At 48.3% G+C, this 72,089-nt stretch overlaps 1 protein-coding gene across 1 annotated transcript; it reads right to left on the minus strand.

Moving 5' to 3' along the window:
* Positions 1-7,001: 7,001 nt before the first annotated feature.
* On the minus strand, positions 7,002-60,072 carry LOC146839289 (uncharacterized). Its single transcript, XM_085651317.1, has 3 exons — positions 59,831-60,072; positions 43,834-45,833; positions 7,002-8,788 (listed from the first exon to the last, which is right to left on the minus strand). Exons 1-3 carry the CDS (start codon positions 59,920-59,922, stop codon positions 7,443-7,445), a joined length of 3,438 nt encoding a protein of 1,145 aa, XP_085507443.1. The 5' UTR covers positions 59,923-60,072; the 3' UTR covers positions 7,002-7,442.
* Between the last annotated feature and the right edge of the window lie 12,017 nt (positions 60,073-72,089).

The raw sequence follows: 72,089 nt of genomic DNA on the forward strand, positions 1-72,089 counted from the left end.
GAGCGCTGTCGCAGGGGAAACGCATGTTGGTTGTTACACCGTATCCTGCACTGGAGGCAGTGACGAAAGCCAGTGTACCCAATTCAAAAGCTTTGCATGCTCGTTGGATACAATGGGCCACATCCTTGACGTCTCCGGATGTCACGCTTATTTTTGATTCCTCTTTGCAAACTCAGGAGTACTTACAGTATGGACTCGTTCATCCTGCTCCTCTGACCTTACGCCTGCTGGAGGATTTCCATTGTATCATTTTCACTGACAGATCAACACGTGGAGTGGAGTATAATAAATATAGGGCGTGGATATTATTAAAAGGGTTGATACGTGTGTGTGTATGTTTTCTATTTCCAAAACACTTGCAGGTATAATCCTATGTGCTGTTCATCCCACTAAAATCTAACTTTGCCGTTACATTTAGGAAGCAAACTGTGTTGTTAAATGAAACATACGGGAAACTTATTTTAGGTAGAATGAAATCCAGCATGAACCAAGAAGAGGTAGACGAAGGGTTCCTGCTGCTCAGGCGTCGGCACTGCAGTGACTCGGAATAATGATCATTTTATCTGAGTATGGTGCAGAGAGATCGTCTCTCCTTCCAAAATGTACAGCCCCCCATCAGTGCTAGCAGGAATGCCCAGCTCGGGTTTATGCATATTTTTGGAAAGACTAGGATGCCATGAGCTCAGGTGTAAGCAAAGAAAATCATCTATTTGACTGTTGTTGGGCTGCTGATATAAAAGTAATTTACAAGGTTCAACGGGACCCTCACAGTCCTGGGCCCCGTGCCACTGCACCTGCTGCACCAATGGTAAAAATGCACAGAAGCATGAAGAGTCAGCAAGCACCAGCAGGAGTGTAGTGTAGTTCCTATTTTCCCAATAGGCTCTGCGCATTGGAATAATATACACTATAAATTTGACATATGACGGAGGTCAGTATGTCTCTATCGAGTATATTAAACTTAATTGTGTGTCTGCCAGCTAACTCAGAGGTCACTAGAAACTTTCTCGAATAAACAAGAAGGGATTTGTTATAACCTTCTGCAATGTTCCCTCCTTTTCCTGATCCTCTTTTCTTTCCTCTTGGTATAGCCCTCCCTCTCCCCTCCTTGTCACTTACCTTTGGTTCCGCCCGTCCTAGAGGGCACATTAGAATGCTGGCGAAATTGTTCTGTGGAGAGCAGGGAACTGACATGGAATAAACGGCTTGTGTCATCATGCACTGTGTAGACTTCACTTTTTACATTTTTGGCAACGATTTTTGCTGTGTAGGGGACAGCGTCAGTTTTCCCCCCTGGCCTGCCAGGCATCTTCGGTCTTCTTAAAGCTCTCCTTTCCGCCACCTCAAGGACCTCTTTCGTCTCGCTGCTTGCCTTCTTTCTCCTGAGGCAGTGTCTGTGGAGTCAGCGTCCTACCCAGATCAAGTCTTCAGTGTAGTGTCCCGCCAGTGCTTCGGTGACAAGACAGCGTTTTCTTCTAGCGCAGTGTCTCTCACAGTGCATGGGCATCGGCGAGAGGATAGTGTTTCTTTAAACACGTCTTTTATCCTCCAGCGAAGTGTCCTGCATGGCGCATGTTCAGCGGTGAGAGAACAGCGTTTCCTCAAGTGTTGTGTCACGTATACGCATGTGCTTTAGCAGGAAGTCAGTGTTATTCCAAGAATTCGCTACCTTTCGCTGCACGGTGGGTGAGCAGTGTTCTGTTCTGTTTGGTGTGGTGGCTGCATGCCGGGAAAATCGTCCTGTGCCTAAGCTGGCTTGAGGATCTTCTGAATGTCGTTAGGCGTTCCTTGAGTGATTCTCCGGCCCGGTCTGTCCATGCTCCATTTCTTACCATCTGCCATGATAACCGTGTTCTTACCAACATCGCTAATCTTTTCCGGACCATAGAACTTGTTGTACCTATTAGCACCAGAGATAGGTTTCTTCACCCAGGCTTCTTGGCCAACTTTCCACTCATATGGCTTGGCTTCCCATCTTACGTCGTACTGTTGTTTGTACCTATTCTGATGGCACCGTATCCTCTCTTGAGTAATTTGCTTATCACACACAAAAGAATTAACCTCAAATAACCAGTTAGGCGTAAGTTTGGATCCCGGTTTTCGTCCTCTTAAAAGACAAAAAGGGGAATAGCCTGTTACACTGTTTGGGGTAATGGCATGCGACCAAATCATGTCTTTGATGGATTGAATTATGGGTTTGTGAGAAGCTATGGCTAACTGCAAAGCATCCTTTATCATTCTGTTGCAGCGTTCGACCAACTCATTTGCGCGTGGACAATACAACGGGGTGGAAACATGCTTTATGGCTAAACTAACCCAAAACTCTTTCATCTCTTCCGAAACAAACTGAATCCCATTGTCGGTAATGAGAGTATGTGGTATACCTTCACAAGCAAATGTGTCAGATAGAAAAATTTTAATGGCCTTGGTGTCTATTTTATTAACAAATTTGAGGGTAATCCTTTTGAAAAATAATCCACCAAAACCAAAAAAAATCTCTTGTAGACCTGATACCTGTAATGGTCCTATAATATCGAGACCCCATTTTTACCATGCTTTAATGGGAACTTGAACAAGAGGAGTTCTTCTTGTGCATTTGGTTTTATCACTTATGCCACATGCATGACATCCCTTGACTAGTTCTTCGATATGGGTGTCCATTCCATGAAACTAATATCCTGAGCGTAGTTTGCTTTTAGTTAGGCTCCTGCCCAAATGGCCTTCGTGAACTAAATCACAAATGCGTTTTCTGAGGACCTCAGGAGGTATAATCTTCTCAGCCTTATAAATATTAGTACCCACAATAGATAATTCTTCTCTTACATTCCAATAAGGCTGCAACTTGCTGGGAAGATTTCAACACTTACTGGGCCAACCCTTCTTGATTAATTCACTTACAGCATTAAGTGTGGCATCCTCTTTACAAGAAAAGTTCCATTCATCCTCAAGAATTGCGGAACCTCCAAATCCTCAACGCTACATTCATCGGGCGTGTCAATGGGGAGGCGAGAGAGAAAATCCGCAACAAGATTTTTACTCCCAGGCACATACTCTATAGAGTAATTGAAATTTTGTAAAGAAACTAACCATTTACCGATTCTAGGTGTAGTCTTTTCAATGTCTTTTGATGAAAACAAAGCAACTAATGGTTTGCGATCAGTCTTTAATTTGAACGGAAGACCCCACAGAAAATATTTAAAGTGATTCGTGGCCCAAAAACACGAAAGGGCTTCTTTTTCAATAGTAGAATAATTGTTTTCTGCCTCCTTTAGAGTTCTTGAGGCGAAGGCTATTATTTTTTCCTAGCCATTCTGAATTTGTGAAAGTGTGGCTCCAATGCCCCTGTTGCTGGCATCTGTGGTTAAAATAATGTCTTTTGTACTACCTATGCAGGGAGCCGAAACTATCACTCTTTTAATATTAGAAAATGCTTGGTCATGAATGGGTAACCATACATACTTTACATCCTTTTTCAACAGGTCTCTTATGGATTGTACTAAATCTGAGAAATTTTAACAAACTTAGACATGTACTCTGCTAAACCCAGGAACGATTTGATTTCCTCCTTGTTCGTTGGAACAGGAGCTTTTACTACAGCCTCTACTAAATCCATTTTTGGTTTGATCCCTTCGCTTGAAAGTGTGTGTCCTAGAAAATCAACTGAGGCTACCCCAATTTTGCACTTGTTTTTTTTAATAGTAAGGCCTGCTTCTCTCAGTTTGCTGCACACCTTTCTCAGATTGGTATCATGTTCCATTTCACTAGAACCATGGATAAGAATATCGTCCTGAAAACATACGGCCTTATCTATGTCTGCCAAAATGTGTTGCATTATTCTCTGGAAGGCAGATGAGGCAGAAGCCAAACCAAATGGCAACCTCAGAAATTTGTATGTGCCAAACGGAGTGGTGAACGCGGTTAAGGATTGAGAGTCAGGGTGTAAAGGTACTTGATAATAAGCAGATGTAAGATCTAAGACCGAAAAAAATTTTAGCACCATTTATGACCGATAACATTTCATTAATTTTAGGGAGTGGGAACCTATCCACCCATGTGCTAGAATTCAAACTCCTATGGTCTACACACATGCGGATGTCTTGGCTGCTTTTCTTTGACATGATCACAATGGGGGCCAACCAGAGCTTTCAACAATCTGTATGATACCTTGCTTCACCAACTTCTCAAGTTCTTTTTCAAGAGGCTCTCGCAAAAGCAAAGGCACAGATCTAGTTTTGTGTGCAATAGGTACCGCATCATTTTTTAGTCTTATCCTGTGTTCGTAATTGTTTAATACTCCTAACTGGTCAGAAAATACTTCGGGGAATTCCTCACATATGCCCCCACCAGTTAAAGATCTGTCCACAAGTAAAACGTGTTCTTTGTTGTTCGGGTCAAGAATGATCCCCAAATCTTTTTGGTGCTTCCATCCCAGTAGGTTGCTCCCTTTTTCAGTAATATACACCTTGCCATAAGTACATCTATCTTTGAACTTGATGCACATTCTCACCATGCCTCTTAGTGGTATGGGTTCCTTATTATACCCCCCAGGGTATACATCTGGTTTCTCCAGTGTATACGCACTTTTATGGAACATTGTGTTAAATGTTTCTCCATCAATTAGAGTATACGGAGAACAAGAATCCGCATATGCATTAATTTTCTTGTCATCTAAAAGTATCTCACAAATAGGATAGTTAACTATACCATCCAACTCTTGGTCACGCACTTGAAAAATAAACTTATTGACCCTAGGAACAGTAACCTGCTCCTCATGTATCAAATGTACTTCACTCTTAACCTCTTTTGAATTGCACATTTTAGAAAAGTGACCTATTTTATTGCACTTCCTACAACATACTCCTCTTGCTGGGCACCTGGGAAAATTAGCAAGATGATTACCATTGCCGCAACGAAAACATTTAAAATTGTCTTTAACTTTAGATTTGTTTACAGCGTGAATATCAGATACCTTTAAAACATCCTCATCTTCTTTAATCTCATTTACTTGTTTTTCATCCTGGGAGGAATCTTTACTAGTTTTCATCTCTTTGACACAAAAAGCAGTATGCTCGATACCTTTAGCAATGCTTACAGCCTCCTCCAAATCAGGATTTTGGGTTAGAAGTCTCTCTTGCACTTTGTGGTCATTGGTACAGCGAACTAATTGATACCTAATAAGGGAATCCGACAGTGCACCAAAATCACAAGTTGCTGAAAGACCTCTCAAAGCTGCAATATACGATGTAACTTTCTCATTTTTCCCTTGTACCCTTTTAAAAAACTTGTGTCTTTCTAACACCACATTAATTTTGTCCTTGAAATGGGACCCCAATTTCATTAAAGTAGAGGTAAAAACATCATCATCCCCTTCACCACCATCTCCCTCATCAGCAAGATCCTTATAAACTTTTCTCGCTTGAGTACCCAAGTTGTGCAGGAGGATATGCTGTTTTCTTACCGAAGAAAACTTCTCCCCACCAATTGCTATTAAATAGGAGTGTAGCATTTTAACCCATCTGTCCCAAGGAATTTCAGGATCACCATCGTCATTCAAAAATGGAGGAGGTTGACTCATTTGTGACAGACATGACTGTAAAATTGCAAGAATTAAACTAAAGAAAAACGAAATTTAATATGCATACAAGAGAATTTAAATATGAAAAAAATGCAACTTCCAATATTAAAGCTGATGGACAAAACTGAAGAAATTTACTGATTGTACAATGAAACTGTAGGCAAGCTGTGCCTGTCAGCGTGAAACAGTGAAATAACTGAAACAAAACTTGTCTTGATGAAAGAAACTTGACAACTGGAGCAAGAAAGCACTAGAAGAAAGAAGATTGAACCAGGGCTCCAAAAAACATAGGCGCATGAAGAACCAGCATGAAGAAAAAACCCCACCCTCAAGCAACAAGTCTTGTGAAAGGAAGCTCATGCAAAAGTTGAAGCGAATAAAGAAAACGCCACCAACGCTGGTACTTGAGGACTAGAACAAAGAAAAAACAACCTCACCGATGCGTAGCGTTGTAACTCCACCATAAACCTCGCACTGCAAATGAAGGCTGCTCATATAGTGCTGACCGGGCCGGAGAATCACTCAAGGAACGCCTAACGACATTCAGAAGATCCTCAAGCCAGCTTAGGCACAGGACGATTTTCCCGGCATGCAGCCACCACACCAAACAGAACAGAACACTGCTCACCCGCCGTGCAGCGAAAGGTAGCGAAATATTGAAATAACACTGACCTCCTTCTAAAGCACATGCGTATACGGGACACAACGCTTGAGGAAACGCTGTTCTCTCACCGCTGAACATGTGCCATGCAGGACACTTCGCTGGAGGATAGAAGACGTGTTTGAAGAAACACTATCCTCTCGCCGATGCCCATGCGCTGAGAGAGACGCTGCGCTGGAAGAAAACGCTGTCTTGTCACCGAAGCACTGGCGGGACACTACACTGAAGACTTGATCTGGATAGGACGCTGACTCCACAGACACTGCCTCAGGAGGAAGAAGGCAAGCAGCGAGACGAAAGAGGTCCTTGAGGTGGCGCAAGGGAGACCTTCAAGAAGACCGAAGATGCCTGGCAGGCCAGGGGGGGAAAACTGACGCTGTCCCCTGCACAGCAAAAATCGTCGCCAAAAATGTAAAATCTGAGGCCCATACAGTGCGTGGTGACAAGCTGTTTATTCCATGTCAGTTCCCTGCTCTCCACAGAACAACTTCGCCAACATTCTAATGTGCCCTCTAGGCTGGGCGGAACCAATGGTAAGTGACAAGGAGGGGAGAGGGAGGGCTATACCAAGAGGAAAGGAAAGAGGATCAGGAAAAGGAGGGAAAATTCCAGAAGGTTATAACAACCTCATAAACATGACGACTTTGTTTCACCTAGAATCAAAACGATATCTTCAGAGTCATGGAAACAATAGATAACAGTTTCACTCAGTCAATCGTGCATGCTTCGTTTCTACAGAGTTGCATAGAAATAGAGAGACGGACGTTTCAATAAAAGGGTTTATTGAACAGTCTTATTTCTCATGCAAGAGATGTGAACTGCTACAATCGTTAGACAGACTGCGAAGCATAATGCGTACAGCATAAACAGTAATATAAAATAATACTGTAATTGTCTGTTGCTATGACATATATAAAAATACATATATAAATAACACAGGCTAAAATACTCAACTGGTGCTTCTAAAATACGCCTACCCCAGTGTACCTAACCTAGGTCTAGTACGAGGGAAGAAGCAGGTGCTGTTTCAGCTATAGTTTAGTTTTGCCAAGAATCTGCCAAAGGTTTCTCTAGGTTCTAATCAGCTCCATACCTTAGAATGAGAGCGGTTGGCATCTCTTTCCCTGTACTCGATCCCCCAACAACCCGCAAGGGGAGTCAGAAACACTTGAGCTGGATTCTCGGCAGGAAGATGACAGCGTCTAGTCAGTGTGTATTACATTTGTGCTTTCGTAGATTTGCCTTTTGACTGAAGCTCTTCTCACACATGGTGCAGTGATAAGGCTTTTCTCCTGTGTGTAGGTGTTGATGCTCATGAAGATTTTTTTTTCGAGTGAAGCTCTTTGCACACACAGTACAGTGATGAGGCCGCTCTCCACTGTGTGTTCTTTGATGCCGTACAAGGGATCCCTTTTCAGCAAAGCGCTTGGAACACAGAGTGCAGTGATACGGCTTCTCTCCTGTGTGTGTTCTTTGATGCCGTACAAGGGCTCCCTTCTGAGAAAAGAGCTTTGAACACACAGTGCAGTGATAAGGTCTCTCTCCGGTGTGTATTAGTTGGTGCATTCGTAGATTTCCCTTTTGATTGAAGCTCTTCTCACACATGGTGCAGCGAAAAGACTTTTCTCCTGTGTGTATGCGTTGATGCTCATGAAAAATTTTCTTTAGAGTGAAGCTCTTGGCACATACAGCACAGTGATGAGGCCTCTCTCCTGTGTGTACGCTTTGATGAGGCCTCTCTCCTGTGTGTACGCTTTGATGAGGCTTCTCTCCTGTTTGTACGCTTTGATGAGGCTTCTCTCCTGTTTGTACGCTTTGATGAGGCTTCTCTCCTGTGTGTACGCTTTGATGAGGCTTCTCTCCTGTGTGTACGCTTTGATGATGTCTCTCTCCTGTGTGTATGCTTTGATGAGGCTTCTCTCCTGTGTGTACGCTTTGATGAGGTTGCTCTCCTGTGTGTACGCTTTGATGAGGCTTCTCTCCTGTGTGTACGCTTTGATGAGGTCTCTCTCCTGTGTGTACGCTTTGATGAGGCTGCTCTCCTGTGTGTACGCTTTGATGAGGCTGCTCTCCTGTGTGTACGCTTTGATGCCGTACAAGGCCTTTCTTATGAGCAAAGCACTTGGAACACACTGTGCGGTGATAAGGCCTCTCTCCTGTGTGTATGCGTTGATGAGGCCTCTCTCCTGTGTGTACGCTTTGATGCCGTACAAGGTCATTCTTATGAGCAAAGCACTTGGAACACACTGTGCAGTGAGAAGGCCTCTCTCCAGTGTGTGTTCTTTGATGCTGTAAAAAAGTTGCCTTTTGAGTGAAACACTTTTTACACGTTCCACAGGGATATGGCCTGAGGCTGGTGTGTACTTTTCTGTGCCTCACAAGAAGTGTCTCACTGATAAATCCTTTGTCACACACATTACAAGCAAAGCGTCTCTCCCTCATGTGCATTCTGCGCCGTTTTCTTAAGCAGATATTTTCAGTAAAATTCATCTTGCCGCCGGAGCCTTTATGGCTCTCTATCCCATTCATACTTTCTAGATGTGATTGTTGTGCTGCAAAATAGAAAGAAAAAAAAGTTCCATGAAGAATATATTTCTTGAAAAAGCTGCATTGTTATAATATGGAGAGGTGAACAGTTACAATTCAGGGGAAAAAATGTATGTTCTAAGAAGAAGAGTCACACTTCCCTTTGAGAGACAAATGGTGGCTAGTCCTCCTACACAAAGTGCGGTGACTTAGTTCTGCAGCAGGAGCATGCTGGGAAATCAAGCGATTCATAAGAACCACTGTTGGGCATGGGGCTTCTGGTTGGCTGCAGTAGGCACCTAAGCCAGGCAGAATCCACCACTCTAGTCAGGGTAAGTCGGATACACACCTGAGAGAACCTGCGCTCACCCTCTGGTAGCTTGGCGCAGGGCAGTCAGGCTTGTTTAAAGAGGCAATGTGCAGAGCATTTGTGCAACACACTCGCGCAGCAACACAGTGAGTAAACCACAAAAGGGAATCCACGCAGGATTATGTAAAAATAAATTCTATATTGTACATCAAACAAGACCAAAATGACTTAAATCACGCCGTTAGTGCAAATAATGCAGGTTTCACAGAGAAAAACACAAATTACTATGAAAACGTAGGTCACAGCGCACCTGCGCTCCTATTACACTTCATATGGTAACTGTAGTGAACGTGGTTGAAGTGACTGCATTTAGAAACCAAACGTAGGGCTACTAAACGCTAAACAGTAATTGAGCTTGAGTCTTCCAGCAGTTCTCCTCTATGGACGGCCCCGCGCCATTCTTGAGGTCATCTCTAGAGCAGAGACAATGCTGGACAAGAAATGCTCCTCACGCTCTTGCAAGTTTGGAGCCCTTCGGGGCCGCTTGAATCGCGTCTCTTTGCCCAAGGGAAACCAAGCCACCCGTGAAGGAGAGCAGGGCGGCTTTACCACTCTTCTGGACCCAACCTGAGGTTCTGTAATTCTCGAGAATGACTCCATTTTATATTGTGCCACCATTTTGTGTTCCCCTCACGTAGGCCTGTGAAGGTAGCCTGGCGAACAAAGTGGCCTGGCCTTCGTAGTCCATGTATACATTAACTAGGTTTCTTTCTGACTCTTGCATGAACTGTAAGAAACTGACCTCTTCACCTGAAACTGACCTCGCTAAGCCAATTTCCCTGATCGATCTTTGTCTGGCCATGCCCTGCAGTGTCATCTAAATCAGATTAACCTTTGTGAACTATGTAATTATAATGTTTTGCCCATATCCTGCTAAAACCCCAAAGGCTACTCACCTGCTGACCCTCCAGATTTTCCATTTGTTTAGGAATGTAATTGGTACAACTCCCTTACATGCCTGGGGCAGGATAAAGAGTATATAAGACGTGAAGTAAGACCATTCTGAGACTGTCTCATTCAGTTGCTGCGGCTTCTGGGTGACGTAGTCACACTCATTTGAGTTTAATAAAAATGTTCTTTTGTATTTCAGCTTCTGTGCCAAATTCTTTATTATTGGTTTGAATGGACTAAGTATCAGTGAGACCCCTGAGAAGGAGTTTATATTTCTTCAAACCCGCCTCACAGTACCTTTGTGGGTACAGGGTCCCCTGGGAAGCACTCCAAAATGACACCACAAATCTGCCACTGTAACCTGGGTAAGGGTGTGCTTGCACCCCTTACTGTGGTATAGGCTACCTATATCACTACCTTATACCGACACATATAAACCTATAAGCCACTCCTATGGCAGGCCTTGACAATCCTGAAGGCAGAGTGCTTGGTTTTATGTGAGATGGTGCCCAAGCATGAGCTGAGCCCCTCTACAGCATTCGGAAATACTTTTTTATGGCTGTTCTGTGAAATACATAAAGCAAAAAATTCAAACAGACACTGTTTGAGCGCAAGGGCGCACTATTGACATATCCAGTATGGTGCTGAACAATTTACAATGTTTTTTTTACAAAAGCTAATATATTTTTTTTTAAAAGACGATAATATTTTGAATCAAAGATTATAACATGATTAGTGTATTCTCCAAAATACATGCAGTCACATTACAGAATATCAACAGATTCCTTTGGGTCAACATAAACAGAAATTGAAATATAGGAACATGATTGATCAGAAAAGTGAGTCCATCAAACAAATAATGACAGTTAAACACACTGTCTTGTGCTTTATTTCTTTGTATAACTTTTCAGTTCGTAACAGGTTACACCAACATCTCAAGCTTCCCAATGCATTTCGGTGCAAAACACCTTTGTCAGGGGAACACTGCAAGAACATATATGAACATATCCAAACATGTGTAACCATCACTGTCTATTCTATACATGTGCAGGTAAAAAAATTCTGAAAAATGTATTTGTCGAAAAAGAAGAAATAAAGTCATCAGGCCAAATCACCAGATTCCTTCAACAGAAAGAATATTAAGTAAATCTCCAAACAATGTGTTATCACGTGTAATACCGTAAGTCTTTAAAACCATGCAGAATTGTGAAATACCACATGACTGGCTGGAAACACTCCGAGTGACAGATTCAAGCCACAATAGAACGTCCCCATGTGCACAAGGCGTGCGATCCAAAATGATTTAAAAAACGTGCTGAAGCGGTGAATGTACACAAGAAGGACACATGCTCAAAAAGTCTCCCCTATGAGACACAGGAGGACTCACCAACTTAGATGCGAACACAATTAAGGAACTGTTGTAGTTTATAAATGCCAACTGTGGACACTACAAGAAGGAGGAAAAAAATGACTGACTGGAACTGAGACGAGTGCCGTTACCCACAGTCCTTGTGGGTTGAATGACAAAATAGAACTTATTTGCTTTTTGTGAACTGAACCTCTTATTTCTCGTTTCTTCATATGTATATTCATGTATTTGTGTTATTCCCAATATTCGCAGTGTATACTGACTTTTTAAAAAACATGCAGAATGTTATTACCCTTTAGTATATATTCAGGTTTTTTACCAAAAAAATGGGGGAAGTTCATCTACTTCTTTTCACACATGTTTTTCTCACATTTTTTACACATATTTTCGTTCACACATGTTGCCTGGTTGGAGTACATAGGATCAGCTGTTTTCCCATTAGTGTACTGTTGTGATCGCTGTCCATAAGCTTTCTATACACCTATGATGCAGTGCTCTCCTAGGTACTACAGCACTAGACTTGCCAGCTTTAGTTATTTTTTCCTGTCCTATACTTTTCAGTTTCACTACACCATGCATACCAATTCTATGTCAGGACAGGAGGCTCCGATTATGCTTTCTCATTTCTTTACTAGAAATGCTCAGCAGCCAATAAAAACACAGTATATGAAATGAAAAAACTACAATACCCATAAACACCAGGGTATGACGTATAACCATAGAGTCCACAGTATATAAGGTATTATGGCAAGTACAACATCCTCTTTCTTTGCTGCTCCGCAGCCAGTTAAGTGCTTATTTCCTTTTCCAATGCATTTACAGTCAATTGTGTACCTGTTTGATACTGTAGCTTTTCGCTGCCAAGGTTTCATGTATTGTAACGCTCATTGTTGCTCTATTGCCATGGTTACGAAGTTTTTTCTGCACGCATTGTTGTTTTCCGCTTCGCTCGCCGCGCGTGTACTTTGATGTGCGGGGAGCGTGTGGTTCACCTCCCGTTGCCGGGCGCCTTGCGCCCGCGTCTCGGTTTGTGGAGAGGGAGACAGGGGCTCGGAGACTCGCGCTTGTGCTGCGAGTGCTCCGTCTTTCGAAATACTGGGCGGCCGTTACCGCGCATGCGCGACGGCCATATTTGTTGATTGAAACAGGTGTTTCTCGCCTGTCAGAGCGGTCGCTTCGCGCCGAGAGCCCACAGCCTCAGAATTTGCCCCCTTTTACGCCCATTTTGCTATTTTACAACGTTTGGGCTGTATAATTGTGCATAGGCATTGCCTAGAGTGCTAGTTTTTTGCTTACAGCAAGCCCTCCCTCCACATTTGAATTTGTTTACTTAAGTGTTCAGATTTATCTCCACTTTGGCTTGCTGTGGGGTTTTTTCACTCCCCCCTGCATTGTGCCTTTGGCCACTATTGATTTAATTTTTATTGTGGGCATTGAATACTGTTACACTTTGTGTCAGGATGGAAGAATATTATGAAGAGGATTGTTATTATGAGGAGGATCCTTCTGGCTCTTTGGACCATGAATTGGTGGAAGCACTAGATCAAGGGGTGCAACACTCCGTGAATAAGGCGCTTGTGCGCGCTATTAATCCTTTGAAGCGACATTTGTCTCTTTATGCACAGCAGCAGGGTTGGTTACCGTCACGTGCGTCAAAGTCCCCTGTCAATCCTCATAAGTCTGATTTTCAGCGGTTGGCTAAAACACTGTCTTCGGACACGGCCTCTATTAAAGGGTCGGCTGGGACCTCTTTTTCATCCTACCATGATCCTGATGATGCACATTCCTCCTCGTCTGAATTTGAACTACCTCCTCGAAAAAGGGCTCGCAAAGAGCATTTTGTTGACGCTCCTTCCACTCCTCCCATTCTTACATTTGAACCTTCAGAAATTATGCATCCCCATTCCACTTCTTGGCTACCTTTACCAGCGGTGGCGGATTATGTGCAATCCCACATTCGCCAACCTTTTCCTCAGGATGCCCGAGCCCGCATGAGATCTGAATGTCCCCGTCCTGATCTGGCAGATCATTTAGCCGACACTCCGGAGGTCGACCCTACCATGGTCACCTACCTGAAGAAGTACGCAAGAGACCCCAAAAAAGGTTTGGATAGATCTTGGCGCTCCTGCCAGGATAAATTATTAGATTTATTGGGCCCACTCACAAAAATGTTGGATTTGGGTGTTCTAGCTAAAGAATCATCGGCTCTTGTAAACCCGGATGAACTCATTCAATGGGCTCAGAGGGCCATATGTCAATTGGGTAATGACAATTGTGCGCTTTCATGCGAAAGACGCCGCTCCATCCTTCTCCGCCTGGACCCCAGGCTAGCGGAGCTCTCCTCTTCTGAGGCCGGTCCCTTGGCTCAGGGGCTCTTATTTGGTCAACCATTCCTCAAAGAACTTTCCAGTTTTGTGGCCACTTTCAGTGGCCTTGACAAAGCCCAGGCCTCGCTGCGGCGGGCGTTTCGGCCGGTTTTTGCAAAGGCCGGGCGTCTTAGGGGACGTTCGTTCGGCCGCGGTTCCCAGCAAAATTCTCAACGAGGATTTCAGTCCCACAGTGGCGGTGGACAGGATTCCGGCTTCACCACCCGTTCAAACTTCTATCCCTCCCGCAAGGGAAGGGGACAGTTCCGGAAGGGTCGCTTCGGAGGACAGCAAGGAGGTCATCACGACTCCAATACTTCAGGTGAGGCTGATTCCTTTTTCCGATGTGGTTTTGGGGGGGAAGGCTCCAGTTTTTTCTCCACAATTGGCAACTAATCTCCAGCGATGCTTGGATTCTCGAAACTGTTCAGGGCTACAAAATAGAATTTTATCAGCCCATGCCTCAACCTCTCCTTCCTACCCCGTTGATCTTTTCTCTTCAGGATCGGGAGATCATCTCATCGGAGATAGTCTCCCTTCTTGCGAAAGGGGCTATTCTTCAAACTACCCGCCATCCAAGAGGGTTTGTGAGTTCGGTGTTTCTAGTTCTGAAATGAGGGGGCGGATCCCGCCTGGTCCTCAATCTAAAGGAGTTCAACGGCGGAGTGGTTTACCGACATTTCAAGATGGAGGGAATCCATCTTTTGCGAGATCTTCTCCGAGCGGGAGATTGGATGGTTCGTCTCGATCTCAAAGACGCCTATTTGTCAATCCCAATCTTCAAGCCACATCGGCGGTTTCTTCAGTTCCAGTGGCAAGGAAACTGGTTCGAATACCAAGTCCTTCCGTTCGGCCTCTCGTCGGCACCCTGGTGCTTCACAAAACTTCTGAAGCCAGTGGCGGAACACTTACGCGCTCGGGGTCTCCGCATGATTGTCTATCTGGACGACATTCTGATCATGGCAGATTGTCCTCACAAATTGATCCTGCATCTCGATTGGACGATCGATCTTCTCCAATCCTTAGGGTTTCTTGTGAACCCGCAGAAATCTGTCCTCCTTCCTTCTCAGGTGATGGAGTTTCTAGGTTTCCAGGTCAATTCTCTGACCTGTCAGCTTCTGTTACCCTCTCAGAAGATTTGTTATATCAAACAGGAGTTGGTATCGATTATCTCCAAACGGATTGTGTCATTGAGATCTATAGCTCGTGTAGTCGGTCTATTGGCGTCCTCAATTCAGGCGATTTTTCCAGGTCCTCTGCATTACAGGGCATTACAACGGTTGAAGATCCGTCATCTTCAGCAGGGTCTTCGCTATTCAGATCAGATTCCTCTGTCAGAAGAGGCGAGGTGCGAGATGCAGTGGTGGCTGGACCACATGGAGGCCTGGAATGGACGAGCCCTGTTTGGTTCTTCCCCGGAGGATAGTGATCGAGTCCGATGCCAGCCGGTGGGGCTGGGGAGCCCGGTGCGGTCCAATTTCAACGGGGGATCGTTGGTCCCCGCAGGAGTTGTCTTTTCACATCAATTGTCTGGAACTCCTGGCGGGATCCTTTGCGATTCGTTGCTTCACGCCTCTTCAAGCCAATTGTTGCATTCTTCTCCGCATGGACAATGTGTCCGCGGTTCGTTATGTCAACAAGTTGGGCGGCACGAGGTCCAAGCTCTTAGCGGAGATTGCCAAAGATTTTTGGCATTTTTGTCTGCAAAGGAAGATCACTGTTATTGCAGAATATCTTCCGGGCCGCAACAATCTGATTGCGGATTGGCATTCACGTCACCTTCGGGATTTCAGCGACTAGAGACTTCATCCTCGCATCTTTCGTTCCCTCCGTCGGTTTTGGGGGCAGAGTCACATCGATCTCTTTGCCTCTCGCCTCAACGCGCAACTTCCCCGATTCTTCAGTTGGAGACCGGATCCGGAGGCTCTGGCCACGGACGCATTTCTCCAGACCTGGCCTGCCCTTCTGTGCTATGCTTTTCCTCCGTTCATGATGATTCCGAGAGTCCTGGCTCGCACAAAGCGATTTCAGTCAGAGCTGATTCTGATTGCTCCTCTGTTGAGGGCTCAGGCTTGGTTCCCAGTTCTTCTGGAAATGTGTTGTGCGGTGCCGATCCTTCTTCCCCAGAAGTGGAATCTGTTGCTGGACCCTCTCGGGAATCCGCATCCCCTAATCCAGTCAGGCTCTCTCCGTCTTCTGGCTTGGCGACTTTCGGGGACCGTTGGTCGGTCCCAGGCCTTTCAAGCGACGCTTGCAAATTTATCAGTGGATCTTGGGCACCCAACACTCACAAACGCTACGCAGGTTCTTGGAAACGATGGTGTGATTGGTGTGTTCAACGGGAAGCTGATCCCGCTTCAGCGGATGTCTCTCTAATTAATAATTTTTTAGCTTCTCTTGCCTCTTCAGGCTTAGCTTATCGGACTGTTAACAACTTCCGTTCTGCCATTTCGGCAGGCCATACTCCTCTTGAAGGTAAACCTGCTGGTGAACACCCTTTGATTACTAAATTGCTCAAGGGTATTCGCCTGACGACTCCCCCTTGTCAGCCAAACTGACCATGTTGCTATGCCTTGTCTCTTGCAGACGGGTCTCTGATGTTCGGGCCTTAGATTTGGCTGGTCGTTGTTTTACTCCTGAGTGTGTCACTTTTCGACTTTCTCGTCGTACCAAGACGAATACTTCATTGATATCCTATCCTTCTTTTCCTCTCCATCCCAACCTTTGTGTGGTCCAATGTGTCAAGGATTATGAGGTATGTACTGCTTCTTTACGTTCTGATTTACAGGGTCAACTGTTGATTGCTTTGCAGAAACCCTTTCGTCCTGTTACCCCAGCTACTTTAGCTCGTTGGGTGCGCTGGCTTATGTCGGAAGCCGGCATTGATGTGTCTATTTTTGGTGCTCATTCAGCACGAGGAGCTATGGCTTCTAAAGCTTTTTCCTTGGGTGTGACTTTGTCTGACATTATGAAGGCCGCAGATTGGTCTTCTGATTCCATGTTTAAGGCTTTTTATTATAAACCTATTGATCATGTTGCCTCAGTAGTGGTGGATAAGCTTTGAACAAGCATAATAGGAGCCTCCTGTCCTGACATAGAATTAAAAATTTGCTAACATTCGTGACAAGAATTTTCAATTCTATTAAGGACAAGGAGGCGAGGATTATCCCACCCATTTTGTTTCTTCTGATGTATTAATTTGCATTTATACGGATGTTTGCATATGTACTATATATCTTCTGATGTTGTATTGCTCTCTGATATTTTTCCCCCCCCTTGTTACATTTTATTATATTGGATGTATTTTACGGCAGTCTGTCTCTTTTCAGGTTCTGACCCGAAGTGACAATCTTACTGCATCTTTTGGTTTCATCTGCATCCAATGGCTTTTGGCTACCAGAGTCCTGTCGCCTTCCAGTGCTGTGCGTTTTGCCTTATGGACTCCTGCGGCTTCTGATGGTGGTCCCTCCTGTTGGTCATCGTGACTCTTCATCTGTTTCCTTCTATTTGAACTGTTCTCCTCACCAAAGAAAGAGGATGTTGTACTTGCCATAATACCTTATATACTGTGGACTCTATGGTTATACGTCATACCCTGGTGTTTATGGGTATTGTAGTTTTTTCATTTCATATACTGTGTTTTTATTGGCTGCTGAGCATTTCTAGTAAAGAAATGAGAAAGCATAATCCTCGCCTCCTTGTCCTTAATAGAATTGAAAATTCTTGTCACGAATGTTAGCAAATTTTTAATTATTTGCCATTAGCAATCCCGGTGTTTTAGTTTCCAACAACTTGTATGCAACGCGCACTAGCTGTTCAGCACTGTTAGTCTCCTTTCCATTTCCGTTTTGCATTAGTCCGTCCTTTATCTCTAGCGTTTACTCGTTGTGACGCATACGTCACTCGCTATATTGGAGGAACCGCGGGGACTTGGAGCTCACGGTTGCTGGTGAATATCGGAAGCATTTTCTAACGCGCACCTGCAGTAAGGGAAACCACGTAGTCTTTTGGCATATTTCTAACTATAGTAGAGTTGAGTTAGATATAGACTGCATGTGTGGCCACACGGTTAAATCTAACTTTTTTTGCAGTACTATTTGGTAAGAAGTTGAGACCGCAACTGCAATATAGAAAGTTAATGATCTCGAGTAGCCGTTTCCAGCAAAAGCAGGTACACACCATTTTGGGTGTTTGTTGGGTGATGTTGAACATCTTACATAAACTCTGTAACGGCACTCGTCTCAGTTCCAGTCAGTCATTTTTCTTTCCTACTTTTTGTAGTGTCCACAGTTGGAATTTATAAACTACAACAGTTCCTTAATTGTGTTCGCATCTAAGTTGGTGAGTCCTCCTGTGTCTCATAGGGTAGACTTTTTGAGCATATGTTCTTCTTGTGTACATTCACCGCTTCAGCACGTTTTTTAAATCATTTTGGATCGCACGCCTTGTGCACATGGGGACGTTCTATTGTGGCTTGAATCTGTCACTCGGAGTGTTTCCAGCCAGTCACGTGGTATTTCACAATTCTGCATGGTTTTAAAGACTTACGGTATTACACGTGATAACACATTGTTTGGAGATTAACTTAATATTCTTTCTGTTGAAGGAATCTGGTGATTTGGCCTGATGACTTTATTTCTTCTTTTTCGACAAATACATTTTTCAGAATTTTTTTACCTGCACATGTATAGAATAGACAGTGATGGTTACACATGTTCGGAGATGTTCATATATGTTCTTGCAGTGTTCCCCTGACGAAGGTGTTTCGCACCGAAATGCATTGGGAAGCTTGAGATGTTGGTGTAACCTGTTACGAACTGAAAAGTTATACAAACAAATAAAGCACAAGACAGTGGGCCCGATTCACAGAACTAACTTAAGGCTAAATCCTAAACTTACTACTTTTGGTATTCACAGAAGTTAGGATTTTGTCTTAAGTTTGTCTTAAGACAAACATAAAACAGACTTAAGACAGACTTAAGACAGACTTAAGACAAACTTAAGACAAACTTAAGACAAACTTAAGACAAACTTAAGACAGACTTAAGACAGACTTAAGTTAGGATTTTGTCTTAAGTTTGTCTAAAGTCTTTCTTAAGTCTGTCTTAAGTCTGTCTTAAGTCTGTCTTAAGTTTGTCTTAAGTCTGTCTTAAGTCTGTCTTAAGTCTGTCTTAAGACAAACTTAAGACAAAATCCTAACTTCTGTGAATACCAAAAGTAGTAAGTTTAGGATTTTGTCTTAAGTTAGTTCTGTGAATCGGCCCCAGTGTGTTTAACTGTCATTATTTGTTTGATGGACTCACTTTTCTGATCAATCATGTTCCTATATTTCAATTTATGTTTATGTTGACCCAAAGGAATCTATTGATATTCTGTAATGTGACTGCATGTATTTTGGAGAATACACTAATCATGTTATAATCTTTGATTCAAAATATAATCGTCTTTAAAAAAAAAAAAAATTGCTTTTGTAAAAAAAACATTGTAAATTGTTCAGCACCATACTGGATATGTGAATAGTGCGCCCTTGCGCTCAAACTGTGTCTGTTTGAATTTTTTGCTTTATGTATTACCTGATGGGGGCCAATCAGGTTTCCCAGGGGCAGCACCGTTTTCAAGCAATTACGTATTAATACATTATAGTTGTTTAAAATCTTAATTACTCCCGTTGATTTTTCTAGGTGTGCAGGTTATTGCATGCATTTTTGTTCTATGATACAGGAATACCATATACTCTTAAGTGCATTATAACCTCACGGTAAATGCTAACTTTGGGATGGCTGCATCAAAACATGTCGTGTTTGGTGTCAAACGCTTTGGAATACTACCCCCCGCCAGTTCTGGCGGCGGGGGTAGCATTCCACCCTTCTAGAGGGAGAGACATGTTCACACTGGCTAAATCCGGTTATATCTTTCCAAAGCCCTGGCACCACAAAATGGATGCCACTGCCACAGACACAGGTCTGGACTCCTGCCGCTGGGGGAAACTCCGGCATGGGAGGCCTGGACAATAGGTTTCCTGTCACAGGGAGGTGGTACCATCTCCCCAGACAGGCAGATGTGTATTGGGGCAGGGTGGGTGCATTCAGAGAATGCTTTTGAGACACTGCCTGGGGCACACAAGGTGTCCCTGTGCTTAGCCCAGTTCAAACCGGTTGCAGGGGCACTCAACCCTGCTCTGGCGCGAAACTGGACAAAGGGGAAGGGGTGTAACCACCCCCTCCCCAGGCCCACCCATAGGTGAGGCCTTAGAGTTAGTCCATCCCCTAAACTTAATATAAGTATAGGAATCCAGTTCCTAGGACTTTAGATTACCCTGGACGAACCTCTGAAACATATATCCTGGACCTTCGACTTTCTATCACGACTAGAAGACGGAAGAAATCTACCTTGGGGTCAAGGAGTGACTCCCCTGTTTGGCAGGCACCAAAGAAGCAACTGACCGGTCTGCATTACTGAAGCTCCCGCTGGACGCCGAAGTCTCTGCATCCCCAGAGGTGGACTTCCAGACTTCTCCGAAGCTACCCTGAGTCCACAGCAAAGCTGAGGCCTGTGGCTATCGTGGATAACATGGAACCGTGACCCCTGGACACCGTGAACTTTTGCAGCAACAACACCTTCCTGGTCATCCTCGAAGTTGTGCTTTGGGCTCCGAGTAGCCGCAGCCTTGAGCACTTCTGCACCAAATATTGTTGGCCTCCACTCCACGAGTGACCTGTGGGCCAGCTCCAAGTGCGACCGCTCGAGGCTCCTTCGCAATCACTAGCCCGTTGGCTAGCAGGTCCCCACAAAGGCAACTCCACTACTATTTGGGTTTTTCTGGTTGCTGCAGACTTGCTATTACTTACCCTTGCTGGGTGAGTCCATAAGACCTTGCTGGTCTGCACCGCAGTCCTTTCTCTGATTTCTTGAGACTTACCGTTGCCGAGGTTTGTTGGGTCCTTTCTGGTTGCCGACACCGCAGCACTCGACAGAATTCGTGGGACAGCTCGAATCCGGCTCGTGGACTTCGTCGACGCCTTCTGGACATCGTGGCTGAAGAGTCAAGACACCCGTCAAGTCACCTGAAGCACCAGACATCTGTGGGCATTTTTTTCCATCCTGCCCTAGGTCACTGGCAAGTGACCCAGACTCTGTCCCCTCTGCTTTCAGGTTCCTTACATCCTAGATCCAGGCTTGGATCTCTCCGGACACTTCTCCTCTTCACGGCAGCAGCAGTTCTTTGCAGGCTTCCATTGAGATCGATGACGCGACCCGACACCAAAAGACACCTATGCACCCGGCTTCCCTGGGTGAGGTATCTCGAGTACTCCGGTACTCTCGTGGGTGCTAGCCCTAGAACTACCCCAGTCCAAGAGGGTTTGGTCCTGACTCGATTAGAAGTGTCCCTAATCTTTAAAATTACAACCGCGACATTCCCCATAGAAAGTAATAGGAACCCGCGGTTGTGTTTCCACACTGCATTCAGTTCCCGTGGGTCCCCTGTGTCACTACCATGGGTGGTTCCTTGGGGTCCCAGCGATTCTAGAGGCAATAGGCCTAGTGCCTATTACAGTCGTGGTTCTTATACCACTTTTTTAGTATATGGTTTGGTACGCCCCTAGGGCTCAAACGTGTATTTGTGCTTTTACTGATGCTTAAACACTTGTAACTATAGTACTTCGAACTCCAGTCTCATAAAGAGACTAGAGGGGTGTGTATTATCTTAAATACATATATTTTGAATATATACCTGGTGTAGTTGTCTTTTCATTCGATCATTCAAGAGATTATAGACTGGTAAAACAAGCTGCTTTACATTCCTTCAAGACTTAGCCTGAAGGCTGCTCTCCATAGCTACCACTAGGATAGCTTTCAATAAAGGTTGTCTTTAACCATTCACCATAAGGGGTTGTTTGGACTGATACAAGTTGCCCACTAGAACTAGTGGACAGCATATATCAGGCCACCTTCTCACACAGGGCCACAGCCAGACTAAGATCGAAAAACAATGAAACACCAGCAAAAAGTGGGGTACCCATATCAAGCAGATCCTACTCTCCTACACCCTTTAGTAGGCGGGTGAGGCCAAAATACACGGTTTCACCAAGTGTTAAAAATTACAGGGATCTGCTAGCATGAGCTGAAAGCCATTTTGTACTTGGCAGCCATTTTAGTTAGCTATGTGCTGGCCATTTGCTGTTTCCCTCATTCAGAGCCTTGCACATGCTCAGAAGGGCCTAGCTAGTAGAATGCACCTGTTCCTTGTATAGGACTGTCAGGCTGTTCTAACTGAGGTCAGCAACATATTACTCCTCCTACTTGTTGACTGTGCAGTTTCTGGATGACCATCTATGTGTGTAACTCTTCTCATGTGTACTTGTACCGCCTTCTTTTGAGCCCCTGTGTGGGTATATAAGGCCCCTGTTCTCTGTACTCCTTAGAATGCCTCCTACAGTGACTTGAGATTACTGTTGTGACGCAATCTCCCTCTGAGGTTAATAAAAAGATGTCTTCTATATTACAGCTTCTCTGCCAATCTCTTCTTTGCTGTTGGTTTAAAAGGACCAGGTGTATCAGTGAAACCCCTGAGAAGGTTTTGATTTCTTCAATTGGTGCCCACTGTGAGGCTCATCAGAGAAGTGGCTATCCAAGGGAGTGATCTTGATGGGAGACAGGAATCTACTGAGGAGGACAGAACAGGACTCTAGTAAAAAGGTACCATAAACTGAGATTCTGTCTCTGCAGCCCAGTATATTTCTGGTCTTCCTGATTTGACTCCTCCAACTGCTTACCACTCCTGACTGAGAACATTTTTGGCGTGAGTATTCTAAAAACGACCGTTTGGTCACTCAGAACTTGGCACTGAGGTTGGAGATTTTTGTGCTTGGTAAGGTCGTTTGTTGCGACGCTTTTTGGACTTGTATGGAAATTGGCCAATATTTGGAATTTGGAAATACATAAAATGTAATTTATGTAGGCAGGTAATGAGAAACTTTTGTAAACTTGAACGGCACACTTTGAATTAAGTGCTACTTTGTGTATAATATTGTATATGCTGCAATATTCTTGGCATGCCTGTTCTTAGCATACATCGTAGAATGTGTTGCTTTCTTGGAGGTACCATTTTGGAACTTGTATAGAATTAGCCGACTCCCCTAGAGGTGATACCTAACTAGGTTTAGGTATAAAAAACGTATTTCTTCCTCGGTGACTAGTAGCCCAAGGAACTAAATATGTACATAGAAAGGATCCTGGTCTGTGTACTTGGTAACATTCATAAGTGGTGATATGCAGAGCGTCTTTAACCTATCACCATAAGGGGTTGTTTGGAAAGATACAAGGTGCCCACTAGAACTAGTGGACAGCATATATCAGGACACATTCTCACAGTGTAGTTCACTGATATCAGTCCCATGTCAGCAGCACTATGGAAACTCAGCAAACAACACTTGAAGCTGTTCCTTGAAGTACATGAATAGGCGCATTCACCACAGTTTTCTTACGTTTCATCGTGGCTCCAAACTTTTTATTTGACTTTTGAAGGGCATTGAGGCAGCCCATGAGTATACTTTAGTCTTTGAATTCGTAAGTTGTGGTACCGGAGATAATTCGTTATACATCTCCAGAGGCATAATATTTATCAACGCACAGTTGTCTTCATGTTGAATTGTCTTCACTTTGGATTTTTTCTCACATTCGACTAGCCCCATACATGCATGCCTTTTTGAAGTAAACATCAATATTGCACAATTGTCATTCTCCCTTTCATTGTAAACAGACACGGAGGAAACCTTTCTCGATGATTTAGACGATGATCAACTTGATTTTGCGTCGATTTGCCTCAAATGGTGTGACCGCTTAGCCTTGAGGGAGAACGTCGAATGTCACTGATGTCGCGTTTGGTCAGCCATTTTGTCTTCGCGCTGCGACGCACTTATTTTTATCTTCGCGTTACAAGTCGTCACGAAATGATTCGCTTTACCACAGTCTATGCATAGCTGTCCAATTGCGGGACATTTACTTTCATGTGGAAATGACAGTCCATATCTGTAACACGTTTTCTTTTTCTGTGGAGACAAGACATTGTGTCCCTCGGCCTTGTACCTTGGCTTAATTTTCGTGCTCATGCCCGACGCACTTTGGGCACCAACGGCCTCCATGTCAGTAACATGGCGATAGGCACGCTTGTCAGCGCAAGCAGCCTTGAGGACTTGATAAAAGCTCAGTTTCCATCAGCATTCGTCCTTGAAATGCATATGACAGACATCCATTGATTACTCCGAGGAGGGTAGCCTCCTCATCATAAATTAATTGAATTTACGGTGCTTTACCAAACATCCAGTCTTTCAACAAACTCATCAATGGTCTTACCTAGTCTCTGGCATTCTTGGCTGAATATGTATCTTTTATATTTCACATTTGTCACTGGCTTAAACTTGACATTAAAGGCCTTTTCGATGTGATCATATGTCTTTTCTCCTTCTTGTAAATTCTTTTTCATGGCTTCTTTCACTCCTTCACCGGCCATGTTTCTCAAGATACTTTATACTCTTTTTCATCTATTGCATCTATGAACGCTTCAAAAGTTTCTATCCATCCATCTACCGCCAATATTCTGTTTTTTTGTAACATCAAACGCAGTTGGCGGTTTTAAGAATGCAGCAGCCGTGCATACATTGGAGGACAGTAGTGGTCTCTCAGGCGCTTCCGGTGGAACTTGATCAGACAGAGCTTCTCTAGCGCCTCCTGATGTGCTGCCTTTGGGGTCAGCCTCAATGACTTTGAGCTTGGATCTCGTCCTGGCTCTCCATCGGAGCGGTGTATGTTATGGCTGTCTAAGGAGTTGTTCTGGGCCCCTTACGCAGCAGCCTTGGTGGTGGGCCGCTTCGTCTGGGGAAACTCGGCAAACCCAACCCGACCCTCTTTCTGGGACTGCTCTCCAGCATGTTGTGAGACGATGATTTGTTGATGGTTTCAGAAAGGAGATAAATCTTTGTACACTACAAGTACATGAAAGCAGATAACACTGGTCGATTTTGTGCTGAAATGTTTCTTAGCAAACACCTGGTTGATCTCTGCTTCATAGCATGTGAATTTCAGTGTAATGTGTACTGAAGTATCTGTGTGCTTTTCTTGTCCACCTTTAGTTTTCTTACTCCACATAGCGTATGGCATTAATTTGCGTAATGGCGCCATATATTCTATTAGAAGCTGTTTCGCTCAGTTCCTGTCCAGCGACATGTAGACTTTCAGTGTCGCCGTCTTTATCTTTAAGCATTTTATGCAGGCTGGCATTGCGCTGAGACTCCACCAGTGCCAGCATCGATTCTGCACTTCAACTGAGGCACATGTGGCACGCACGAGCAGTGTGCTGGACCACGGCAAACTCTCTGGAAGAGCGCTTTCAGTGTACGGGCTTCGTGTCCCCTATCTTGTCACCAGTTATAGCTTCCTTCCAGCCCAGGTACTCGCCAATAACCAAGCCACACACGAAGAGTAGTTGAACACGTCTTGATTACACTGGCGTGTACGTCAGAACTCAACATTCTACGCTGACCTTTAACTTATCTCTCCAGTGCTTACGTCCTTACCGATGATATACCTTGGAAGTCACTCATGGAGGATCGATGCTACTACTCCAAGAATAAGCTTGTTAGTTGCACTGAAGAAAACGGCTATTGAATTTGTTAGACATGGCCCTCTCTACAGGGTCACCCCCAAACTGGTGCCTTCACCCTTCCCATTTTTGCTGAATATGTTTCTGTTGGCCTGAAGACACCCTCCTGTTCAACGCCACTGTGAACCCATGTGGTACCCTTGGTAAAAGCTCTCAGGACCAACTAGGCTACCCCACTGGTACTCCCTAGCTGCCCGCGGCCAGGACCAGGCCTCCCAGATGCCACTGGTCCTTGCCCACCCACAGAGTGGGGGGTAGTAACCCCTGGCACATAGTAGCTTTTCTCCACTCCACCCCTCATCAGGGCAGTTCTAGACTGCCACTGATCCTCCAGCCTAGGGTCCACACCCTCAGGTTGAACAGAAGTCACGGGTGAGGCTCTCCTCCCCCCTACCTCTCCTCTTAGGGTTTCGCACTCTCCTCCTTTGAGAGCCCCCCCCCAGAACACAACTCTCCCACCAGTTCAGGACCTCTCTCCAGCAACTGGTCTCCAAACCTAGGGTCTAAACCTTCAGGTTGCACTGGGGTCAGAGGCAAGAGCTCCCTCCCTCTGCACCCCCTTCCAGAGTTCTGCACCCTCCCAACTGGAGCGGTACCCCTGGAAGCCAAACTGGTCAGGACACTAGTTACAGATGTCCCTCCCTCAGGTCAGGCAGATCCTGAACCTGTCCTCCCAACCCAGGGACCAACCCCTGCGGTTGAACACTTGCCTGGTACGCCAGGACTTCTGGGGGCGCACACAGCCTCAACCCCATGAGGGTAACACATGACTCATGTGTCGTGTGAAAGTCTGCCTGGCGCAGATCTCCCAACCCCTGTCCATCTGACAGCGCACGAAGTTCCCCCAGGACAGAAGTGGTGTCAACATTGCCATTCATCGGTGACTCAGCCCTTCTGGCTGGCCCCTGACCCACTGGTTCTTCCACTGGGGAACACATCCCCCCTCTCACCCCTCAATCCAGACTTCTGCATCCTCCCAACTGGAGCAGTACTGCCAGACACCAGAACCACTGGAGCTCAGTTTACAGACGCTCCAGGGTCTCCTGACACTAGGAGATCCTCCTCAAATGGCTTTCTAGTACAGCCTAGGCCCTCAACCTGGTGTTGCCTTAGGAAACCCTCCAGGCCCTGAGACTGGGTTTCGGGCACCTGGGGACACACAGTCCCACACTCACTCCTACTCCACTGAGACAGCACATGAGCCCCTACACCCCTCCCAGTACAATTGGATCTAGCTGGGCTACACTGAACCTCTTCCCCCCACACAGGACGGGAAGACACCCAAGCCACTACTTTTGGAATCACTCTCCAATGCCTTGGCAGAACTTTGGGCACTTACCCAAATGTCTGCCTCCTGTGCAAGTTCCCAAGGATTAAAGGACTCGCACTCCAACAGGTGTTGGCACAACCCCGGCAAACAATGACTGAGCATGTGCTCTTTGATAACCATATTGAATAGTACCTAAAAATCATGTTCCGGGTTAACCGTCACCCAATCAACCAGCGCATCATAACATTCACCCGCAAACTCCCCACAAGACTGGTGAGACAGTTTCTTACTGTCCCTGAACTTCAACCTGTACTCCTCTTCTTGGGAACAAGGTACCATACTTTGGGAACTGGGAATGGGACTTCCTGCACTGGACTCCATAATGCTGCCACCACTGGACCCCACCCTCACTGGTGAATCCAGAAAACCACAACTGCACTCAGGGGATAATCTACCCTCCAGAGCTAATTTCTCCCTGGCAAAGGCCCTCTCAGCCTCCGCCATCTTCTCCTGCGCTAAGACCCTTTCGGTCTCTAGCTTTTTCTACTCCACCATCAGCTGCACCCTCTCCTTGGCATGCTCTAACCTGAGCTTCTCCAAAGCCAGCTGATGCTCCCTTTCTTCCCTCCTATCTACCCACTCCTCTGGGGATAGGGAAAGGGATGGGGCACTGACCCCGACACTGGACCCAGCTAGTGACTCCCTATCTACGGGGTCCTCGCTATCTACTAGCGTACCTATCCTGTCATTTTCTTCCTCCCCTTCAGACTCCAAAGGGCCACCCTCAGACCTACCACCCTCTTGGTGTGCGGCCAGGGCCCTCATCTGCTCATTGCGCTCACGTTCCCATTTGTCCTTTTGCCATTGGATGAGGTTTTCCGGACGTTTTGACGTGGTGTCTGACCCACTCACTGTTATGTCTCTCTCCTCACAGAACCCCACCAACTTCCACATACTGTATCTAAACAGACCATAGAAATTAAAGACAGACTCCATTTTGGCAAGACGCTCAGAGACACGTGCAACACAGGAGACCTAGGTGCAAGAGCTGCAACAGGGGTACGTAATTCAAAAATGACACTTTTAGGAGAAAAAATAAAATATAACTCAGAAACAATAATCCCCAAACACGTGATTATCTAAATGCAGGGTTTGTAGTGCAAGTCCTATCCTCACCGCTGACCACCAATGTTAGAAATGGGATCTCTGGTTGGCTAAAGCTTGCGCCAAAGCCAGGCAGAGACCACCACTCTAGTCAGGGCAAGGGAGTTACACGCCAAAGATAACCCCTGCTCACCCCCTTGGTAGCTTGGCACGAGCAGTCAGGCTTATCCCGGAGGCAATGTGTAAAGTGTTTGCGCAACACACACACACACAGCAGCAACACCCTAGGCACACCATAAAAGGAACTCCACACAAGGTTATATAAAAAATAGCCTTTGTATTGTCATAAACACATTAGAAACATAATCACATAATATACACTGTGCCAACTGGCACTAGGCAATATTCAAAGGGGATTAAATACAGGACCCGGCCAATCGGGCCCTGGTCATGACCATCAGAACAGGTAAGTAAAACGCAAGTAATGAAACAACCAGTAACTACTGGTACCATAATGACCTCAGCATTATCACCTGTAATAAACACATTATGTCTGCATCACTTTGGGCATACACACATTACACTATCTCATTAGGCATAAACACATTAGGATAGACCTCATACTCATAAATCACCTTAGGGCCTGGCACCCTACAAACCTATTAGTCCCCCTGGCCAACTGGCCTTCTCAGGGGCTCACATGTCCTATGTCCCAAATGTCAGGGCTGCTGCCAATGCAGCGGAATTCGCAGTGCGCAATTGCGCTGGGCAGAGGTGTGCATCTCACTCCTACCTCATTCAGAGATGCCCCCAAAGGAATGCTGGCCTAAACGTGGCAGCTGCCCACTACTTGCTGGGCAGCTGTGAAATCCAAAAAGATGGGCACTGGCACCGTCTGTCCCCCACAGGGACTCTAACAAAATAAATGGGCCCAAACGTTTCAGCTGCCTGTGCTTCGCAGGGCAGCTGTGGGAATGCACCGGCAGTCCTGGCACTCACTGTGCCTCTGGCGCCCAAAACAATGCCCCACAAGCAATGAGGACGGGCACTGTGCACATGGGAGTCCCGCCCTGGGACTCTGAAAATAAACTCTGCCCCAAATGTTGCAGTTGCTCACTGTCAGGCAGGGCAACTGTAACAAAATCTTGCCAACACGGGGAAGAGCACGGGCCTCTCGTTGGAGATTAGACTGGAGAAGGGCCCAAAACGTTGCAGCTGCCCGCTTCTGCGGCGCAGCTGAGAAAATGCCACAAGCACCGACAATGTGCCTCGAGCTGCACCAACACGGCGGTGCATTCAGCCCCCTCACTCACTGGGGGTGCACTGGCAGATTTCTCTGGGTCCCGGTGGGTGGGGGCAGGCACCGAAAACGTGCCTCGTCTCTCTCCCACCCCTGGGCCCCTCCTCACCTGGTCGGGCAGTCTCTCTCTTCTTTTGGTCCAAGGAGCGCGGGGTAGGCTCCCGTCTGCTTCTGGCTTCTTGAGGAGCACCCCACCCACAACCAGGCCGCTCTGCCAGGGAAGACATGGCTTGGCAGTTCGGGCTGGACTGTTCCCATGAGGCACAGGGTCAAGACTGATTTGCATATGGCCATGTCTGAACTGGGGTGGCGTAGTGGGCAAAAGAACGATGGATTTAACCCAGATCTCTTGGCTGGGGGAGAATGTCTGCATTGTCAGCATTCCGTCCATCATTTGTTTGTTGTAATGGCTTCCGGGTCACGGCGGGCAGCGCGGCGGCCCCTCTTGTAGATTCTCTGTGTTCTCGGCGGCGGCCTCACACGACGGGCCAGAAGCGGCGGGTTGGGCTCCCGCTTTGTTTTTTTTAAAAAGTACTAATACGTGGAAACAGCGACAGTGCGGGGTGGGCACCCGTTCTTTCAATAAAGATGATTGCGGGGTGGGCACCCGCTGGCAGCACACACAAATGCGGGGTGGGCTCCCGCTTCAATAAGGAGCTCAGGGGGGAATCCCACACGCCTGGATTCCCTCACAGCCTCGCGTTGCTGTAGCGCCTGCTCCTCTCCCCTTAGGCGACCCAAATACAGCGACCCAAATACAGCACTCACGAGGCGCTAGGCCACAAAAGTCCTCAAAAAGGCAGAAATAAGAGAGTCCTTGGTGCTGGGGAGACCCCAGCAAAATGCAGCCAGGCAAGCCAGCACGCAGGGACCCCCGGGAAACAGCAGCTGGGTCCCGCGGTGGTTCCTCCTGGCAGAGTGTACTACCACCATGTCAGAGCTTAAGGCAAAAAGTTCAGGGGTGAACCTGCCAAAAGGGCGAAGTTCAACACAGATGAAAAGTGGGTGGAGTCTAGGGAAGAGCGAGCGCCGCACTCAGCTTTAAAGTTACAGAATAAACCTTAAACGGCACGACTGAAGCGGCGAAAAGAGACGGGGTTGTTTGTAGTGTAGCTTCTGGTGTATGCGGCAGAAGGGGTGTAGGGTTGATGAAGTAATAAGAAAAAAAAATTGTGTAGACTGATAGCAACATACTGGTTGCCTTGGACTTCTGCGCATTATATACTAGCATCCCCAAATCTGGGGGGATTGCAGCCATACAGCATTTTTGGGAAATCGGAGACACCACTCTGGGCATTCTGAAATGCTAATAGATTTGATCACTGGTGTTTGGCTAGCAATGACTTCATTGGGGAGTAGTATGATTTTACAGCAAGTTGCAATAACAGCACGGCCAGATTACCAGGCACAATCTGTTTTAGGATTTCACCCGATGCACTTGGCTCTTCACAGGGTTTCCTTCAGGATGACAACGGTGTTCTTCTTGTTCTATCCGACGATGGTGTCTTAACAGCTGCATTTCTTATCCCCATGTCGTTGTGTAAGATTCTTTGTATATCCTGCTGCAGCCTTGAAAAAGTCTCTATGACGAAACACGTGCCGGCTGTCGCTCTGTAATGGATTTTACGACTCAGACGCAAGAAAGGTGAATAATTGTGGAAACAAATCACAGCAAACATCTCTGATCTTGCAGTACCTCTTTACTGGCCACACAACACGGCCATTGGACTTCTCTGAGTGCTTCGGTATTCCTCTGCTTATTTGGAAGCGAGGTGTTGGCATGATAGGCCTCTTTGACTTAACGAGGGGGAGGAGCTGTCACTTATCACAGTTTCACATCACAAAGGCTCTGCATGAGCACTCTCTCAAAAGGGTGATCACTGGACTTTTGTGACTCCAGACAAGCTGGACACAGGGCAGGGTGGAAGCGGATGTCTGACACGTCATGGCGGTGGAAGCCTCTAGAAACTCCTACTTCAAAGTGGGCACCAGGTATAAATATTGGACTCCAGACCGCAAAAGAATAAATGAGGTCCCAGTGCCACCTACTGTCACTTCTAATACTCAATGCCAGTAAAAACAACTCTCAACAAAGTCCCACAAAACTATAGTGTCAGAGAAAATTTACATCAAGGACACCAAGTGACCCCTCCTAACACATCTCACCATTAAAATGAACTTTCAACGAAGTTCCACAATACTAAAGTGCAAGATGTTATCTTGCGAGTATACTGTGCCTTTATATCTACACTGTTATTCTAAGCGTACATGGTGATTGTTTTGCCCATCTTATTCCAATATTATCTCCTTTATATGCTGTTATCTCAAGTTGATGCTGCTTCCTATCCTACCTTGTGCCTATAGCAGTGACCCTTCCTGTCTGATGTCTACTAGTTTATGCTATTGATTTCCTACCTATGATGTGGGTGTATAACTTGTATATATGCTCTCGAATATAAAGGACGTTTCTGCAGACTGACCAATAAACTCCATCACAACCACCAGCTCCTAGATACCATGTCCACTAAGAACCCAGTGACATCAACAGGCCCACCGGTGCTTTTCGGCATTCAAGGCCCCCTTTTCCTCAAAGCGATCCTACCAGATCGCCTTGGTGACCTTTTTCACACGCCTCTGACACTCGCATCCCACTCTTCCAAAGAAGTGCCCACCAACCGTCCACTGAAGGGCCCAATGTTACAATCAGGCAGCCATCTCAGCTGTTGGAGGCTGTCTCTTGACCACTATGCACACCTCTGAATGCTTCTCCTGAAGTCTAACTTTGGTTATCCCCAGAAACAACTTTTGAGTATCACTTCAACCTCGGGAGCATGGAAAGATACGGCCCCAACTCATTTCTGAAAAAACCTCTCCAAGCATGCTGCTAAAAAGTACGAAAACAAAATCCTTAAAGAACACCCAGAGACACTAATAACAGATATCTTCTATAGTCCAACACACGGAGGCCATAAAATGGACTTCATCTTCTACACTAAGAAACCCGCCAAATGGAGAGAAACCTTCATTCAACATCTTCATGTAACTAATACTGCCAACGTCCCTTATGGATCTAAACTCACTAGATCCCTATCCCAGAACTTTAGTGGAGAACTGTCCATAACCATTTACAGAAATGGGAACATCCTCATCCAAGCCACTGAACAAAATCTATTTTCCACTTTCCGGCTCTCTGCGCTCCCATGCCATTCGCTCCCACCACCACCACTCCACCCTCTCCCATGCACCCCCTAATCTACTAGTTGAACCTTCTACTCCCAATCCCCCTCGCACTGGCCCCACCTCTACCCCCCCTACAGCCTCTCTGATCCCCAGACACGCTGAAGCTTCTGTTTTGATACCAAAACTACTTGCCCCCTCTCCATGGCACACTCCCAATGCCCAGCTTGACTTATCTATCGCATCAGAATCCTTTCAGTTCTCCACCCACAGCAGGCTGGATACTACATTAGCCCAGGAGCAGCCTTTGCAGATAAGAGCCGAGGGGGAGTCGGGGGAATGCGGTAGACGACAAGGGAAAATTAAATAAATCATTTCCCCCTCGTTGTCGTCTATTGAATCCCACCCCACCCGGCCCCACCGCTCTTACCTGCACGGGACGCTTCTGCATTAGCCTCCGCCCCAAACTCTGATGAGCTCCTTCACACTCCACTTCCTACCACTGACCCAACAGCCACTCAACTGATCCCTACAACAGCTCAGCTTGAACTCACAATCAACACTATTCTGGATGAAATCTCGTCACTACGTAAGAACGCGAAGATTACCTACTTCCTGCCCCAGCTTCACGCATCTATAGCGAACACTGACCCTGCCACAAACATACACTCTTGATCCCCTATCCTTTACCCCTAGACAAACAATCCCCTATATCCATCACCAACTCGATCATAGATGCACCACAACTAAAATGACGCAAAGGGAAGCTGAAATGCTGAGCAACACGTATGACAATGCCCCGAGCAAGCCTTGCCGCCGCAAGATCCTGGTCATCCTTGGCACGAGTAGAACCCTGAACACCACTTGCCCTCCCAGGCGGCCTACCCAACTAACTACCATCCAACCCTGTCAGCCTGGTCCAAGATCACTACCTACGCTTTGCTGCATGCTACTAAACGGTCAGTCAGCAGTCAAGCATGCCACTCAAATAGCCGAAACCATACTAGGACACAAAATTGACTTCTGCTTTCCAAATGAAACCTGGCTGAATGACCACTCATCCTCTTATCAATTTCCTCACCCCAGAGGGCTTCTCAATCATCCGTACGACTGCTAGCATCACATTGGCGGTGGAATAACCATTATACACAAAAACTATTTGTGCTTAACTCCCTTCCACAACACAAAATACCCTACCTTGGAATATGTAGGAATTCAGCTCTCGTCCAAAGGCCGTAACTCTATCAAAATTCATGTAATCTATCACCCTCCTGGTGAAAAACGACAAATCTTTGAGGACTAAACAAACCTATTAATGCAAAACTACCTTAAAGGCAGCACAGACGTTCTACTAGGAGACCTGCACTTGAACAATGCCGATGATCCAACAGTACAAGCCCTATCCACCCTCCTGGGAGCGAACGATCTCACCCAACACTGCAATAAACGAACTCGTACCAAGGGCTCTACCCTTGATGCAATCATCTCTAAGCAGAATACCTTATTCCTCCGTTCTATCCTACCCACCGACTGGACTCACCACTACCTAATTCTTTTCAATCTCAATGCCATCCAACCAAAGGCCCACCCCCAAAGTACCCGGCACAAGCACTGTGCGAGGAACGTACATTGAATCTTCCAGGCAGAGTTAGAAGCATTAGTCAGTTCCCAAATTACAAGGTGATGATCTCACCGCCCACTACAACACACAAATGGGAGAACTCCTTGACATAGTCGCCCCTTTGAAACTCAAGAAATCATAAGTATTCCTTTCAGATCTTGGTTTAATAAATACCTTAACAACGAGGCAACAACTCCGATTGGATGAAAGAAACTGGAGACAACAACCTTGTTAACACATCTTGCGATACCGGGAGCTAAACGCATAAAATACAAAAAACATATCTTCCGAGAAAATTCCCCTTCTTCTGAGCCCAACTTGACCGTTCTAGGAACAGACCTAAAGACCTTCTCAACATCATCAAACAGCAAACCTCCTCTTTCCCTCAACACTCAATAAATGACTCTACCATGTGTTGCGAAGAGTTTGCAACATTCTTCTCTGAAAAAATATCCAACATTGAAATCTCTCTTGACTCACCCATCTCTCCGTCCTACACCAAAGATGTCCCCCCTAGCAAAGAGGGTCTACCCAAGGCCCTACCTCCAACTAATGGTCGTCTCACCAAACTCACCCTATGCCAGTTGGACTGAATTCGACTATGTCCCGTAAGAAAAAGTTCTCAAATTACTCTCTTGCATGAAACCAACATCGCACATTTCCGATCCCCTCCCTCCTGAGCGTGTCAAGAATCTTAGTCACATTATATCTTGCCTGCATGGACCAAAATCATCAACTCCTCCTTATCGAGCAGCTCCATGCCAACCTCCCTCAAACTCGGCCAAGTCACCCCCTCATCCAACAACACAGACGCCAACTAGAAACACCTTTAACAATTACAGACCTATATTTATTCACATTTTACCTTCAGAAGCAAGTCTCATCAAAGCACAAGAGTGCCCGACGAACTTAGTAGTCCATACGCTGGTACTTTTCAGACTGGATTATTGGAACTCTTGCCTGTCTGGCCTTCCCCGAGAAAATTAGCATCACTGAGAGAAATGCTTCATACAGTTATCCACTTTGTGACAGGTCACAAAGTTTTTAAATCACATTTCTTCTATACTTCGCATCCTACAATGGCTTCCAATTGAGCAACAGACCAATGTAACACTGAATGCATCACCCACAAAGCCCTCCACAACTCCACACCATCCTACTTGGTAGAAAAACTCAAAATCTCTGGATCTGCACAAGAATCGAGAATTCGTAAAGTCCTCCTGCTGGAACAAGCGACATTCAGGCAAGAACGCTTTATGAAGCTCGCCTTCTCTGCCAGCGCTACAAGGATCTGGAACTCCCTCCCACAACCTCCTTGAACAACCACAAGTCTTGCCAGAATTAAAAAGAAACTCAAAATCCTTCTATTTCAGAGATGCTTTGAATAATAAATCTGTGATCGCTTTTCTGCATCCACTTTTCCAATGTATCCAGATATTAACGGTTTGAACTTTCTCCCCCGACGTGATCTGTGGGATTAGTCTATTGCTTATCTGTTGTTTTATGGCACAGCTAATCTGCATTTTAGTCTTTCTTCTTTAGAAAAGTGCCTCAATGCCCTTCAGCCAAGATTGTACTATATAAAACCACAAAAATAATCACATTTGGTATAATAAAGAGAAACCAGAAAAAACATCTTTTTGAAAAGTTTGTGCAGATTTGTCAAAAGATTCCAAAGTTATTAGCAAAGAAATACTTGCTTTTCAATACAAACGCTTATAACCACAAACTACGTGGGAAGGAAGGAAGGAAGAGCGAGAGCGAGCGAGACACACACACACTATGGTTTAAGTGAGTTTCAAATAATTTTTAAATATTAATTAAGATGTTAAAAGCAATCCCAATAATAACTTCACTGTAACCTTTGTGTTTTAGATCCAGGACTGCCAGACAGCTCTAAAGACATCGTGGGGATATTCAGAAAGCGTCAGTGGGAATACATTCCACCCATTCCTTACCATTGGATTTGTGGTTTGTAACTCACATCCATCTCTCCCGCTGCCCAAACTTTGTTTACTGTATTCTTCCACAAACATGCTTTCTGCAAAAAGGCCTTTAAATCTGGTTTTTATCTTGTCACATTTGGGGTGCATTCAAAGACAGAGGTCAAATGTCAAGCTCTCTCTTTGAGGGAGCTTGGTGTTTACTTTTCTTCCTAGGACTTCAAAATTAGAGAATTCATGTGACAATTCTGCTGAGTATCCATACAAGAGGAGAAGGTGTAAGATTTTTTTTTCATAGCAGACAACAAAAATACAAGCACTGGCAAGGCCAATTGGTCTTGCCTTGCGAACCTACTGACTTTGCAAATGACTTTTAGCAGTGTCCCACACCATTATTCGAAAAAGAAATATCCTACTGCCTTTTGCTGGGTTCCAAAGATTGACACGTAGTTACTGAGGCCTACCCTTTGAATTTCAATCAAATGTGATGGATATGATTAATGAAAATAGAATGCCGGGTACGGAGAGTTATTACTGTGCCATCAATAAGCTCCTTAGGTGCTGCACCTAAAAATGCTGATATTAAATTTTTTTTCTGAACGCCGGGAAAGGGGACCATTAGTCTGAGAAGAAGCTAGATACGGTTGCTCTCTGTTGCAGGCAATCCCAGTCCACAATCCGAGTCTGAGAAGTCTCTTCCCAGTGTGAGTTTGGTATTTTTGAAAAGTAGTTTGGCCACGCCGCCGTACTTTGACTATTTTCCTCAAGATAAACACTAGTAATGCGACCAATAATTTCCAAATCAGCCTACGGGCTTGCCGTCTTTCGCGGTATTGGGTGTAAATGCCTGTGCTGTCCTGATGGTTTTCTGCTTCAATATGGCTGTGCGCAGGCAGCATCGAGGGCGCTGGCCTTGCAGGGCGTGAAGGTAATTTTTCAGCCCTCACACACCTTCACAGCAGGCACCAGGTGGGGGGGGGGGTCTCCCCGCACTCAGGTGTGTTATATTCAGTGTTTTATTTAGTGCCAACATGACCCAACTGGGTATCAGAGTGCTTCACAATTCTATAGCATTGTACTTCTGACATTTGTAAATGTAAATGTAGTTGAGCTTATATAGCGCACAGCTACCACAGAGGGTTTCCCGGCGCTTGCTTAGGGAACCCGTCCTGGTATTCCCCTGTGAGATAGCAGGGTATCCACAAGGTGAAAGTCAGGCATCCTGCCGCGAGGGGCCGTTGTGGAGATTAAGCAAGCTATTGCCCAGAGTCGCAGAGTGTGAACCCGTGAGTCGAGGAGGCACCGGGGCGAGAATTATCGAGTCCGTGGAGTTTTTAGCCCAAGACCCGCCGAGGCGGGGAATTGAACCCTGGTCCAGGACCGATCTCAGCTTCCGGGTCTGCCGCCTCTAACCCCTGAGCCACACTTCTCCATTTGGTTTGATTAGTCCTTTAAACAAATTACCAAGTATATATATTCACTTTTAAGTGGAAAGCATTTCTACTTTACAAATAATACATGTCCTAAACATTACTAGAGATCAACTTGCATTTCAATAGTAGGTGTCCTAAATATTACAACAAGTGTCATTATAGAAATACATGTACTAAGAATACCTCATGTCATTTAGTACAGTGGATTGTACATAGCAAACAGACTGGTTAGAGAATATATAGCTATTTCCTATACTGCTTTCGGCCCGGAAACTTTGTACAGATGCGGCAGGGCTGCGTCATGATGCTGCTGGTGAGAGCTGCCAGATGATGCTTCAATTTGCCGGCCCTCTGCACATGCCAATGTCCCCTCCACCCCAAGCCGTCCTTCCATTATCTTAGGTACCAACTTTACAGTCGACGGTGAAGCTTCTGGTCGGCAGCCGCAGACATGAGCACTTTAGCTGAAACGGCTGCTACCATTATGCGAAGGGGAGGTGGTGAAGGCAAGAAAATGAAGTAATTTGCTTTTATAAATAATAAGCCAGGAGAGGCAAGTAGCGATGAGTGAGACGGTGAGGAACTGGCTCTCTTACTTTAAAGTCAGAGAAAGAACAGGCGTTTTAGGGGAAACATCATCTGACATTTGATCTCGGTCTGTGAATGAACAGCAAATGTGACGAGATAAGAACAAGAATTACAGCCGTTTACAAAAAAGCTTGGAGTGAGTGAAAAAAGTGCTCATATGAAGTGCTCTTAGACAAAGAAAAAAGAAAAAGTGCCTAAAGCAGTTGATAATATGGGACTATTGCAAGGATACAAGTAACGGGCCGGTGCTCCGTGGGAGGGAACAATCTACGAAAAGGAGGGACAAGTAGGAAAGATTAGCCGTTTGGAAGCAAGGCTGTTTAAAGGAGATTCGAAGAAACAAATAAAAAGCAATGGGTGGGCAGTAAGCCCACAAAGTAAAGCGCTGTTGCGGCAAGACCTAAAAAAAAAAAAGAACTGTGCTGATATTTCAGAATATCTCAGAATTAGTACAAATAAAAGCACATTTGTTTTGTATTACTGAAGTGTGGAGAAAAATATTTGAATATGATTGAAACACATTAATACACTAGGGGATGACATTTGCAAACATTATCATTTATGTGCAGTAAAACCATATTTCGGTGTAAATGTAATGATCATTTCAATTGAAAATGTGTTGTCTGTAATGGCAGTGCGCTACCACACCAAGTATACTCCAAACTACGCCACTCAACTCCACACCACTCCACTCCACTCCAATCCAATCTATGCCACTCACTCCACGCCCCTCTACTCCACACCACTTACCCCACTTTAATCCACCCCACTCCAATCTATCCCACTCCACTCCAAAGTACCCCAATCCATCCCACTCCAATTCACCCCATTCCAATCTATCCATTCCCAATTTACCCACTGCAATCTACCCCACTCTAACTCAATCTACCCCACCCCACTCCAATCTACCCTAATACACTCAATCTAACCCACCACACTCTAATCTACCCCACTCCACCCCAATCTACCGCACTCCACTCAGATTTACCCCACTCTGCTCCAATATACCCCAGTCTACCCCACTCCATTTCAATCAACCCCAACTCTAATCTACTGCAATCTGACTTCACCCCAATCTACCCCACTCTACTTCAGTCCAATTTACCCAACTCCATTTCAATTTACCCCACTGCAATCTATCCAACTCATCTACACTCCTACCACAATCTACCCACTCCAAACTACCATAATCTACCCAACTCCAATCAACCAAAATCTACTGCACTTGACTGTAATCTACCCCACTCCACCCAATCTATCCCTCTCCACTCCATCCAATCTACCCCACTACAATCCACCCGATCTACCCCCATTCCACTCCACCTTAATCTACCCCACAACACTCCACTCCAATCTATCCAATTCCACTCAACCCCACTCTACCCAAATTTACCTCATTCCAGTCATCTAATCCACTCCACTCCAATCTACCCTACCCCACTCCACCCCAAATGTACCTATCCCAATCTACCCCACTCAAATCTACTCCAATCAATTCCACCACACTCTACCCCACCCCAACCAAATCTACCCTACACCACTCTATATAACTCCACTCAATTCTACTCCAGTCCAATGTACCGCAAACCAAACTACCCCAATATACTGCACTCTAATCTACTCCACTCCAGTCCAGTCTTCCCCACTCTACTCCAATCTACCTCATTCCACGCCACTCTTTCCCAATCTATCCCACTCCAATCCACCCCAATCCATCCTACTCCACCCCACCTCAATCTACTGCACTTCACCTCAATCTATTCCACTCCACCCAAATCTACCCCAATTGACTCCAATCTACCCCATTCCACTCTAACCCAATCTATCCCCCTTCTATCTACCCCACCCGACCCCATGCCACTAACTTTTAGCCATGCCGAACAGCAGTCATACTGGTGTACATAATGGCTAAAACTCATTGCCTAAGTCAATAGCTTTCGGATAGGAGACACCTATTTGCTTTGCCAATGCTTGTTTTCAGTGGCTTTTTTTCCCATCATATACACACGCAACAGTTCCCTGCAGCCAACTCCAAGCAGGCACAGGTGTTCAACGGTGCCTGGGCACAGCAGGGGATTCCCTGAAGGGCCTGGCTTATGTTTATTTCTTTTTTATTTTTAAGGGTTCCCAGACACTTTCTTGGGGTTCCCGGACCCTTGCAACCTTGTGTACCCTTATTGGACATCGATAGGGTTTCAGACTGAGCAGCAGGTCTCCGAACATCACAAATGTCCACAAGGGTACAAGGCCAATTACTGTGCCTGCGCAGACACCTGCCTAAGGTTTGCGGACCTCAAGGGTCATGATGTGGAATCCAAACTCTGTCTCAAAATCAGCAATTTATTCTACATTTTAACATTAGGCAGCCCCTGTGCCAGGGAGAGACAGGATGGCACCACAGCTCTTTATGGCTTCTTTAGTATTCTTACAGGATGCGGGGAACAAGTCTCTTCATCATGTAATGGTTCGAGATGTAGCCAGCCAATCAGGGAGCTTGAGGTCCGCAGAACCAACTTTGGGTTTACGTATCCGAAATGGATGGGCGAAAAAGCTCCCTCACCCAATCAGATGCAATATATTTTTACATTTGAGTCCTCGAATCCAGGTGCACGGACCATTCATGGGCTAAAGGTCCAGCTAGCTCTATCTTAAATGACTAGTGGCTTAATTTGAGGCCCACAAAAAAACACTGCATGAAACTAGCCATGCCAAAGTTATTATATGTATATATATATATATTCACTGAAAAAACCATAGGTTTCACACGTTATAGTTAGCGGAAATTTTACTGATAAAAAAACCAATGAAATTCCCCCGTTATAGTTAGTGCAGGCAACTATAACTCACGCGACCGCAATCCTCTGCTGATGCTAATACTGTATTTAGACACTTATTTGCCCATGTCTTCTTCCATACATTTTTAGCTATACATATATTACAAATATTTTTTTTTCATAAAGACACATATGTCATCAGCAGAAGATTGCGGTCGCGTGAGTTATAGTTGCCTGCACTAACTATAACGGGGGAATTTCATTGGTTTTTTATCAGTAAAATTTCCGCTAACTATAACATGTGTGAAACCTATGGTTTTTTCAGTGAATTTGCAAGGTTTTTTAAATGCTAATTCCTAACTATAACGTGTGTGAAACCTATGGTTTTTTCAGTGAATTTGTACGGTTTTTTAAATGCTAAGTTACTTTACGCCATTCGTGGCGTGCGCGCCCACTTAACGCAGTTAGTGCCGTGCACCACGTTACGCTAGATGGGCCATGTACGCACGATGCGCTTCGCGCACCGTGCGCACATGGAGGACATATGATGCACTTCCTTTTGAAAGGTAATATTTTAATTTTTCGTATATGTTATAAGCCATGCACAAATGGTGCCCTTCGGGCACCATTTGCACACGGGGTGGAGAGTGTGGATAATTTTTTTTTTATTATTTTTTTTTTTAAAGATTTTAGTTTAACTCATCTTGAATAAGCCATTCACAATTGGTGACCTTCGGGCACCAATTGCACACGGGGTGGGGAGAGTGTGGATATTTTTATTTTTTTTATAATTTTTTACCGTAAGCGTAATCGGCGAAATTAGCGGAAAAAAAAAAATTCCGTTTTTAGCCTTGGGGGATCTTTGGGGACTCCCTCAACATTGCTATGTGTGTGGGAGCTGTCTAAACAGCCCCTTTACATGTTTTTGTGCTTTATATTTTAAACATCTCTCTCAGTGCGAGAGAGAAAATGGCGGCCGCCGCTTCCTGGTTTCGGCCGATTCGAATGTTTACTAAGATCTAAGAGCCAATCAGAATCGCGCTCGCGCACGCCAACGTACGCGTACGGTAAGCGTACCGTAAGCGCACCGTAAGCTGGCTCAGATATATATATTGATTTAAAGGCTATTTTCTCAGAATCTACTGAACAGATTTACACCGAACCTACAAAAGGCACTTCCTTGACCTGAGGACTACCTCTCTGCCAAATTTCTAGTAATTCTGTTCAGCCGTTCGGGCTGTAGCCCTGTCTAAAGGTCCTATGGAAAAATGCATGGGAAAAACGCGTTTTGGGACCCCCCTTTTATCTCAGCCCCCGCTTGACGAATCCCCCCGAGACTTTCAGGGTAGGAGCGGAGCGTAGCGCCCCACCTATTTTGAAAAATTCGCGAGGATTCGTCGACCGGCGCCAAAGTTATTCAAAATAGAATGTTGCGGATTTCCTATGGAAACATGGTCCTAACTATAACTACCTACTGGCGACCGCCAGTAGGTAATATATATATAATTATATTACATGGGATTCTGTAATCCCTGTATAAATGTCAGTCTCTATTTTCTTTATAATCAGCAATTTGTGACGCACCAAATCAGTGATTATGAAGAAAAGACGTCAAAACTCGGCTTTTATATGTTATTACAGTCGAGTCCTGAGGGCACAATGCCTGCTGCCAGAGCCAGCAGCTGATGTGAAAAGAAGGTCAAGTCACGAAGCATAATTGAAGCAGCTGTTTAAAGCAAGAATCAGAACTTTGCTTTTATTACTTCTGCTGTATGTTACTAGCTTACTATGAGAAGCAGAGGGAATATGTTTATTAGTTTCCTTAGATAAAGGAAGGGTGGAATCTTTCTGCATGTTTCTACACGTTCCGAGCTACTGCAGCTTTTTATAAATGGACTTTTATTGAACTGTTTCTAATATCTTTTTGGATGAAATATCTAACAGTTTTTTAATGTTTACTTTTGCACAACAGGTTTTATGTTCATTCTTCGTGTTTGCAAACATGTTAGCTGCTGCATATGTAGGAGCTACGCACCAAGGTTTGTGGCAAAGGTGATGGTGTGACCATGTATTATATGGGATAAAGTACCACCTGGTGCATATTATAAGATTATTGCAAGTCACCTCAGAGTTCCATGACCTTATAAAGGAACTCTGGCTTCTTCCCCATTCCTCTATATGGTTATGGAACACCTTGTTGACTTGCAATATCTTTAGAAGGTGCAGCAGGGGGTACTTTATCCCTAATATATTTTCACTGATTATGGTTAAAGTGAAGTTGTAGATGGCTCTGTTAAAACACCTTAATGGGTCTTTAAAAAAAACAAAAAAAAAAACAGAAATTCACTGAAAAACAAGGGTAAAATGTATATATGGTTAAGACTTAAAGCCGAACAAACTCCTGAAATTTGCAAGTTATGGTTAGAACCACAATCCGTAACTCGCACTACGGGTGTGCAAACCCTAACTCAGCATGTTACGTGTGATGATGCAATTACATTTTCATAGTTAAAGAGTTTGCTAAAGGCAGGATGCTGCTGTAGGGAGATCATGGCTACTTTTTTCTGCCCATAAAACAATTAACTCTCTTTACTGAGCTAGAGGTTGGGAGGGTGAACTCACAAGTGACACATAACCAATCACTTAGTGTATCTGTCTATCATGAGGTGGTGTGCACTCCTGGAGAAGACAGCAGTGGCAACAACAACCCCGGTGGGCCCGGCTGTCGAGGCCGAATACAGACTAGGATTTTTATATCAGGAACTGGAGACGACTGCGTCTTACCCAGTATAACTGTGCAACAGGAAACTGTTCCCTCTCTAGACTGCGCATGTCTGCTATTCTCAATAAACACCACATCACTTGCATCAGACTATTACGTGTGATTCTGGCCAGTAATTCCTCCCATGAATAGCGCTATTTCCAGTTCCTCAGCCTGGAATGAGGACGAACAAGGAAGGACGAGAGCTACTGGCCTGCTTGTCTCATGCAGAGTCCCATAACCAGGCCTGTTTCAGCACAGGAAGGATGCAGGGACACATCTGGACCCTGTGGACTCGTACTCTGGAGGTCAGTATCGCTCAGTGGGTTCTACCCAATCCCAAATGATCCCCTTGGAGACTTTCTAAAATCTGACCATATGCATTTTGGAGAGGTTACATGTGTTAGTATGCACTCCGCATGTCCATGTATAGCGAAACACGTACCTGGGGTGGCTTTGGACGGCAATAAATGTGATTTTGCATTTCCTCGCTCCATTGAGTCTTCATCTGCACTATTTGTATCCAGTCCTAGGAATGATGGAGGCACAGACTGACCCCGCTCATCAGGACAGAGCAGTTCTGCCTTGCAGTTCTGATGTGGATGCTGTGATTCAGGGTGCAGTAGTTCGAGTATGCAGCTCTGATCTGAACCCTGTGCATCAGTACAAGCTGGTTCTAGCTTGTAGTTCTGATTTGAATCCTTCTCCTCAGGGTGCAGTGGTTCCACCGTGTAGTTCTGATCTGGTTTCTCTGCTTCAGGATGCAGTGACTCTAGCTCTTGGTCCTGTGCCGCAGTGTGCAGTGGTTCTAGCTTGTACTTCTGATCTGAACCAAGAGCATCAGTACAGGCCGGTTCTAGATTGTCATTTTGATCTGGTTCCTGTGCTTCAGGGCGCATAGATTCTAGCTCGTAGTTCACGTTTGGATTCTGCGCATAAGGAAGTTCCTGCTTCAAGCATAGGTGTTGCTGGAGGCACTGGGTTTGTTGTGACCCCAAGCCACCAAAAGACAACAGCCCAGACTCTAAGTGTTCGTCTGATGACATCTCATCAGGTGACACTGGTTGGAAGCACTGGTTCTCCTGGGGATCTTGGCAATCAAAACACATCAATTCTTCCTCCATGGGATCATCCAGTCCCTTCCCATTTGATAACACAGGTTCTACACAGTGGTTTTGCTGCGGTTCGCGTCCATCAGGAAATAGCAGGTGTGGGCAGAGGTTCTGTTGTTGGTCCCAGCTATAAGTAGACAATGGGGATGGTTCTTGCTTCAGGGGTTCATCTGGTTCCCTCTTTTCTGGGAACCCTGACTGTATGCTCTTGTCTTGCTCTGGTGCCTGCCCATCAACAAATTCTGAGGGAAGACACAGGTTTGCCTCCAGTGAACTGCCTAGAGGATCTGTCTGAGGGCCCCTGGATAGAGTACAATCCTGCTGTAGTCCATTTCCATCTGGAAACCCAGGCTGCATACACTGGTCTCGCTGCGACTCGTGTACATCTGGAAATCCAGGCTGCATGCACTGGTCCTGCTGCGACTCGTGTACATCTGGAAACCCAGGTTGCATGCACTGGTCTTGCTGCGACTCGTGTACATCTGGAAATCCAGGCTGCATGCACTGGTCTCGCTGCGACTCGTGTACATCTGGCAACCCAGGCTGCATGCGCTGTTTCTGCTGTGACTTGTGTACATCTAGAAACCCAAGCTGCATGCGCTGGTCTCGCTTCGACTCATGTACATCTGGAAACCCAGGCTGCATGCACTGGTCCTGCTGCGACTCGTGTATGTCTGCAAACTCAGGTTGCATGCACTGCTCCTGCTGCGACTCGTGCACATCTGGAAACCCAGGCTGCAAGCACTGGTCCTGTTGTGGGTCACATCGATATGGAAACACTGGCTGCAGACAAAGGTTTTGCTCCTCTGGACGCACTTGAATATCGGTCGGAAAAGAGAGCACAGAGTCCTGCTTTGGTGCATGCTGATTAGAAAACACTGTCTGAAGACACAAGCTCGGATCCCCTGGCTTGTCCAGTTGAGGTGTTACAGGAGACCGGCTAACAGCACAATCTCTAATGCTCACTGGACAGACCACCTCCAAAGACACACCACCATTATCTAGGTAACCTCGATCCTTTTCTATCCAGATTTTCTTAATCAGCCCAGCGACTCTAAAAGGTACGTCCTCCACAGAATTCAGCAAGTTATCCAGTTTGGCTTCCAACTCCTCCAGCATGGATAAAAGGATAATGTGCGGCAGGTTCTCCGATAGCGGTTCCAGGTCCTGGTCCCTCGGAGCATCATTTCGGGATCTTGAAGCTGAGACGTCATGGAGAGGATAAGATGGGACTGTGGCTCTTACGGATTCACGTGAACACTGCGCAGTCGCTTTCTCTCCTGGAGTCCTTCTTCTCCCCATTCTGGTACTTTGATTTTCAAGTCTCAAGTGTCTGCAGAGGGGAGGAAAAGAGAAAAGACAACACGTTATCACAGGACAGCTGGGTCAAAATACTCCTTCCTGTCTCACCAAGCCCTGTGTGAACAGAGAACATCGCTCATTTCTAAAACCAGAAAAAAATTCAATCATTAAAATTTAACAATATCCATAACATCCATATATTATGAAATGCACAGATTTGAAATGCATTTCCAACACTATGGGTGTTCCTTGGTCTGCTCAAATTGCACACTTTTATGAAAATTGAATACTGTAACTGCCCTGCAGCAATGAAAGGTTTATCATACCCTAGCAGACAAGACTTCGCTATCATCCTCACTTGCAGTGTACACCTCTCTTTTGCAATATTCGGTTCAGTGACTGAAGCACGCGCCAACATACCAAACCTCTGGAGGATCTACAAAATGCTTCTTATGTCATTGCATATGTAGAGCGTATGTTCAATCTGAGGTTTCTTGGCACTGAATCAGAAAAACATAAAAGAGGAGACAACGAATCAGACCAGGGAAGAATCTAGCATGATTAGGTTTGTGGGTTGTCAGATATCTGGGACAACACTTGAAGTTAGATTCAAAATGGATTTCGCCAGTAGAGCGATCCGAATGAAGGAGCTTGTACCAAAGCTCCGTCCACCTGATCTGATCCTCTGTAATTTTGGAATAGAGAGTAAATTCAAGTCTCGTCAAAAGTGGGAGGAGGGGGGTTAGTTTCTGAATATACTCGGTTGGCATAATGCGATCTAGATAGGACTCTGGCCGCCGCTATTGCTTTTCTTGCCAAAAGTGGGAGGAGGGGGGTTAGTTTCTGAAGTAGTTTCAGCACAAATCTGCATTTAGATCCTACTGCTCCAGCAGCTGGTTCTTGCTAAGATTCCTATCGATGATCACTCCCTGGCTCTTAACTGTGGGTTTAGGCGCCGGTAACAATCTCATTTTTGTTGGCGAGTAAAGTTGGTTCCAAACGTTGGTCTTATTCTTTCGAATTACAATCTCAGTTTTGTCAATATTCAGTTTTAGCTGATTCAACCTCATCAAGTAATCATCAAATTGCATCATATTTTGAACCTGGAGTGGTGAGGCTGACATTCCATCGATAAAAATTAACAACTCAGAGCTGGTGTGGTTATAAAGCCTGGAACCTCTTGAAGATAGTTCTCTGACCAATAGTTGTTGCAGGTTAAGGGAGCAGAGGTATTGCCCTATAATTCTTGGGTTATATCCGGGACTTCTCCCTGGTTTTTCAGTAACGTGAGCTCTACAGCATTTTGAAACGCGCTTGGAGCGACAGCTTGAGCGGCTGAATTGATGAAAACGCTCTGCAGGGGATTGCTCAAGACCTGGCTTTTCGACGGAGACGCAGCACCCTCTGCGCCCAGATATTCTTGGGGTACGCTTTATAAATGCTGATTGATTGATTGATGAGGTCAGAGATTCTATGACTGCTGGAGGGCAAGGGTCAGTTGGTGACCCGGATTTGACCTGGACCATAAATTCATGGAGCTTGTTTGTTCAAACTAGGATAGGGTGGTAGAGATCTTTCATACTTACCTTCAGGACTACTGCTGCTGTATTTGTTTATACGATCTTTAATGAACTTTTTTGTTAAGTATTTAAATTGTCACAGAATGCCTCGATAGGGGGCGACAAATCATTCAGGATATCAAAAAATTATTTTTATTATTTGCCTATTAAAAGGGCTTTGCATGTGCGGTTTTGCCTTTATGTTCTGCAAGTTCCGTTTTAAATGTGATTTTGCTCTCTTTATCATCCCTTTCCCGCCAGTGTCGACGCAATGCAGGTTTCACCCTCCTTAACTCTGGCTTGTACCAGGGCACTGGTCTGGTGCGGTTTATAACACGCTGTTGGATTTGAGGGATGTGGGTCACTAGCGTCTGAGCCACAGAGTGGATTATTTTTCTTTGGAGCGAATGTCTTCAATTGATGGTAAGAGGGGGGAGGGGTTTGAAAGTGTTGATAACACTGGCTCTGTATTTATTTTTCACCATTTGCATGTGGTTTTAATTTCTGCTTGTGGATCAAGTTAGAAAAATCTACTGGAATACAAAAATTGATCAAATAATGATTGGCCCATATGCAAGGAGGGTTGATTATATTGGGTCGATTCAAATTATACAGCTTGATCAGATCTAGGGGATTCCATTTTATGTGAGCTGAGCGTGTAATGTGTTGGTGTAAATTCAACATCATTAACTCAGCAAATTCATCATCTTTAGAGTCAGAGTTGAAGTCATCAATTCCAAAATTGAGGAAGGGAAGCAGATCTACACCTTCAGTTTGAGTAATTTGTAAAGGAGATGTGTGGATCCACGGGTGAATAATTGCTGATATCTCTCTCCTTCCTCTGAGCTCGTCCTCTTTGGGTCATCTTCGGGTATGGCTTCTGGAGATCTGGAGTTGATCCCTCTGACAACCAGGTTTCAGTTAAGAACAGTATACCCGGCTTAGGAGATTCTAATAATTTGAGTATTTCCACCTTATCTTTGCCTTGGGAGGGTGGGTTTAGTAAAGCCGCTTTTAACGACTCCTCAATCTGAGGATGCAGAAGAATCTTATTGTTTGTTGGTCACAGTGAGGGCTGTTGAGTACCAGATTACTCTATATGTGTGGCTGGCATCCATGCCATTTGCTTTTAAAGATGAGACAAGCATGGGGGAGATACTAAAATCTGTGTACGTGAAAGACAATAGATCGTATGCTGAATATGAGAAATATTGAGGATACTACCGGACTCCTGGTCCCAGCGGATGCGGCCGGGCATGCCTGGGAGCAGACAGGCTTGTCTTTGGCAACATTTTTGCAACACATACACAAAGAAATTGCTCTTTAAAAACTCCATTCAACTGTATACTCACAGATGTGACACAAACTCCAACTCTCACTTGTACAGCCTCACACCTCATTTATAAATGGATTAATGTGACAAACCAGATATCTCTTAACCACATCTTCAATGCTGCACAATTACACAGGCATTGTGTTCAAACAAGCACATACACACTGTCCCTCACACACAAATCCCTTCCATACATTTTGTATTGAAAGGTTAGGCTTCGTCCAATCCATTCATGAGCATCACCTTCTCCCAGAGACCTACACACAGGGTGGGCACTAATCTGCACAATCACATGTAACACCTTAAATAATCACGGCTCACGCTTCACACAAAGTTCTTGCAGTCCCTTGGACAGAGCTGTGACATCCCAGAGTCTCTGAGGCAACACCCAATGTGGAATGCCACCCAATGTGGAATGCTGTTGAGGGAGTTGGAAGGGGTCACTATCTGAGGAGGAAGCAGTGGGTGGAGCATTCTTTAAGAAATAAACTCCTCCTTTCTATCACCTCCATGGACACGCGATACTTCATTTTTAGCGACGCGCGGAAATATGGAAAAATGTACAAGGCGTCAACATCACATTGTGAGAGTACTGAGGGTCTGTGAATGTTATGTTAAAAAGCCATTGAAGTAGGTGATAACACGGAGAAAGGTTGTCACTTCTTCAAACACTCCACACATTGCATGTGCGCTGCACTTCACAGCACAAACACAACCTGTGCAGCACTTCACAGCACAAACACAACCTGCCCTGCACTTCACAGCACAAACACAACCTGTGGAGTGTAGAAGGATTACTCTATGTATAGGATTTTGTACTGCAAGTGTGTTTCCAGTACTAATCCTATGCTAGACAGCACACTCCTCTGCCCTGCTTTCTCCCCCTCGCACATCACAGCGCTGCACCTAACTGCTGCACTGAGTTGCACTAAAAATAATATATCTGCTCCTGACTGTGCATGTGTGGTCTGCCCAGCCTCAACCCTCACATTCTCTTGTGCACACTTGGTCTGCCCAGTCTCAACCCTCAAATTCTCTTGTGCACGCTGGGTATGCCCAGCCTCAACCCTCACATTCTCTTGTGCACACTTGGTCTGCCCAGTCTCAACCCTCAAATTCTCTTGTGCACGCTTGGTATGCCCAGCCTCAACCCTCACATTCACTTGTGCATGTGTGGTCCGCCCACCTCATCCCTCACATTCTCTTGTGAATGCATGGTCTGCCCAGCCTCAACCCTCACATTCTCTTGTGGATGTTTTGTCCGCCCACCTCATCCCTCACATTCTCTTGTCCATGTGTGGTCTTCCCAGCCTCAACCCTCACATTCTCTTGTCCATGCTCAGTCTGCCCAGACTTAACCCTCACATTCTCTTGTGCATGCTTGGTATGCCCAGCCTTAAACCTTACATTCTCTTTTGCATGCGTGGTCTACTCTGCCTCAACCCTCACATTCTCCTGTGCATGCGGGGTCTGCTCATCCTCAACCCTCACATTCTCTTGTGCATGCGTGGTCTGCCAAGCATCAACCTCCACATTTTCTTGTGCATGCTTGGTCTGCCCAGACTTAACCCTCACAGTCTCTTGTGCATGCTTGGTCTGCCCAGCCTCAACCCTCACATTTTCCTGTTCATGCTTCATCTGTCTAGTTCTAACCGTCACATTCTCTTGTGCATGCGTGGTCTGCCCAACCTCAACCCTCACATTCTCTTGGGCTTGCGTGTTCTGCCCAGCCTTAACCCTCACATTCTCTTGTGCATGTTTGATCTGCCTAGTCTTAACCCTCACACTCTCCGTCAGCTGGTGGCAATTACAGTGAAATGAGTGTGTTTCATCCCTCTCTCCGTACTTCACCTCACTGTCCCGCTTAACCTATCTCTACTTCTCTATGTACCTCCACCCTCTCTTTTATCTCTGATCCCTATACCTCAGCTTCATCTACCTCACCTCTCATCCAATATACCTCACTCTGCTCCATCTTTCTATACCTCTCTCATGCTCTTGCCTCTCTTTCAGTCTCTGTACCTACATCTTTATCTATCACTCTTAACCCTGCTCTCTTACTCAACTCCCTCAACCTCATCCCTATTTCTGTACCACACTTGTTTTGTTTCTCGATTACATCCCTGTATCTCTCCTCCTTCCATTTCACTTCTCAGACAAACTCATCTCTAGCTTTACCTCACCTCCATCCTCTCTTCACGTCATTTTACCTAACCTCTCTCATCTTCTCTCTCATCCATTTCTGTGCCTCACCATTCTCCACTCCTTTCTAGCTCATTTCTCTCTGCCTCACTTCTCTCTGTCCCACCAATCCCTCAATCACTGAATACATTTTAGATTTAACTGCTTATTAGTTTACTGCCTATTCTCTCCACTTCCCTTTCTCACCCACTACGTCTGTTCCCTTTCCTTCACATCTCTAAATATCTTACTACTTTCTCGCTACCTCTATTGCTCTACTTCAACCATTAACTATTCTCTCTTTTTCTCTCCCTCACTCGCTCTTTCACTCAAACACACATCATTCTCTGGACCTCCTTCTCCATTTCACCTCACCCCCTCCGTCTCAACTATCTCTCTCAAACTTTATCTGTACGGAACGCTCTGCCTGTCTCTTCCTCTTTAATTTTCCCACAACTCGATATCTCCATATTAACATCACCTCTCTTTCTCTAGTTCATATATGTTTTCAAATTCCTCGTTTCGCTCTACAGCGGATTCCTCTTTCTACACTTCACCCCTCTGTACTCTCGTTACCTGAAATGTTCTGCTCTACCTCTTCTCATTTTGCTCTCTCTATCGTGCGTCGTCCACTTCTTGCTGCTTTTACCTCTCTCTAATTCATCTTTTATCTACATCACCTCTCTCTTCACCTGCCCCGTGGGAAAACTGTTCTCTTCTGCCTCTCTACATTACCTTCTCCTGTCCTCACTCTAAACGCTACCTATTTCTCTACGTCTCTTTCACATCTTCCTCTATCTACCACTCTTCATCTTTCCATCCGGCAACCTCACATTTTTCTATATTTTTTCCTCTCCACCTCACATATATTTCTACATCATTTTGGTCTCTCCCTTCCACCTCTACTTCATGTCTCTCGCTCTACTGTTCTCAGTGCATCTCCTGTATCGTGGCCGGTCCTATTATCTTACTCAGTAGGGTCACAGGTAACTGTCTAGCTGGAGAGGTTGACACATATATATAAGATGAGATGGACAAGGCAGGGGATGAGAAATAAAGGGGAGTTATTAGATGGGACTGTGAAAATCCTCAGAGCAGAGCTTTGATTTTTCGTTGCTGCAGCAGGAATGCCAAAGGTGAAAGAGCTATTTTTACGGTAACACATTTTCAGCAACTAAAGCTACAGTTTCAAGTGTTCTATGCATATGTCTTTATATTGTAATATTATGCACTAGTCCACTAAACGTAGCAGGTTTCCCTGCAATGGGAATAACAAGCTGGCCGGATATCCACATAAAATGTTTTTGCAAGTAAAAGATCTAGACCCAAACTCAAAAAGAAATATCTTTATCAATGTTTGTGCAAGCTTCTTTTGATAGTACTTGGCTGGTGGACTATAGCCAGGCTGGACTTTTAGATGCTTTTGCCGGCCCCAGGTTCTGAAGGTTTACCATGATTCAATCCTTTATTGGCATCACAGTGACTTCAATTGGGCCTAAAAGTGTTAATAAATTCCAATGTATTCCAAATAGGGACCCCAAATATGTGTTGCCTGGGGTTCTACAAACCCTTAAAATCTCAATGAACTGCAAGTTATAGTTTCATTTGCTAGTTTGAACAAGCGTCGCCAACTGAATGCAAAACAACTGCCTCAAACTCACAGAAAAAACAGAAGAACTGATCTTCGGGAACAACACCCACTTGTGGAACGACTCTTGGTGGTTTGCTGAACAAGGGCCCTCACCCACTCCTACAGACCATGCCTGGAACCTTGACATCCCCCTGGACAAACTCACCCAAAAAAACACATCAACACATTCTCCTCCGCCTGCTACTTCACTCTTTGCATGCTCTGAAAGATCTTCAAACATCTCCCAATCAGCACCAGACGCACTATTACTCAAACCCTCGTTACTAGTCGCCTGGACTACGGCAACACCCTATGCAGGAATTTCCACACACACCCTGAAGAGACTGCAGACCATACAGAACTCCGCGGCCAAGCTCAGCCTCGACCTCCCCAGACATACCCACATTACCCCACACCTCAAGAAACTCCACTGGCTTCCCGTCCACAAAAGGTGTCAATTCAGGACGCTGACCCGCAACTACAAAGCCCTTCAAAACCAAGGACCAGCAAACATCAACCACCAACTAAGGTTCCACCAACCCTTCAGACTTCTGCGCTCCACCTTCCAGTCTCACACCGCTCCGCATCCGCCGAAGCAACCGTAGAGGACGCTCCTTCTCCTACCTTGCAGCGAAGTCCTGGAATAGCCTCCACCCCCGGCCTCAACCTCCATTCAGGGAGGGACTCAAGACCTGGTTGTTCAACTGATTCACCCGAGCAGCATGGCTACCAGGGCCTGGATACCCTAGTGGGTAATTAGCTGGGCTTTTAAATCTGCTTTAATAAAACACTCAAAATACTTTAGGGAACAAAGTTTGGATATCAAAGAGTTCAATGCATAGCACTGTGGGCAAAAGCGCTTAGGAATGTATTAAAAAAGATGAAACAAATATGTTTCTGCACAAATACGCTTTTGTTTCCTTCTAGCACATTTGTTAATCCATTAGAATGATAATCTCCCCCAAATAAAAAATAAAAAAACAAGCATGTATTTATGAAAATGAGTAAGAACCCCAAATGGACCCATTCCCAATATAAAGGAGTTTACAACCACACACTGAGACCAGACTGAATCTTTGATGTTCTATAACAAGGTCACAAAGTGATCACATTGCACAGTACACCTCAAGTCCTAACTTTTAGCAAGCATACATAGCATTCAGGGACATGTAGTTTGGGTTTAAGCACTGTTAGTATGGGTGCAAAAATATCATAATGCGATGTGCTGTTAATGAGCTATGGCTAACTGAATATAAAACAGTCAATCAATCAATCAATGACATTTATAGAGCGCACTACTCACCCGTAGGGTCTCAAGGCGCTGGGGGGAGGGGGGTGCCGTTACTGCTCGAACAGCCAGGTCTTCAGCTTCTTCCTGAAGGAGAGGTGGTCTTGGGTCCGGCGCAGGTCGGTCGGTCGGGAGTTCCAGGTCTTGGCGGCCAGGTAGGAGAAGGACCTTCCTCCTGTTGTTGCTCTTCGGATGCGGGGGACGGCGGCGAGGGCGTGGTTGGCTGATCGGAGGTGGCGTTTGGGAGCGTAGAAGTTGATTCGGTTGTTGAGGTAGATCGGGCCTTGGTCGTGTAGGGCTTTGTGTGCGTGGGTGAGGAGGCGGAAGGTGATCCTTTTGTTGACGGGGAGCCAATGCAGGTCTCTTAGATTTCCGGAGATGTGGCTGGTTCGTGGGATGTCGAGGATGAGTCTGGCTGAGGCGTTCTGGATCCGCTGGAGTCTCTTCTGGAGCTTGGCGGTGGTACCGGCGTAGAGGGCGTTGCCGTAGTCCAGTCGACTGGTGACGAGGGCCAGGGTGACGGTCTTCCTGGTCTCGGTGGGGATCCACCAGAAGATCTTCCGTAGCATGCGTAGGAGGTTGAAGCACGCCGAGGATACGGCGTTGACTTGCCTGGTCATGGAGAGGGAGGAGTCCATGATGAAGCCCAGGTTGCGCGCGTGGTCTGTTGGTTTGGGTGCGGAGCCCAGGGCGGGAGGCCACCAGGAGTCGTCCCAGGCGGAGGGCGAGGAGCCCAGGATGAGGACCTCCGTCTTGTCTGAGTTCAGCTTCAGGCGGATGGTCGCAGTCCACTCGGCTACATCTTTCATCCCTTCGTGCAGATTGGCTCTGGCGGCGGCGGGGTCGTTGGTCAGGGAGAGGATCAGCTGGGTGTCGTCGGCGTAGGAGATTATGTTGAGGTTGTGTTTGCGTGCGATGGCCGCGAGGGGGCTCATGTAGACGTTGAAGAGGGTGGGGCTCAGGGAGGAACCTTGAGGGACGCCGCAGATGACTTCGGAGGCTTTTGACTTGTACGGTGGTAGGCGGACTCTCTGTGTTCTTCCGTCGAGGAAGGAGATGATCCATTCCAGTGCCTTCTCCTGGATTCCGACGTAGCTAAGGCGCTGTACTAGGGTGCGGTGGCAGACAGTGTCGAATGCCGCGGAGAGGTCTAGGAGGATGAGGGCCGCTGTGTCTCCGTTGTCCATCAGGGCTCGGATGTCGTCGGTGGCAGCGATGAGGGCGGTCTCGGTGCTGTGGTTGGCTCGGAAGCCAGACTGTGAGGGGGTCGAGGGATCCATTCGTCTCAAGGAAGGCGGCCAGCTGCTTGTTGACGGTCTTCTCGATGACTTTGGCTGGAAACGGGAGGAGCGAGATGGGGCGGTAGTTCTTGAGTTCGGTGGGGTCCGCTGTAGGTTTCTTGAGTAGAGCGCTGAGTTCGGCGTGCTTCCAGCTCTCAGGGAAGGTGGCGGTGTCGAAGGAGGTGTTGATAATGTCCCGCAGGTGGGGTGCGATGACAGCGTCGGCCTTGCTGAAGACGTGGTGAGGGCAAGGGTCGGTCGGAGATCCGGAGTGGACGGAGTTAATCATGCGGATGGTGTCTTCGGTGCTGATCGGAGTCCAGGTGCAGAGGGTGGTGGTGGGGGGCGGTGGTTCGGTCGTGGTGTGCGTTGGTTGGGTGCTGAAGCTGTTGTGTATGTCTGCGATCTTGTTGTGGAAGTATGAGGCGAGGGAGTTGCAGAGGTCTTGCGATGGGGTGATGTCGTTGTTTCCTGCGCTGGGGTTGGATAGCTCTTTCACGATGTTGAAGAGTTCCTTGCAGTTGTGTGCGTTGTTGTCTAGCCGGTCCTTGAATGCGGTTTTCTTGGCGGCGCGGATCAGCTGGTGGTGCTTCCGGGTGGCCAGCTTGAAGGTGGTCATGTTGTCCGGTGTTGGTTCCCTTCTCCAGACTTTCTCGAGGGCTCGGCAGTTCTTCTTGGAGCTCTTGAGTTCGTCGGTGAACCATGGGGCTTTCTTACTGCCGGGTCTGCTGGGCGGGGTCCTCAGCGGGGCGAGTTCGTCCGCGCAGTTGCTGATCCACTTCGTGAGGTTGTCGGCGGCCTGGCAGGGGTTCGCTGAGCTGGCAGGAGGGTGCTGGCTCAGGGAGGTGGCGAGCTGGTCGGCTGTGATCTTGTTCCAGCTTCTGCGGGCAACCTGTTGCTGGTGGTGGTGGGTCGTCGTTCTTCTGAAGGTGAAGTGGACACAGCTGTGGTCCGTCCATTGAAGCTCTGTGGCGTGGCTGAAGGCGATGTCTGTGCTGGATGAGAAGACTGCGTCGAGTGTGTGTCCGGCGAGGTGGGTGGGGGTGGACACCAGCTGCTTGAGTCCAAGATTGGCGAGGTTGTCGAGCAGGGTGCTGGTGTTGCGGTCGTTGTTGTTCTCCAGGTGGAAGTTGAGGTCCCCCAGGAGGATGTAGTCAGCGGAGGGGAGGGCCTGCGGGCTGACAAAGTCGGCGATGTCCTCGCTGAATTGAGTGCGTGGTCCTGGAGGTCGGTAGATCAGGGTGCCTCTGAGGGTGGTCTTCGGGTCTGTGTGGATCTGGAAATGCAGGTGTTCGGCGGTGGTAAGGGTGTTGTCGGTGTTGGTCGTGATACGGATGGTGTTCCTGTGGATGATGGCGATGCCTCCTCCCATCTGGTTGGCAGTGCGGTCCCTTCGGGTGATCTTGTATCCCTCTGGGATGGCGATGGCGATGTCGGGCGCTGAAGAGGCGTTCATCCAGGTCTCCGTGAGGAAGGCCACGTCAGGGGCTGTGGTGTCGAGGAGGTTCCAGAGTTCGATGGCGTGTCTGTGGACGGAGCGGGTGTTGAGCAGGATGCACTTGAGGTGGTTGCTGCTGGTGTTCGGCTTCGGCTTGGCGAGGCAGGTCTGGATGCAGGTGAACTTGCAGGCGTGGCAGCTGAAGGGTCCGTGGGTGCGTCATGTAGACTCACAATTATTAAGCATCACACAACCAAGTGAGTTGGCACAAAAAGACAAGAGTCCTCCACTCACAATAGGGCTCTGTCTGCCGCTCTCTTGGGCTCGGAGTAAGGACAGTAATTAATTTAATCAAGACCAAAATGGTGCAGATTGCCCATTTCATTTCTGCCCCAAACAAAGCGGATGCAGAGGGTGCGTGTGCGCAAGGTTAAAGAGTGAACGATCCTGCATGAGAGAAAAGATGAAACGGTGATGATTTACTGAGAATATTTCAATTAGCAGAACCAGAAAGTGCAGTGAAACCTAGTAAAATCTGGACCAATATTAACGAGGGGGATGGTGTAAGCACCCCCAGAATTGCCAAACACTTGGCAGTCCTGGGCAGCCTGGGGTCCAGATCCTTGGAGCCACGTCCATGGTACTGAACAAAGCTTAAGGATTGAAGCATAGTGTGGGGTTGGGGTCCGTCCAACCAGGACTGCAGGATAGTTAACCCATGGCATCAGACATCTGCGGACAGTGGCAAGGCTCAGTCTCTCACCCACAAGTCCTCTATGATCCTGCCTCTTGCTGACCCATAGCACATCGGCAAGAGAGAAGTTTTAAAAGACTAACTGCTGTGTGTGGGTCGGAGCACCCTGGGGAACAGAAAGAGAAGCACCCGGGGGAACCAAAAGAGAAGCACCAAGGGGAAACGGAAAGAGAAGCACCAAGGGGAAACCGAAAGAGAAGCACCAAGAGGAAACCGAAAGAGAAGCACCCAGGGGAAACCGAAAGGGAAGCACCCGGGGGAAACCGAAAGGGAAGCACCCGGGGGAAACCGAAAGGGAAGCACCCGGGGGAAACCGAAAGGGAAGCACCCGGGGGAAACCGAAAGGGAAGCACCCGGGGGAAACCGAAAGGGAAGCACCCGGGGGAAACCGAAAGGGAAGCACCCGGGGGAAACCGAAAGGGAAGCACCCGGGGGAAACCGAAAGGGAAGCACCCGGGGGAAACCGAAAGGGAAGCACCCGGGGGAAACCGAAAGAGGAGCACCCGGGGGAACCGAAAGACTAGCATGCCAGCTCCGAACGTTATAATGGTAGCGCAGGCCTTCTGCTGACAGAGGTGGGGGAACCTCCTGGGACCATGATGGATTCTCCAAGCCACATCCTGGAGCAGCGGAGATAGACGCGGGTGAGGCTGATGAGCTATGTCCAGAGCAGACAAGACTGAGACGGCAGAAGGGAAGTGCCTGGAGTAATGAGCTGGCTAGTCCTCGCCTGGTGTGGTAAAACTGTAGAGTGCTAGTCGACCCACCGGTTCACAGGGCTGGTCTGGGTAAGACCTGTGGCCCCCCTGATGCATGTTCTGCCTCTGCCAGTGAGCCTTGGGTGAGACACCCCTAAATGAACTGAGGGAGGGGCAGCAGGAGGGAGACAGAGAGCCTTTGACCCCCCAAGATACTCCAAGGGCCGATAACCCCTCAGTAAATACCCCTTCAAAGAGGGATAGTATGAGAGCTGGCACTACATGAACTGCACGATGAGTGGGAGAGGCTCATGGCATGCACACTACATCTAACGCCTAACTTACCCTGCTGTGGGTCATACGACTGTGTGAACATAATGTGCTGACCCGTGCATCTGACCCCAAGCCATATGCACTTTACATCTGTATGAGCTCATGTGCTGCACCATGCAGTGTTACCACTGCTGCAAACAAGGACTGCAGAAGACCTGGTGCTGCCCCCCGATTTGGGGCTGAACTCTCCGCACCCACTGTTTTTTGTTTTATATCGCACCAACTAGACCCTCCCCCCTCCTCCTTCCTCTGCCTCGGGCCCCACCTTCCCCCCCCCAATCTCTGCCCTGGGCCCTCCTCATTGCTCTGCCTGGGACCTCTGCCCGGGCCCCTCCACCCCCCTCTGCCCGGGCCCCTCCACCCCCCTCTGCCCGGGCCCTCTTCCCCCCTCGGACCCGGGCCATTCTTCCCCCCTCGGACCCGGACCTCTCTTCCCCCCTCGGACCCGGGCCCTCCTCCCCCCTCTGCTCCGGCCCCTCCTCCCCCCAGGCCCCTCTTCCCCCCTCGGCTCCAGGCCCCTCTTCCCCCCTCGGCTCCGGGCCCCTCCTCCCCCCTCTTCTGCCCCAGCCCCTCCTCCCCCCTCTTCACCCCCACCCCTCCTCCCCCTCTGCTGCGGCCCCTCCTCCCCCCTGGGCCCCTTCTCCCTCCTCTTCCCCCCACCTCTGCCCGGGCCCATATAAGTCTCACCCTCTCCGCTCCCCCTCTCCTTTGCCCTGGCCCCTTCCCTCCTTCTGCCCTAGCTCCTCCCCCCTCTTCTGCCCCAGCCCCTCCGCCTCCTCTTTCCCCCACCTCTGCCCAGGCCCACCTAAGTCTCACCCTCTCTCCTCTGCCCCAGGCCCTCCTCCCTCCTCTGTCCCTGGCCCTCCTCCCCAGTCTTCTACCCCAGCCCTCCTCCCCTTCCTCTGCCCCTCTTCCCCTCGCCCCCCCTCCTCTGCCCCTCGCCCCCCCTCATCTGCCCCTCGCCCCTCCAAGTCTCACCCTCTAACCTTCCCCCCTCCTCTGCTCCAGCCCCTCTCCCCTCCTCTACACCGGCCCCTCCCCCCTCCTCTGCCCCAGCCCTCCTCCACCTCCTCTGCCCCAGGCCTCCTCTGCCCCAGGCCTCCTCCGCCCCTCGCCCCCTCCTCGGCCCCTCACCCCCCTCCTCCCCTCTCCTCTGCCCCTCACCCCCCTCCTCCCCTCTCCTCTGCCCCTCGCCCCCCCCTCATCTGCCCCTCGCCCCCCCCTCATCTGCCCCTCGCCCCCCTCTTCTGCCCTTCCCAAGTCTCACCCTCTCACCTCCCCCCTCTCCTCTGCGTCGGCTCCTCCCCTCTTTGCTCCGGTCCCCTGGTCTCCTCCTCCCCCGTCCTCTGCCCCTCGCCACCCCATTTCCCCTCCTCTGCCCTTTACCTGCCCCCTCTTCTGCCCCGGCCCCTCTCCCCTCCTCCTCCCCTCCTCTGCCTCTTGCCCCTCGCCCCCCCCCCTCCTCTGCCCCTTGCCCCTTGCCCCTCGCCCCTCCCCCTCCTCTCTCCCCCTCCTCTCTCCTCCTCAGTCTCACCCTCTCTCCTCCTTCGAAGCTCCCTTCTCCCTTTTCTGTAAGAAACTGAACAGTTTCACTTCCGGGTCAGCACGTGCTGCCGATCTTCTCATCAGGCCTGTAATGTGAACAGTATCGGGTCGTTTGCGGCAGGGTCAGCAGTAGCAGCGGAAGCTGCTGAGCTGCTCTCTTCCTTTGAGGGGGATCGTGTTCGGGTCACCAGGGGCAGAGTCAGAGCTCCTCTCTTCCGGTGAGGGTGATCGTGTCCGGGTCACTGGGGGCAGAGTCAGCACTAGCAGCGGAAGCTGCTGAGCTCCTTTCTTCCTTTGAGGGTGATCGTGTCCGGGTCACTAGGGGCAGAGTCAGCACCAGCAACGGAAGCTGCTGAGCTGCTCTCTTCCTGTGAGGGTGATCGTGTCCGGGTCACCGGGGCATTCTCTTCCAGCTTACACACAGAGAGTTTGAAGGGTTGCGGGAGCACTTCCATTGATCTCGTGGACGGGAAGAACGGCACCGCGATCCCTCAGCATGGTCGTGTTTGTGCTGTGAAGTGGGCTGAGTGGAGATTCTTGTTTTGAGTGGTTTGTGTTTAGTGGCAGAATGAGCTGGAGCAGAGATAGGAGAAGCAGAGCAGCGCATGCGCCGTCGGACAGACCGCGGACACTGGAGGTCTTATGCAGAGTGCAGGAGGGGGCAGGGCAGCACTGACTGCCAAGAAAGGAGCAGCACAGGCAGCAGTGAAGGCTGCGAGCACAGTGCAGCACCGGGCAGGGCACCCTACAGACCCTCTATGCAGAGAGAAGAGCAGACCCTAAGCAGGAGTATGGCAATAGTGCACAATACCAGGGTATGCAGTGAAAACAGTCCGCTGCCTTGCATATAGAACCCTTCCACAGAGATGCTATTTTTTTTAATACATTTTTATATAGCGCGAACATTACCCAAAGGTGCTAAAGTGTTATGCCGTAGAAATGGCTTCGTAACACATGCAACAAATTTGCAATAGCCACGCAGCTGGCGTTATCCTTTTAATCCAGTTTTTCGCTGCTGTACTGTCCCTCACATTTTGGAAACAAAGGCGTTATATGGGACTGTTAGGGCAGCACTATGGTATGTGGTATGGCACTATGGCAAGTGGTACTTGAAAGGAACAGAAGGCATGTGTGTGTCCCCACCAGCTGCCGCCTGTATGCACAAGCCACCACCTTTGTGTGCCCACGGGCGCGCTACCCAACGTCTCCCCCATCTTGTGCCTACGTGTAACCCACAAGGCTGGAAACCAGGGCAGCTCCTCACTACCACAACGGAGGAAACGCGGCCTGCTGCCAGCGAGGGACGAGCAGCAGAAGCGCAACACCCTGCACCAAACACGCTGAACACCAGACAGGACTGTGGACACCCTGCACCAAACACGCTGAACACCAGCAGGACTGTGGACACCCTGCACCAGACAGGACTGTGGACACCCTGCACCAAACACACTGAACACCAGACAGGACTGTGGACACCCTGCACCAAACACTCTGAACACCAGACAGGACTGTGGACACCCTGCACCAGACAGGACTGTGGACACCCTGCACCAAACACGCTGAACACCAGACAGGACTGTGGACACCCTGCACCAAACACGCTGAACACCAGCAGGACTGTGGACACCCTGCACCAAACACGCTGAACACCAGACAGGTCTGTGGACACCCTGCACCAAACACGCTGAACACCAGACAGGACTGTGGACACCCTGCACCAAACACGCTGAACACCAGACAGGACTGTGGACACCCTGCACCAAACACGCTGAACACCAGACAGGTCTGTGGACACCCTGCACCAAACACGCTGAACACCAGACAGGTCTGTGGACACCCTGCACCAAACACGCTGAACACCAGACAGGTCTGTGGACACCCTGCACCAAACACGCTGAACACCAGACAGGACTGTGGACACCCTGCACCAAACAAGCTGAACACCAGACAGGACTGTGGACACCCTGCACCAAACAAGCTGAACACCAGACAGGACTGTGGACACCCTGCACCAAACAAGCTGAACACCAGACAGGACTGTGGACACCCTGCACCAAACAAGCTGAACACCAGACAGGACTGTGGACACCCTGCACCAAACAAGCTGAACACCAGACAGGACTGTGGACACCCTGCACCAAACAAGCTGAACACCAGACAGGACTGTGGACACCCTGCACCTAACACGCTGAACACCAGACAGGAATGTGGACACCCTGCACCAAACCCGCTGAACACCATACAGGACTGTGGACACCCTGCACCAAACACGCTGAACACCAGACAGGACTGTGGACACCCTGCACCAAACACGCTGAACACCAGACAGGACTGTGGACACCCTGAACCAAACACGCTGAACACCAGCAGGACTGTGGACACCCTGCACCAAACACGCTGAACACCAGCAGGACTGTGAACACCCTGCACCAAACACGGTGAACACCAGACAGGTCTGTGGACACCCTGCACCAAACACGCTGAACACCAGACAAGACTGTGGACACCCTGCACCAAACACGCTGAACACCAGACAGGACTGTGGATACCCTGCACCAAACACTCTGAACACCAGACAGGACTGTGGACACCCTGCACCAAACACGCTGAACACCAGACAGGACTGTGGACACCCTGCACCAAACACTCTGGTGCAGGGTGTCCACAGTCCTGCTGGTGTTCAAACACTCTGAGCACCAGACAGGACTGTGGACACCCTGCACCAAACACGCTGAACACCAGACAGGACTGTGGACACCCTGCACCAAACACGCTGAACACCAGACAGGACTGTGGACACCCTGCACCAAACACACTGAACACCAGCAGGACTGTGCACACCCTGCACCAAACACGCTGAACACCAGCAGGACTGTGGACACCCTGCACCAAACATGCTGAACACCAGACAGGACTGAGGAAACGCGCCCTGCTGCCAGCGAGGGACGAGCAGCGGAAGCTCAACACCCTGCACCAAACACGCTGAACACCAGACAGGACTGTGGACACCCGGCACCAAACATGGACACCCTGCACCAAACACGCTGAACACCAGCAGGACTGTGGACACCCTGCACCAAACACGGTGAACACCAGACAGGACTGTGGACACCCTGCACCAAACACCAGACAGGACTGTGGACACCCTGCACCAAACACGCTGAACACCAGACAGGACTGTGGACACCCTGCACCAAACGCGCTGAACACCAGACAGGACTGTGGACACCCTGCACCAAACACGCTGAACACCAGCAGGACTGTGGACACCCTGCACCAAACACTCTGAACACCAGACAGGACTGTGGACACCCTGCACCAAACACGCTGAACACCAGACAGGACTGTGGACACCCTGCACCAAACACTCTGAACACCAGCAGGACTGTGGACACCATGCACCAAACACGCTGAACACCAGACAGGACTGTGGACACCCTGCACCAAACACACTGAACACCAGACAGGACTGTGGACACCCTGCACCAAACATGCTTAACACCAGACAGGACTGTGGACACCCTGCACCAAACACGCTGAACACCAGACAGGACTGTGGACACCCTGCACCAAACATGCTGAACACCAGACAGGACTGAGGAAACGCGCCCTGCTGCCAGCGAGGGACGAGCAGCGGAAGCTCGACACCCTGCACCAAACACACTGAACACCAGACAGGACTGTGGACACCCTGCACCAAACATGCTGAACACCAGACAGGACTGTGGACACCCTGCACCAAACACGCTGAACACCAGACAGGACTGTGGACACCCTGCACCAAACATGCTGAACACCAGACAGGACTGTGGACACCCTGCACCAAAGATGCTGAACACCAGACAGGACTGAGGAAACGCGCCCTGCTGCCAGCGAGGGACGAGCAGCGAAGCTCGACACCCTGCACCAAACACACTGAACACCAGACAGGACTGTGGACACCCTGCACCAAACACGCTGAACACCAGACAGGACTGTGGACACCCTGCACCAAACATGGACACCCTGCACCAAACACACTGAACACCAGACAGGACTGTGGACACCCTGCACCAAACACGCTGAACACCAGACAGGACTGTGGACACCCTGCACCAAACATGGACACGCTGCACCAAACACGCTGAACACCAGACAGGACTGTGGACACCCTGCACCAAATACGCTGAACACCAGACAGGACTGTGGACACCCTTCACCAAACACGCTGAACACCAGCAGGACTGTGGACACCCTGCACCAAACACGGTGAACAACAGACAGGACTGTGGACACCCTGCACCAAACACGCTGAACACCAGCAGGACTGTGGACACCCTGCACCAAACACACTGAACACCAGACAGGACTGTGGGCACCCTGCACCAAACACTCTAAACACCAGACAGGACTGTGGACACCCTGCACCAAACACGGTGAACACCAGACAGGACTGTGGACACCCTGCACCAAACACGCTGAACACCAGACAGGACTGTGGACACCCTGCACCAAACACGCTGAACACCAGACAGGACAGTGGACACCCTGCACCAAACACGCTGAACACCAGACAGGACTGTGGACACCCTGCACCAAACACGCTGAACACCAGACAGGACTGTGGACACCTTGTACCAAACACCAGACAGGACTGTGGACACCTGTTGGACTTGGCCCTTCTGGCAGGTTCACCCCTAAAACCTTTTGCTTTTTATTGTGACCTGGTGTTAGTGATTTTTGGCTTCTGCGCACTTTACCACTGTGTCCCAGGGTAAAGTTTGTGCGTGTAGTAAGGTTGGCCTGCCCTCCCATAGGAATGCATGGGGGAATGTATGTGTCCCTGGTAGTTCCTGATGCGTGGGGAGTGCAGGTGCGAGTTTGGTATGTGCGGACTCGTGTGATGAAATACTGCGCGATGATGTGTGCAGCGTCAATGTACCTAGTGTGGAAGTGCCACTTCTAGAATTTGGCATTTCTGTGTGCAGTGTGAGATGAGTGCCTTGTCTGACGATTGGCTGGCTGAGGTCATGTGACGGGCTAGGGAATCCTCAGAGTCAGGATGAGTCACCCAGTGGTGAATGGGGAGGTCAGCAGCCAGATGGGTGGGAGGAGTACACCTGGGACCTGAATAGGGCTGGGCTTTCCCCACACAATGCTGGCTCCGCCCCCTGTGGTGCGTCTGATGGCCCTGGCCTGTCCTGTGAAAGGAAGGAGAGGAGCTGAGCAAAACAAAGTGCTACTGAACCAGTTGTAACTGGTTCTGCCCTAAACCCTGTGCTGTGTCACAAAAGAAAAATGTGTATAAAAAGGGGCTGTGACCCCTTACAAAATGTTCTCACTTGTTCCTAACTTCAGGGGGACACCCTGCCAGGAGGAACCGCCGCAGGACCCAGCTGCTGCTTCCTGAGGGTCCCTGCGTGCTGGCCTGCCTGGCAGTGCTTTGCTGGGGTCCCCCCAGCCCAAGGACTTGCTGGGCTCTGCCCTTTCTCTAGGAAGGCGCTTCAGGGGGTGTTGGCAGCGCAGGGAAGCTGCCTGGCCCCCCCCCTTGCTCGGCTGCTCGAGCGGGAGGCTACCCCGCTTTATTAGGGAATTAATATCCCTAGCGGGTGCCCACCCCGCCAGGGACCTTGCCGTTTTCTTTTTATTTTCCTAAGCGGGTGCCTACCCCGCTTTATTGTTCCTTGGAGGGAGCCCACCCCTCATTGCCCCAAAAACCGAAGGAAGATCACCGCCGCAACCCGGGCTTGGCCAGGAAGCCAGGCAGCCTCGGTGAGGACGTGGGCGTGGCCAAGCCGGCAGTCGACGGGAGCCCACCCCGCGCTCCGGTGAGCGAAGGAGGCCGTTGAGAAAAAGAGAGAGAGAGCCCCCGAGGAGCGGGAGCTCGCTTGTGCCGACAGCCACCTGGGAGCGAGACGCCACCGCGGAAGACCCTGCCTGGAGCCTCGCCCGTCCCCAGTGAAGTCCCGGTCCCAGGAGAGGGACCGGGCGAAGAGGAAGCCCCGCGGTGCGACCGGAGTTCTGCCGGCGAGGAGACCACCGAAGAACGGAGCGGAGTCCCCAGGAGCAAGCCAGTGAGTCTCGCAGAGCTGGGGGGGCTCCGTGGGGGTGAAAGTAGTGCCGGTCCCCAAAACCGGCTTCTGTCCTGAGCGGGGCCGCCACTGCGGGCCGCTCCAACTGCGGGGGTGTTAGAATCCGGGGTCTCTGGTTGGCGCAGGTATGTACTTGCGACAAGCAGGAACCCTTTCCTCTAAGTCAGGGCGAAGGATTACCTCTTAAAAAATAACCCCTGCTCACCCTCTAGGTAACGTGGCGCGAGCAGTCAGGCTAGATTCAAGAGGGCATTAGGTTAAGCATTCAAGGCGTCCCACAACAACCACCAACCCACCACACAGAGACACAAGGCTGTATTTTGTAAAAATAAACTCTTTATATAAAAGACTTCTTCAAGCAGGCTTTAAAAATACAGTTATTCACTTCAAATGAGGTTCCAGTTACTTGTTATTACGTTGCAGGAGGCCACAGGTCTTAAAATGGTCACTTTTGGTGCAATCTGCATCTTTCTGGGGGTCTGTGCGCTTCGTAGCGCCTGTTTGGATGCGTTGTACGATTCCCCACGCTTCCCACGTGAGCACGCGTACCCGGACTCAAGCCGTACGGGCCATACCTTCGTAGGTACGCGTTGTACGAGTCCGGTACGCCTTTTGCCACTCCTCACGCTTCCCGCGTGAGCAGCGTCTATCTCTTCAAAGCTGTACGGGCCGTACAGGTGCAGGGAAGCGCCGTACGAGCTGTGTACGAACCGCACAAAGCCTCACGCTTCCCGCGTGAGTAGCGTAGCAGTACGCCAGCGCAGTACGGACCGTACACAGGAAAGTACGCGTCGTACAAAGGCACTTGGGCTCACAGTACCTTATTTCTTCGTAGGGAGTTCGTGGCGGCCTCAGCAGTCTTGCAAAGGGCGTCCCGCGTCGCGTTGCAGTCCAGCTTCTTCAGTGGACGGCGATGCTTCGTGGGGCGCTTTCAGACGTCACAGCACACCACGGAGGTTGGAAGCAGGAGGGGCAGCTCGGGGGTGATTCTTCAGCGCAGCAGCGCTGTCGGCATCGGCCAGGATCGATGAATCAGTGCGCCGTCGGTCCTCACAGTGGTCTCTACGGCCCAGGGTCGCAGAGGCTCGGCGTTTAGGCACAGGCAGTCTCTTCTTTACGTTGCGAGCTCCAGCTCGAGGGGGCAGTTGTTTGCTTTGTTTAGGCCAGGTAGGCAGGCCTTCACGGTGCTCATAGCAGCACGGGCAGCCAGAAGTCGCTTTGCTCAGCGATATGTGGGGCACACAGGTTCTCTGGGGTCAGCGTTAGCAAAACCACCCACAGCAGCTTCCTCTTCTTCCAGGGAAAGGTAGCGCCCACTGTTCCTGGGGCGCAGTTCAGGGGGCAAGTTCACAAGCAAGCCCTTGGAGATTGTTTTTAAAGCACAAGTTGAAATAAAAGTCTTTTCTTCAGTCTTTTCCTCTCCTTCCAGCAGCAAGGCACCCACCACAGGCCAGTCTCTCAGGCTTAGAGTCAGTACTCCTCCATGCAGCTTTCCCAGGTCCTTCTCTTCAGGCAGAGTTTCTTCTTGACGCAAACAGGATCTGATTTCTTAGGAGCAGGGCTCCTTCTTCTATACAGAGTTTCTTTTGTTCTTTGTCGCCAGGGGGCCTGTGCCTGGCTCAGTCCAGTTTTGGAGCACTTTGTAGTGGTGACTCTGCTCTTTCCTTTCAGCTCACAGGGCAGAGACATCAGCCGCTCCACAGGGGGCGGAGCCAGCATTGTGGTGGCAGAGCACAGGTCTATTCAGAGTCAAGGTGTACTCCTCCCACCCATCCTGGTGTAATCTCTCTACCCACCACCTGGCAGCCAGCCTGTGTCCTGGAATTCCCCAGCCCTGCTCCTCACTGAAACTAGGCAGCACACACACACAACGCAGAGGTGGACTGAAATGGCTAGACAAGTAAATACTAACTTTCTAAAAGTAGTATTTACAAACGCAGGATATTAAAATAAACTTTACTAAAAGAAGTATTTTATTATTCTGAGTTCAGGCATACTAAACTTGACTTTCTACCATGCTCTCTGAGTCCGCTGGGATTATAGTGTGTAATAATTCCAGCAGCCCATTCTGGCCTATGGAGAGCAGGTAGCCTTCAATAGTGGAAAACGAAAATGGTTGTAATTCACTATTGAGACATGCCACACATCAGGGCATGTCCTACCTTATGCCTACAATGCACCCGGCCCTTGGGCCTGCCAGAGGGGTGACTAATATGTAGTTAAGGGAAGGTTTAGGGACTGGCAAGTAGGTGCACTTGCGCAGTCAGCATGACAGTACCAGACTGCACGCAGGTTCTGCAATGGCAGACCTTAGACACATTTTACTAGGCCGCTTCTGTGGGTGGCACACCCAGTGCTGCAAGCCCACCAGCAGCATTTGTATTTACAAGCCCTGGCACTCCTGGTGCACTTTACTAGGGGCTGATAGTAAACCAAATAAGCCAAACATGGACACCAATCAATGTATACACTTTTCATAGGGAGCACTTGCACTGTGGCACTGATTGGCAGTGGCATAGTGCCCTGAGCAGCTAACACCAACAAAACACATGAGGCACATCAGCAAAAAGTGGAAGGGAAACTCACGCCAAGGTGCCATGTCTAACACGTGTCCCCTCCAGCTGAAATGTGGGGGGAACTACCCTGCCCCAAGGAGTTCCTCTTCTCTAAGGCGGAAAAACCTGGACAGACCGTCAGCATTGGCGTCTTCTGTGCCAGGGCGATGCTCCACCGTAAAGTCCATACCCTGTAGGGAGATGGACCACCTCAACAGTTTTGGGTTCTCACCCCTCATTTGCATCAACCATCTGAGGGGCCTGTGGTCGGTCTGAACCCGGAAGTGAGACCCAAACAAGTAGGGTCTTAGCTTCTTCAGCACCCAGACCACAGCAAATGCTTCTCGCTCGATTGCACTCCACCTGTGTTCCCATGGAAGTAACCTCCTACTAATGGAGGCTACAGGTTGGTCCCAGCCCTCCTCAGTCATCTGTGAGAGAACAGCCCCTACACCATGCTCTGATGCGTCTGTCTGCACTAGGAATTCTTTGGAGAAGTCAGGAGCCAAGAGCACGGGCGCCGTGCACATGGCAGTCTTCAGGGTGTCAAAAGCCTTCTGACAGGTGTCAGTCCAGATCACTTTCCTGGGCTGCTTCTTAGAAGTCAGCTCTGTCAAGGGAGCAACAATGCTGCCATACCCCTTGACAAACCTCCTGTAGTACCCTGTGAGTCCTAAAAAGGCCCTCACCTCTGTCTGGGTCTTTGGGGGCTCCCAAGCCAGGATGGTTTCAATCTTGGGTTGGAGGGGCGCCACCTGGCCGCTCCCCACTTGGTGTCCCAAGTACACCACTGATCCCTGCCCGATCTGACGCTTGCTTGCCTTGATCGTGAGGCCTGCCTTGCGCAGTGCCATCAATACTTCCCAGAGGTGGTGCAGGTGTTCTTCCCATGTGCCACTGAACACTGCGATGTCGTCTAGGTAGGCGGCGCTGAACTCGGTCAGCCCAGCCAACACCTGGTTGCCCAACCTCTGGAAGGTGGCAGGGGCATTCTTCATCCCAAATGGCATAACCCGGAACTGGAAATGCCCATCTGGTGTGGAGAATGCGGACCTCTCTTTGGCCCCATCAGTCAAGGCGATCTGCCAGTACCCAGACGTCAAATCAAACGTGCTGAGGTACCATGCAGCCTCTAACCGATCGATGAGCTCATCAGCTCTGGGGATGGGGTGCGCGTCAGTCTTCGTGAATGAATTGAGTCCTCTGTAGTCCACACAGAACCGGAGTTCGGGTGTGGCACCCGGCGCTGCAGCCTTTGGGACCAAGACCACTGGGCTGGCCCAAGGACTGCTGGAGGACTCAACCACCCCTAGAGCAAGCATCTTTGAGACCTCCTCTTTGATGCAGGCTCTGACCCTGTCAGTCACTCTGTAAGCCTTGTGCTTCACAGGTAAGCTGTCTCCTGTATCCACATCATGGACGCACCAATCTGTGATACCAGGAACCAGGGAGAACAGGTCAGGAAACTGCCCCAGCAGCTGGCGGCAGTCATCCTGTTGCTCAGGGGTCAGGGTGGGTGAGAGGTTGACTCCATCCACTGACCCGTCTTGCTCTGAGGCTACCAGGAGGTCAGGGAGAGGCTCAGACTCCTCTTCCGCCCCATCATAAGTTGCCAAGAGCATGCCCACTTCGGACCTCTCCAAGTGGGGCTTTAGTTGATTGACATGTAGGACCCTCAAGGGTTTCCTGGGAGACTGCAAGTCCACCAAATAGGTGACAGAACTCTTGCGCTCCACAATCTCAAAGGGTCCGGTCCACTTGTCTTGGAGTGCACAAGGCTCCACAGGGGCCAGGACCCCTACCTTTTGGCCAGGTTGAAGCTCAACCAGAGTGGCATTCTGGTCGTACCACCACTTCATTTCCTCTTGGCTGGCTTCCAGATTTGCCTCAGCAAGTTGCCTGAAACTCCTAGTCTGGTTCCTGAAGGCCAGCATGTAACTATATACATTCTGGGGAGGTTTCCTGGGAGATTGCTCCCAGCCTTCCTTGACCAGACTAAGAGGTCCTCGTACTGGGTGGCCATACAAAAGCTCAAATGGACTGAACCCCAGAGACTTCTGTGGCACCTCACGGTACGCAAAGAGAAGGCATGGTAAGAGGACGTCCCACTTACGCCTCATGGGTTCCTCAAGACCCATAATCATGCCCTTTAGGGTTCGGTTGAATCTCTCAACCAACCAGTTTCCTTGGGGATGGTAAGGGGTGGTGAACTTGTACGTTAAACCACACTCTTGCCAATGGGATTTCATATATTTGGATATGAAATTGGTGCCCCTGTCAGACACCACCTCTAGAGGGAATCCTACTTGTGCGAAAATTCCCATCAGTGCCCGTCCCACCATGGGGGCCGTCACTGTCCTCAGAGGGATGGCTTCAGGGTACCGGGTGGCATGGTCCACCAAGACCAGGATAAACCTGTTGCCCATGGCTGTCTTGGGGTCCAGTGGCCCCACAATGTCAATACCCACTCGCTGGAATGGGGTACTGACCACAGGAAAAGGTTGGAGTGGAGCCCTCAGCTTCCTTCCACTCTTACCACTTGCCTGGCAAGTCTGGCAGGTCCTACAATGAGCATCTGAGCTCTTGTACATTTGAGGCCAATAAAAGTGGGTGACAAGCCTCTCATAGGTCTTGTCCTGCCCCAAATGCCCTGCTAATGGCACATCGTGAGCCAGCCCCAGTAGGAAGGCTCTGAACTTCTGGGGTACCACCAGCGCACGGGCTGACCTAGGTTCAGCAACCTTAGGCTCAGAATACAGGAGGTCGTTCTCCCAGTAGATGAAATGTGTACCGGACTGATCACCATTGGCCTGGGCTGCAGCCTGCTGCTTCATACCCACTGGAGAGGGGCACTCTTTCTGCTCCCTGCAGAATTCCTCCCTGGAGGGGCCTCCTTCTTGCTGCCAATGGGTGAGCTCAGGCAGGTCCCCCAGTTCGGCTATCTGTTCCCCGGTAGGCTCCAGGGCATCCCCCTCAAGGTCTGCTTCCTCCTGGGCCATGGGAACTTTAGGGGCCGGTTTCCCACGCCTCCTGCGCCCTCTCCCTAAGGCCGGTTCCTGGGCCTCTCCCTCAGGCTCCAGGATCTCTTGAACACCCCTACTGGCTGCCATTGACCGGGTGTTCACGCACGCCCAATCGGGTAAACCCACCATCCACAGGTGAGCTGTCTTCTCCACCTTTTCCCAAGGGGAGCTCTCCAAATCATTTCCTAGGAGACAGTCTACAGGCATGGCAGTTCTCACAGCGACTTGCAGAGTACCAGAGACCCCCCCCCCACTCAAAGGGAACTTGAGCCATTGGACAATGGCTCTCTGTGTTGTCAGCATTGACAACCCGACAATAGGCATGGGGTACAACCTGCTCTTGAGATACCAGGTGCTGCCGCACTGCAGTCACACTGGCGCCTGTGTCTCTAAGAGCCTCTACCTTCTTCCCATTGACGGTCACCACTTGCCCATATTTCTTAGTGTTGGAGGGCAAGTAGGTTTCAGGGACCATTTCACTGTCTCCCAATGAGATGAGGGTCATCTGGACGGGGTCCCACCCACCTTGACTTCTACCTCTTCCCCAAAAGCTACTGTAGCCACTTGCCTGGGTAGAGCACCAGTGGGTGCTGGTTTTA

This window comes from Triturus cristatus, chromosome 4_1, assembly GCF_964204655.1.
Source record: "Triturus cristatus chromosome 4_1, aTriCri1.1, whole genome shotgun sequence".
Lineage (NCBI taxonomy): Eukaryota > Metazoa > Chordata > Amphibia > Caudata > Salamandridae > Triturus > Triturus cristatus.

Coding starts and splice junctions, on each gene's coding strand:
- LOC146839289 (XM_085651317.1), bottom strand. CDS start 59,922: ATGAGAAGATCGGCAGCACGTGCTGACCCGGAAGTGAAACTGTTCAGT. Junction 45,834..59,830: donor GCTTCGAAGGAGGAGAGAGG/GTGAGACTGAGG, acceptor TCCCCTCTGCAG/ACACTTGAGACTTGAAAATC. Junction 8,789..43,833: donor GCCGTCCAAAGCCACCCCAG/GTACGTGTTTCG, acceptor TCTATTTTGCAG/CACAACAATCACATCTAGAA.